General features: G+C 65.7%; 1 protein-coding gene across 12 annotated transcripts; it reads left to right on the top strand.

The window, feature by feature from the left end:
• Positions 1-3,953: 3,953 nt before the first annotated feature.
• FBRSL1 (fibrosin like 1) lies at positions 3,954-57,806 on the top strand. Of its 12 annotated transcripts, none has more exons than XM_070065717.1 (20): positions 3,964-4,583; positions 15,631-15,831; positions 28,575-28,679; positions 29,830-29,907; positions 39,822-39,851; positions 48,864-48,909; positions 49,282-49,585; positions 49,688-49,899; positions 50,042-50,110; positions 50,281-50,492; positions 51,115-51,165; positions 51,306-51,401; positions 51,960-52,028; positions 52,104-52,133; positions 52,276-52,347; positions 52,953-53,082; positions 55,647-55,721; positions 55,885-55,968; positions 56,068-56,257; positions 56,532-57,806. In XM_070065717.1, the coding sequence occupies exons 1-20, from the start codon at positions 4,302-4,304 to the stop codon at positions 57,340-57,342; spliced, it is 3,147 nt and encodes a 1,048-aa protein (XP_069921818.1). In that variant the 5' UTR covers positions 3,964-4,301; the 3' UTR covers positions 57,343-57,806. The 12 variants fall into 12 exon arrangements, 11 of the variants coding, with proteins under 11 accessions (XP_051692811.1, XP_069921818.1, XP_069921819.1 ...); XM_070065718.1 differs by having other exon boundaries at positions 49,685-49,899; positions 52,279-52,347; XM_070065720.1 differs by having other exon boundaries at positions 3,965-4,583; positions 29,830-29,865; positions 49,294-49,585.
• Positions 57,807-58,166: the final 360 nt, after the last annotated feature.

Below are 58,166 nucleotides of genomic sequence, written 5' to 3'. Positions count from 1 at the left end.
GGGATTAAGTGGGAGGGAGTGGTATGCGTGGGCACTGCCGAGTCAGTTCTAATTGGAGGGGGCTGGAAGCCCTTTCCCTAGAAGGTGGTGGCCCTGCGGCCAGCAAGCCGGGGCTCTCACTGCCCTGGGGGTGGAGGGCTTGGCTCTGCACCTGACAGAGACCCCAGGAGCGAGAAACCAATGCTGGGTGTCACAGCTGAGATTCCGGGACTGTGTGTCATCTCTCAGTTGGCTGTGCCATGGACGGCAGCTGGGGACGCAGGTTCAACCTCCAAGAGGCACCAAGGCAACCTCTGGGAGGAAGGCTGGAGGTGAGGCTGGCACCCCCAGCGTCTGCGCCACGGCAGGCACCCAGTGAGCTGGCAGCGGCCTGGGGCGGATCTGTGGGAACAGGCTGAATTTCGAGTAGAGTCTGCACAGGCCGTCAAGAGGCACGAGGCTGCCAGCAAAGCCTGGGAGAAACCAACCATTTGCAGGGGCTGTGGGTGGTGGCCGGGGAGGGCCTGGATTCGGGTGACTGGGATGAGCCCTCCCTTCCAAGGCTGGCGGGTGGGGGAGCATGGGTGCTCAGGTCCTCTGGGTTGTGTGGTGGGGGAAGGAGCATTGGCGGGGGAAGTGGGCGGCAGAGCACTCACCCTTAAAGGACCACGGGGGAGTGGGCGGGCAGCATCGAGCCACGCTGCGTGTGCTGTCCTCCTCAGCCTCACCAAGCCGCTGGCTCCCGAGAGCTGCTGGACACACAGGTTCTCACGGCCCAGCTCAGGAACCCGACAGCTGCTGGAGCCCCTCACCACGGTGGTCCTGCCTGGTCCTGCCGCACCTGGAGCCCCCCACCACGGTGGTCCTGCTGCACCTGGAGCCCCCGACCACGGTGGTCCTGCCTGGACCTGCCGCACCTGGAGCCCCCCACCACGGTGGTCCTGCCGCACCTACACCTGGAGCCCCCCACGCACCTGCACCTGGAGTCCCCCACCACGGTGGTCCTGCCGCACCTACACCTGGAGCCCCCCACGCACCTGCACCTGGAGCCCCTCACCACGGTGGTCCTGCCGCACCTGGAGCCCCCGACCACGGTGGTCCTGCCTGGTCCTGCCGCACCTGGAGCCCCCCACCACGGTGGACCTGCCGCACCTACACCTGGAGCCCCCCACGCACCTGCACCTGGAGTCCCCCACCACGGTGGTCCTGATGCACCTGGAGCCCCCCACCATGGTGGTCCTGCCACACCTGGAGCCCCCCACCACGGTGGTCCTGCCGCACCTGGAGCCCCCCACCACGGTGGTCCTGCCGCACCTGGAGCCCCCCACCACGGTGGTCCTGCCGCACCTGGAGCCCCCCACCACGGTGGTCCTGATGGGAGCGGGAGCATCAGCAGCACCTCCACCTCCAGACCTCTGTGCGGCACAGAGGGATGGCGTGTGCCTCGGGCACTGCAAGGAGGTGGCAACCTGGCTCCAGAAATGCCTGGTCCAACAAGGCAGCCACTAGACACACGGGCTCATTACATTTTAGGTTAAAATTAATTAAGGGAAGGTACTTCCACATTTCAGTCTGGAGAGCCACCTGTGGTGGGCGGTGGCTCCAGACATGGTAGTTACAAGGTGTCCGGCGCGTAACAAATCTTCCCAGGCAGACGAATCAATTAATTCACAGGCTTTCATTAGGATTCTGCTCCCGGGCGAGGTTCCCTGGTCCCAACAGAGGGGGCCTGGGAAGTCGCGCATCAGAGGTTGGGAGAGCTCCTTTTATAGATTCAGGGCGTGGGGGTTAAAGGTTGAGGCGGGTCTGATCCTCACTGGTTGACCTTTAGGCACCTGCAGGGACCTTGACAAGGACTTTTCTTCCCAGGAAGTACAGGTAGGAACTCACCATTCCCGGAAGTATAGGCCTTCCCTCCTTGCGGATCCCAGAGCTACCAGTAGTGTCTCCACCAGGCCCCACGGGCTGAGCTGTCCCCTCTTAAACACTGGCCGAGTGCAGAATCTCAGGAGATACCGTGGAGTTGCCGCACAAGCTCTGGCAGGGCCCTCGGGTCCCAGGAAGTTGAGAGTCCTGGTTGGAGAACGGAGCTGTGCCACAGTCGGGACAAAATGGGCACAGCTGTGGACAAGCACACACGCTCTCTCCGGGGAGTTTCCCGGAAGTTCTCTCCCAGAGTGGGGGAAGATCTCCCAAAGCAAGTCCTCCCAAGGAGCCGCTGAGCCAGGACCCCGGACATGGAGGCTACTTCCCACGCTGGCCACCCCGAGGCGGATCACGGGAGACCCTGGAAAGCAGAAGTGTATTAGGGTCCCGCGGACCTCGCCTTCACTGGGGCCCACACTGAGCACCTTCAGAGACCAGACAAGGAGACAGCTCTTTACCAGAACCCCAACTTCCAAGCAACTGTCGTGGGGGTGAAGGGGGCATAGGAAGTGTCCTGTGGTCTGACCCACCATGGGACCCAGCTCGGGGAGGGGCGGCCCTGGAGCAGACCCCACGGTGGCCCTGGGAGGGGGCCGTGTCAGGTGACAGCTGCAGTACTGTCCCTGTGACCAGTGCCCGGGTTCTGGAAGTGGTGTTGGGGGGGAAGCCCCAAAGGCAGGATGCTGAGGGGTGATGGTGGCAGTATTTTCATAACAAAACCAGGAATGAGGAGGGGGAAGGAGGCCCTGCCCCGACCTGGGGAGGCTGGGGGAGGGGGAGACAGGGTAAAGACTGGAGAGGCCTGGGTGGGCAGGGTTACCCTTCCCCCACCCTACTCCCAGGAGCTCCTCAGGGACAGCCCGGCCCATCAAGGGCGCCACCGGCCTCACCCGCCCTGCTCGGCACCCGTCGGGGCCCTGCAGGGACTGGGGAATGGAGACAGGCCCAGCCCCTACCCGAGGGGCGGGCAGCGAGGCAGCCCCTTGCTAAGCACCACTCGGAGCAGTGCGCCCTCACCACGTCTAGAGGACCTGGCACAGCCGTCTGCGACACTCCCCCACCTGCTCTGCCCCGAGCCCTGAGCTCTGCGCCGCCGCTCCTCCCGGCCTCAAGGCGTCAGCTCCAGCGTCACCCCGAGGTCACCCCCAGCACCACCAAACGCCACGCCTGCCCTTTTCACTTGATGCAGAAATGCTCTTCTGGCTGCCTCCCTGCACAACTGCACTGCACACGGCCTGGACCGGGAAGCCCTTGATGCCCGCCGGAGGATGTGCTGGCTGGGGGCACCCACCCACTCCCCCCTCCAGCCACCTCAGAAACCGCTGGGCTGCCTTCCTCCCCGGAGGGCCCGTGTCACCTGGGCTGCCCCTTCACCCTTGGGAGGGCGCTTCTCAGCTGGCTTTCTCCCCCTGGTGCGAGGAAGTCTGCCTCAGGTCACGCATCAGCTCTCAGACTGCCCAGTACTGCAGCCCGCCCCTCTGGCTCCATGCAAACCGGGGGTCGCACGGGGGCGTTCTTAGGTCCCAGGGCTCGAGTCCCGGAAAAGCTGCAGCATCTAGGAAACCTGATTCGGGTGAAGGGAGCGGCCAGGCCCCTGACCGCGGCCGCGTGAGGAGCAGGGTGGAGGCGGCCTGCGGGGCGAGCTGGGCAGAGGGGCTGCCCAAGGGCCTCCGCTCCTGCACACTCTCACGTGGGCCGGAGCAGGAGCCACCCAGGACGCCCAGATGTCCTCCGGCCCTGCGCGCTCGTGTCCGGCTCTGCTGGACAGGTCCCATTTAAAGATCCTTCCGAACGGGCGCAGAGACCCTGGGGCGAAGTGGTCTTCGCCACCGCGCAGGTGGCGGAGGGGGAGGGGCCTCCACGATGGGCGTGGCTAGAGGGGCGGAGCTCGCGGGGCAGGGCGGGGCGTGTCGCGAGTGGGCGGGGCCGAGGCAGGGTGGGCCCGGGTGAGCGGGCGGGGGCGGGGCCCTCGGGGGCGTGGTCGGGGCGGGGCGCGGGGCCGCGCGGCCGCGCCCACTTCCTCCAGAGCGCGAGCCGGGCGGAAGTGCGTCAGTTGTTATCTGCTCCGGGCGCCGCTGCTGCCTCCGTCTCAGCCTCGGCCGCACGAGCCCAGTGCCGCCGCACGAGCCCGGCGCCCGGAGCCCGCCTGCCGTCGGCCCGATCGCCGCGCCGTGCGCATGGGGCGCGCCCCTGGCGGGGCGGCCGAGGGCCGCTGAGCGCAGGACCGCCCCGCCGATGCGCCCGGCCCGGGGCGGGGATCCCCGGCCGCGCGGGGCCCGCGGCTGAGCCCGCGCCCGGCATGTCCGGCCCGGCCCGCCGCCCGGCGCCCCGGGCCCGCGGCGACGCGTAGCGGAGCGGGAGCAGCGCGGCGGGTCAAGGTCACTGCCCGGCGCGCCATGGAGGCTGCGAGCCGGCCGGGCCGGCGCTCGCGCGCGCAGCGAGACCGCGGCCGGCGCCGGGAGAGCGCCCGCGCGCACAGCCCGTCGTCGGGCGACGAGCCGGAGCCGGGCCGTGGCAAGGAGAACGCGGGCCTGCGCGGCGCGCCCGCCCGCGCCGCCGCCCCCGCGCCCCGCGCCGCGCGTCCTCCGCGCCGCCGCCGCCGCGAGTCGAGCTCGCAGGAGGAGGAGGTCATCGACGGCTTCGCCATCGCCAGCTTCAGCACCCTGGAGGCCCTGGAGGTGGGTGCGGAGGCGGCGGCGCGGCCCCCAGTGCGGCTCGCGGCCAGGTGCGGTCTGTCGAGCCCGGGGGAGAGAGCAGGACGGGAAGCGCCGTCGGAGCTGCCGGGGGGCACAGCCCGGCCCCGGAGTCCGGGGGGCCTGCGTCTGCTGGGCGCTCGGTTTCCGGCCCTGCTTCCCTGGGGCGCCCCAGTGGCTCGGGATCCCCGGCTCCAAGGTCACGTCCCAACGCGGGGTCTGCCGAGGGCCCCAAGGTTCTCGCTTTCTGTCTGGATCTATGGGGGCACGGGTGAGCCCAGGACGTGTGTCGTGTCTTGTGCCGCCTGCTCAGCCCCTCACCTGGCGAACCCGAGGTGGCTCCTGGAACCCAGGGGGCTCTGGCTGAGTGGGGGGAGCCCATCCCTGGCCCTGGCACACTCGCGGCTCTGTCCTGGGAAGAGATGGTCTCAGGGCAGTTTTCCGCCCTCTTGGTGATGATGACCACGGAGACCAGAGCTTCCTGCCTACCCCACCGGTGTCCCCCGCCGGGAAGGGACGAAATTAGACCTCTGGGGCCTGCGTCTCTGCAGCGCATGTATCACAGCCGGTGCCGAGGGGCGACCCTCTCCTTCCTGTCGTCTTTGCCCTGTCTTTGCTGCTTCTGTGCCGGTCCCCCAGAGCTTGGAGGCTGTCACCTGTGGCTCCCCGTGCCCAGAGCCGTGTGCAGGAGATGCCTCGTGCCTGCAAGTTTGTAGTGAATAGAGAGGTGAAGGACAGAGACCGCGGAAGTCTGCTCTCCGCCTGCAGACCTCCCTTTGGGGTCCCCATCTCTGCCGCCACAAGCTTGTGTGGGCTCAGTCCCAGCCTCTGCCACAGCCAGGGAACTCTGCCGGTGGCGTCCTGCGCCTTTCTCTGCCCCCTGCACCCGCCTTGGGAAGTTGAGGGCTTCTGGACAAGTCCTGGTCTCCTGGTCAGCCAGAAGTGCCTCTTGGCGGCCTCACTGCTTGCTAAAGTGTAGTGGTTTTTCCTGGAGCCTCGCTGATGGTCAGGAGTGGTCAGTGCATGCTCACCCTGCTTTTCATAGACGTCAGAACTCCTCAGATGGCCCCGGCGGGAACGCTGGATGAAGAGGCCCACTCTGCAGGCCTCGTCCCGTGTTCAGCAAGAGGCTGGCCTTGTGCCCAAGGTCTCCAGGACCCCAGCCCAGAGGCAGAGTCTTCCCCTACTCCGCCCACTTTAGCCTATGGTCTCTCCACCCCCAGGTCTTGGGGACTGTAACACCCAGGCCTGCGTCCTCGAAGGGTGGCAGTGGCTCCTTCCAGGCATGGCAGTGAGTGCAGACAGCCAGCCCCTGCCCTGTGTCCGCCCTGTGCGCAGCTCAGTCTGCTCTATGAGGGGTTCTCCCTGCCTCCCCAGAGTCGGCACTGGTGGTGTGGACGGAGGTGAGGCCAGGGTCTGGTCTGGCCAGGCGTCCGTGCTCTGAGATAGTCATCGCTGCTGACGTTACTGGAAGGAGTTTGCGCAGGGCTGGGGGTGTGCAGGGTCCAGGGCTGGGCAGGGCCTTAGCACCCAGAGCCAGGTCGCCTCTGACTTTGTCTCCATGTCTGGGTCTTGTGGTCTGGGGCACAGGGGATCTCAGAGCCACAGGTCTCCCTCTTGTTCTTACTCTGACTGTAGACACTTGGGTGACGGATAGGTGGCCCCCGCTGTCCCTCTTGTTTCTTGTGACAGTTGTCTCCTGGTTGGACTGAGTAGAGGAGACCGGAAGGCCTCCCCACCCCCCACCCCTCTGGGCAGTTGGCACCCAGCTTCCCTGTGTGTGGGTACGCACTGTCAGGCCCCAGCTGGTCTTGGGCAGCAGGACAGGTTGTGGGGGTCACTGTGACTCCCGGAGATGGGGAAGCCTCATTTCCAGCCCTGCACTGGCCCTGTGGGGCTCGGAGCTCAGCAAAGGTGCGGGGTCCATAGGCGTGCCCAGGACTCCTCCACCCTGGACTGTGGCCCAGAGGTCAGGAAGGTGGTCACTGGGAGCCATGGTGGGCCAGGGGGGAGTGACACAGTGTGGGTGAGGGTCCCTAGGGCCACAGGCTGGCTCATCACTGCTCAGGACTGTGCCCTACGTGGCACCACGTGGCTGGCCGTGTCGGTTATGCTGCGGAAGCCCATGCCCTCAGCCCTGCCTGCGGGGTCTGAGTTTGTGCTGGGAGCCAAATGCGTGTGCCCAGCCACCCCCAGCCAGGCATGGGCCTGCGGCCACACGGAGGGTGGCGCTCAGTGCAGAGGATGGTCCTGGAGTGCAGCTTTCAACTCTGCCCCTGAGCTCCTGCCCAGAGCCCCCTCCAGGCTGTTCCTGGTCGGCAGATGGGAAGCCGAGGCCAGGTGGCAGCAGGGGACGCTTCACTCGCAGGCACAGGACGGGGCTGCGGGGCTGAACCTAGGGTGGATGGGCTGCTTGGAGGTTGAGTTGACCCAGTTCCTCCCAGAGGACCCCACAGCTGAGTGGGTGGGGTGCCCCCTCTGCCCAGCATGGCTGGAGTGAGGTCTGCACCTGGCTCCCTTGGGCTCCAGAGGGGCCTTGCTTCCTTCCTCTGCCCTGTGTGCTGGGACAGTGGACAGCCACAGCCCCTCCCCTCTTCCTGGCTGTCCCTCCGGGCCCTGCTGTGGCTCACTGAGGAGTCCTGAGGCAGGGAGCCCCTCTCCCTCCAGGCACTGTTCTCGACGACTCTGTCCCTTCCAGGAGATGTGGGAGGTGACAATTCTGCTCACAGTCCTCCCTCTCAGTGCTGCAGAAAATGCACACCCGAACCTCCAGGTGTGGAGTCACCAAGTCTGCCTGTGCATTAGGGCTTTGGATAGGAGTGAAGCCGTCTCCCCTGGGGTGAGGGTGGGGCTGCAAGGACCTGTTCTGCTGAGGCTCAGTGTGCGGGTTCATGTTTTATTGCTCTAAGCAAACACCTGTTTCACTCTCTTTTTTTCTTTTTCTTTATTATTATTTATTTGAGAGGCAGAGTAACAGATAGGGGGAGAGAAAGAGAGAGAGAGGTCTTCTATCTGCTGGTTCACTCTCCAAGTGGCCACAATGTCTGGAGCTGAGACAATCCAAGGCTAGGAGCTTCTTCCAGGTCTCCCTGTGGGTGCAGGGGCGCAAGCACTTGGGCCATCTTCCACAGTTTTCCCAGGCCCATTAGCAGGGAGCTGGATCGGAAGTGGAGCAGCTAGGACACTAACTGACGCCTATATGGGATTCCGGTGTCGCAGGCAGTGGCTTTACATGCTGCGCCACAGCGTCAGTCCTAGGGCCTGTTATGCTGGAGCCAGGTACTGGGACCCAGCTCCCCTGGCCATGTGGGTGCAGACTCATTGAGGGTTGCTAGTGGTCAGGGTTTCGGTCCCTGTGTTCCTAGCAAGGTCCGTGGCTTGCATTCTGGTTCTGTTGCGCTTGGGTTGGGAACTCCGCCGCCTTTCTCCAATGCTGGAGCAGTCACGATGGCACAGGACTCTTCCATTTCTTCAACACTTAGAACCCTTGAGTCCTCAGGGGAGCGTGGATTACAGTGGGGACAAGGCTTGGAGCTAGCGAGTGGCTACTCCACGAATCAGGGTGAATGACTGGTACGGGGAGCCCTGGCCGGGCCATCAGGTCAGGATGCCCCAGGAGGGAGCTTTGAGCCAAGGCCATGACTGAGAGGTCTGGTTAGGACCTTCCAAGTGAGAACAGTGAGTGCCAAGGCCCCGAGGCAGGTGCAGCCTGGAAGCGCTGAGAGTCAAGGAGGTTCAGGAGGAGCCCAGCCCACCCAGGTCCCCAGAGAGCCACCCTCTGTGCCTTCCATCCAGGCCCCTCCCCTGACTGACCCTGGTCTCGGCACCCTCGTGTTTTAAGAGCCTGCCAGCCTGTCTCCAGTTTCCCCAGGGTACCCTCCTACCTGCTGGCCTGGGGATCTGACCCCTTCTCTGACCTGGTGTCGGGCTGCGAGTCCCTGCGTGGTCCATGACATCAGTTGCTGCTGAACAAGGAACAGCATCCAGGCAGCCTCCAGGACGGGCTGGGGTTTGTCTCCTTGTGTGTGTCCCTCCCCAGGTGCCTCGACGGCCTGGCATCTGCCCTCTGCCCCCAGCTCCCTAGCAGCACACCGTGTTACAGAGTGCTTGGCACCAAGTGGAAAGACTCGTGGCTGGCCTTGGCTGCGAAGGCCGCTGGACAGGACACAGGAGGTTCTCTGTGGAAGCCGCTTTGCATCTGAACCTGGGGGAGAGGTGGCTTCGGGCCAGCACATGTGGGTGTGGCTTCCTCCTCTCCCTGAGCACGAGTCACGCCAGCCTGGGCCCGTGAGGGCTGTGACGGAATGGAGGCCGTGCTGGTCAGAATGCTCCAGTGAGTCTCAGCCCTCCGGCCGCCCACTGGGGGCTCTGCTCCTGAGCCTCCCCTGGCTGCCCTCCACCGTCCACCTGCTGAGCTGTTGACTTCCAGATCGAGAAGTTGCCCTGGCCCCTCAGGAAGGAGCTGACCCTTTTTTAAAAAAAAAAATATTTTATTTTTATTTATTTGAAAGGCAGAGTTACAGAGAGAGAGGTAGAGACAGAGAGGTCTCCCATCTGATGGTTCACTCCCCAAATGGCAGCAATGGCCGGAGCTCAGCTGATCTGAAGCGGGAGCTTCTTCCAGGTCCCCCACTTGGTTGCAGGGTCCCAAGAACCTGGGCCATCCTCTGCTGCTTTCCCAGGCGCATTAGCAGGGAGCTGGATCGGAAGTGGAGCAACTGGGACTTGAACCAGTGCCCATATGGGATGCTGGCGCTGCAGGCTGGGGCTTTAACCAGTTGTGCCACAGCACCGGCCCCAGGGAGCTGACCCTTGACCCTGGAAGCTGAGCCACATGGCCCAGCCAATGAAGCATGGTGGCTGCAGGCACAAGGCAGGCCTTGCTGGTCCCTAATCTTCTTGGGGTCCCCTGGTTCTGTGGATCTGCAAAACTCTCCAGAGAGGAGGGGCGGGGGACCACCACCCTGCCACACCCATGCCCCTCTCTGCTCACAGCGTCTTCCTCGCCTCCCTCACCTGGCAGGGCACAACAGGCCCTTTCTACTGTCCTTGTGTGGCTGGGCTACCTGCCTGCCCTCGTCCCTTGTGTCTCCTGAGGTCACACCCACAGGGCTGCCCTCTGTGAGGACTCTAGGGGTCCAGGCAGCCAGACCTGCCTCCTTGGGCCACTGCTCCAGGGGAACAGGGTGCCTCATTCAGCCCTTGGCAGCTCCGTTTTTGTTCCAGACCTCTGGCTGCCTAGGGCGATCTCACTGGGGCGTGGACAGACCGTTCCTGTGGGGAGGGGCTCTGACCTGTGCTTTATTCTCTGACTCAGCAAGCACTGACTGAGCACCAACTGTGTACCAGGCCCTGTGCCAGGCCTGGGGGCTACGTCTCTAGTCACCAGGAAGAGGCAGTACAGGGGCAGTCCCTGGAGTCTGCAGGACATAGAGGAGGGTGCAGGCCAGGCTGGACTCTAGCTAGGGCACAGGCCGCCATGAGAGCGCTGGGCGGGTGAGGAGGGCTGTGGCAGAGGGCTTTCCAGGGCGGTGGTCTCTGAGCCCGTCAGGGAACATATGTGCAACCACTGGCAACTTGGCAGGCGCAGCTCTCCAGTAGGCAGGCAGTGGGCGTCTGGAGAGGGCTGGGGCACTTCAGGGACTCGCGGTCCCATGGAGGAGGGTCTGGTGCCCTTGCTGTGCCCGTGTAGTTAGGACAGAAACTCGCTGGCCCAGGCCCCAGGCGCTCTGTGTTTGTCTGGCGCTGTAGACAGCTCCGTGTGGGGGTCTGGACTCCCCAGTGGTGTGCTTCATGGTCACGGGAGGCCAGGCGGGCGCCGGGGACCGTCCGGCCAGGTGTTGACAGCCCACACTGTCCTCTTAGTCACAGCGTGCTTGTGTGCATCCAGGGGCCTGGCAGGGCCCGGCTGGTCTGGACTCGGAGCAGATGACCAGGGCACAGGGCCACATAAGCTGCTGGGTCCCTTGTGGGCTGGGGGCGGGGCCTGCCCTGTCTGTACCAGCCAGATTCTCTCTCCTGAAGGTTGGTGTTGGCCAGGCAGCTGGGGGTGGGAGGGAGCGGGCAGACAGCCATGTGTGCCAAGGCCCCTGTCATCCCCTCCAGCCTTTTTGCTTAATGCAGCGGTGATGCGGAGTGATGGAACTGGGAGTGGTGAGGGGCAGGTGAGGCTCTGGGCTGTGCCTTGCACTAAGTCTTCTCTTTCTCCCAGCAGCCTCTGCAGCAGGTGCTGTGCTGTCTTCAGCCCACAGACAAGGAAACAGAGGCATAGCCGGGTGCAGTGACAGGATTAGAACTTGGGCTTGCACTCCCAGGAGCTGGGTGCAGAGCATCTGCAGGGTGTGTGCAAAGGCCCTGAGGCCAGAAGGTCCCTGGGCCTCTCAGGGAAGGCCAGAGTCCCCCCCGGACCCTCAGGCACAGGTGCTGTTCCTTACGTCTCAGCGGGCCCTTGGCTGTCCTGAGCCACGTGCATGTCCTGTGCTATACGTGGATATGTGTCCATCTCCAGGGACCACGTGGTAGAAAGCTGGGCAGAGAGCAGTGATCTCTGGCAGATGCAGAGTGACCTGGACCTTTGGAGCTGTCCTCTGGGGCCCTGAGGCAAGAGGTGGACTGGTCATCTTGGCCGTGGGCTCTGGCCCGCCACCGGTCCCGGTGCTCTCCTGGGTCACACTGGCGGTGAACGTGGCTCAGACCTCAGTAACTGCCTGGCCCAGGCCCCCAGGCGTTTCCTGCTGTCCTGGAATAAATCCCACCTCTCTCCAAAGCCAGAGTGAGAGACCCCCTCGGGCAGATGGGGCTCCCTGGTCCAGGGGAAGTTGGGGCCCCCGGGTGGACTGGCTGGCCTGCACAGGAGGGAGCTGAGGCGCCTGGCATGGCACTGGCTCCACCATCGAGGACTTGAAGGGCCTGGGGCGGAAGTCAGCCATGTACAAAGGGCTTGTCCTGGCCCTGTGGCCCGTGACCTCTCCTCTTCTGGCCACTGCCATCTTCGTGGCATGGTCTGGTCTGGACTGGAGTATCCATACCCTCCGGGACAGCCTTGCCTGCCAGTGTCCCTGGCACTTGCCTCCCTGCCACTCTTCATCCGACACGGACACCGGCTTCTGATGTTTTGCCCATGTGTGCTGAGAATCCACTGAAGCTGCGGCCTTTGTAAAGAGCTGGCCACAGACTAGCCCTTGTGCTGCCTGCTGGCTCAGGCCAGGGAGCCCTGCGTCCTTCCCTGTGCGGTGCCCACCATCCTGTCCAGGCCTCTTGCGCCCCAGCTGACAGCCTTAGTGCCAGCTGCCCCCCAGGAGCCCGTTTGGCTGTCCTCAGTGGACCCCGTGAGGGGCAGGTCCTAGCTCCAGCCCTGTTGAGGTCTGAAGAGCCGGGCTGTGTCGTGCTGTGCTGGGCGTGAGCAGTTGGAGCTGGAGGGAGGGACTTGTCGGCCAGGAATGTGAACACGAAACCTTGGTAGGACTTGGTTGGGGTGGCCTCTGCAGGCAGCGAGGGGTTGCAGTGGGTGACGTTGCTGCAGCTCATCCCTGCACCCTCTGGCCTGCCCCTTGTTCCAGCCCCCGCTGTCCTCCTCTGCCCATGGACCCGGCTCCTCCCTGGTCCGCCCTGCCCACCCATGCCTGCTACTGTCTGCCCTGTATCCAACTCCTGATGGCCACAGAGTGCATCTGCTCTGTCTCTGCCCAGCACACAGCAAGGGTCCTCAAGGCCTTCTCACGGAACCCCCGTGGGCAGCTTGCATCGGGTGCTCAGAGCTTTGCCCGGGTGAAGCAGGAATGGTTAGGCCAGGTGGGGTGGCACCTGCTCCCTACAGGGCAGCCCCATCACACGCACAGCTGCGTGCTGATGATGCCAGGAGGTGAAGGCCCCAGAGGGTCACGCGTGGGTCAGTGAGTGCCGCCGGACTCCATGTGGAGAGAACCCAGGAGGCCAAGTGGATGTTGGGTGCAGTGGGCAGCAGTCTGCTCCCACTTTATTCAATGGAGGACGAGCGAAAGTCCCCAAGCCTGTCTTGGGGAGGTCTCCCTGGGGCAAGAGCCTGCTGCAGGAGTCTGAGGTGAGAGGAATCCTGGGAACGTGGCACCAGTGGGCGTGGCTGGGTGGGCACTCCGGTAAGCACACAGGGGGAACACAGCCAGAACAGGCAGGTTTACAGGAGGAGAATGGGTGGGTGGGGCTGCAGTTCTGAAAGTGCTCAAGGTAGGGAAGTGAGTGGCAGAGGACGTGCCAGAGAGCCCTGCAGCTGGGTGGCGGCACAAGGGCCTGGCCCGGCGGGGAGCAGCTTCCCGTGCCTGTTCCTGGGGATGTGGTCACACGGGCTGCAGGTAAAGGTGGGGGGTTCGAGGAAGGAGACCCCGTGTGGTTGCAGGAGCGAGGGCTCCCTGCCCGGCTGGAGAGGGGAGCACTGGGTCTGTGTCTGTGAGCTGTGACTCTGCCCAGTGGGCTTGTTGCGTTGTGCTGAGCTCCGTGGGGGACAAGGCAGAAGGGTCGCAGGCAGCCGCATCGCCTGTACCGCTTCCCTGAGCTCCAGCCCGGCTGAGGCTGTGCTGAGCGTGAGCTGCAGGGCTGTCCTGGTGCCCTACGTAAGCTGGGTGGCTTCCCTGAGCTCCAGCCCGGATGAGGCTGAGCTGAGCGTGAGCTGCAGGGCCCGTCCTGGTGGCCCCACATAAACTCGGTGCAGTGCAGGGGTTGGTGCAGTGGGCAGACGAAGACCAGGTGTAGGTTCTTTTGAGCGTCAGACGCAGCGCACATAATAACAACAGCAAAGGTTTGCAGGAGAAGAGAAAGTGCACTTTTTGGGTTAGGCCACGGTTTGCAGCGCTGGCATCCCGTATGAGCGCCAGTTTGAGTCCCAGCTGCTCCACTTGCAGTCCAGCTCCCTGCTAATGCTTGGGTCCCTGCCATCCGCATGAGAGACCTGGCTCCTGACTGGCCTGGCTCAGCCCCGGCCATTGTGACCATCTGGGGAATGAACCAGTGGATGGAAGATCTCCCCCTGTCTCTTCCTCTCACCCTGTAACTCTTTGAAATAAATAAATACATCTTAAATGAAAAAAAAAAAAAAGAAGAAAGAAAGTACACTTCTTAGGAGAGTAGACGCCAGGCATCAGCTGAGATGGAAGCCGAACCCTGAGGGCCCCGAGCGCGGCTGTGGAGACCCTGCCCGGGTGACCCTGGCCCCGTGCTGTGTGGCCTCGCCGCAGGAAGCCCTGGCTGCAGCTTTCGTCCAGAGGCAGACCCTCAGCCCTGTCCTGTGACTTCCGCAGATGCCCTGACCAGTCCTCAGTGGACGAGCAGGCACTTGCGCCTTACTGCTCTTAGGGCCACGCTGGTGGCTGGCCACAGGGTGCTGACAGTTGTGTCAGGTTGGATGGGGGCAGGGCCCGTGGAAGGCTAGGACCCCCGAGGTCAGGAGCTGCGAGGTTGGGTAGGGGCTGAAGCAGCAGAGTGACTGACAGGCTCTGCCCTGAGGCAGGACGACCAGGTGGCCCCGCGGCACCGCACTCCTGCCTCGGCTAGGCTGTGGGGAGCCTGCAGGGCTGCATCGTGGGAACAGCACAGCTGGAGCTCGCGGGTGCTGGGGAGTGTGCTGTGGCATTGCCACAACCTTCACCCCTGTCACCCTCCGGGGAGACACCTGTGGCCACACACAGCGGCCAGTCCTCCCGCCTGGCCTGACCACCCTGCTTCTGCTGGTCACCATAGACGCCCCTGCAGGTGTTCTCGTCACAGCGGCCCCTCCTGAGAGGACCCTTTGTGGTTCCCTGTCCACTGACCGGCCACCTGACGCGCACTGTCTGACTCCCTCCTGTGACGGCCCTGGTACCTGCAGCCAAGCTGGCACACAGGAGGCTCTGTGTCACCCACTGAATGCAGAAGTGAGGGCCCTGGGCTGAGACAGGCTGTGCGTGAAGGACTGGGAGTGGAGCCAGGGGCTGACCGGGGCCCAGGAGAGGCCAGCGGGAGTGCAGGTGCCTGTGGGGTGTCCCTGGGTCTGACTGCCTGAAAGGTTGGCCAGGGCAGGGGTCTCTGTCCTGCCCCTTGTCCTGTCCTGGCCCTGGGAGCATTGGCCAGATCCTCTCAGTCTCCAGGAGGCAGTGAGGCTATGCCTGGGGGGTACTTGCCGTGAGTGTGGGCTGCCGCTTAGGGGCATGTCCTCAGGGTGCAGGGTGTCACATGGGGGATACTCACTGCAGGTGGGAGTATCGTGTGGGGCACTTCCTGTGGGTATGGGATATCATGGGGCACTCCCTGTGGGTATAGGTGTCACATGGGGGACACTCCCTGTGGGTATAGGGTGTCACATGGGGACACTCCCTGTGGGTATAGATGTCACATGGGGGATGCTCCCTGTGGGTATAGGGTATCACGTGGGGAGTACTTCCTGTGGGTATAGGGTGTCACGTGGGGGCACTCTTTGTGGGTATAGGGTGTTGCATGGGGGATGCTCCCTGTGGGTGGGGGATGTCACGTGGGGCACTCCCTGTGGGTATAGGGTGTTGCATGGAGGGCACTTCCTGTGGGTGGGGGATGTCACGTGGGGGCACTCCCTGTGGGTATAGGGTGTTGCATGGAGGGCACTTCCTGTGGGTATAGGTGTCACATGGAGGGCACTCCCTGTGGGTATAGGTGTCACATGGGGACACTCCCTGTGGGTATAGGTGTCACATGGGGGATGCTCTCTGTGGGTATAGGGTGTCATGTGGGGAGCACTTCCTGTGGGTATAGGGTATCACGTGGGGAGCACTCCCTGTGGGTGGGGGTGCCACCTGGGGCAGGTGGCTCGGAGCACTGGTGTGAGAGTGAGCCTTGTCGCACAGCAGGCCCCAAGCGCAGCCCTCCAGTAAACTTGCTCACCCCTGCGCCTCAGCTCCGATGGACCCTCTCACTGGTCCCAGGTGGGAGGCCCCTCGCCCACTCAGGTGGGCTCCACCTCCAGGTAGGCGCTGTCCTGAGCCAGGTGCCCATCGGCGTGGCCTGGCCCCCTGGGCGTCCCCACCACTTGACCAGCTCTCCCTCCTCCCTGCAGAAGGACATGGCCCTGAAACCTGAGGAGCGGAAGGAGAAGTGGGAACGGCGCCGCATCAAGAAGCCGCGGGAGCAGGAGCGCTGCCCGGCTGCGGAGCCACGCGAGAGCCAGCAGCCCCCCCAGCCGGGCAGCCCGGGGCAGGACGTGGAGCCTGCCTGCGAGGCGGGCGCCAGGAAGGCCCCGCTGCAGCCGTCCAAGCAGGTGAGCACTGCCCGCCCTCCCTCTTGGGCGCTCTGAGCAGCCGGGACAACTCCCTCACCAGTGTCTGGGCTTCCTCGGTGTCCGGCTTAGGGCATGGGCACACCTGGGCGGGGCTTGGGGCAGGACAGGCAGGGGCCAGGGTGGTTTGCCGGGTGCAGGGACTTGCCCAGGCCACAGCTCCGGAGGCCTCCCTGGGGCAGGAGGGGAGGGGCCGGCGCCGCACTGATAGGCTGGCCCCGCTTCCCCGCTGCGTCGGTCAGGTTCCGCCGACTACAAGGTCCACGGTGTCCAGCGTGTCTGACGAGCGCAGGGCCAGGCTGGAGCTGAACGCACTCCTGCTGTGCCCACAGCCAGACCGCACGTGGGCCGGGGAGTGCTCAGCCACGTGACGTGTGGGTGGTCCAGGTGCCAAGCAGAGCCCAGAACAGGGCTGCCTGCCTGGATGGGGGCAAAGCTGTGGCCTGGAAAGGCTGTGAGAACAGGTGAAAGTGGGCGGGACATCTCTGGCATGGAGTCTGCCCGGGTCGCAGCTCCTCATGCAGCTGCATCCCCAGGAGCCGCCGGTCTGCACCTGCTCCCTGTTCAAGCGCCACGCCCAGCTCCCTCGGGAGGGGCCGCTGGAGCGGGGGCAGCATGTGTCGGGCCCGGGCTGGATGGGGGGTCCACAGGCACCCCTGCCCAGGTGGACACGTGCTCTTTCTTCCATGCAGGTGTGCTCCCCAGAAGGGGGGCCGCTCCCAGCCAACCCCTGGGACCAGAACCGCCCGGCCCAGCGGCAGCAGCAGCTCCAGCCCAGCCAAGCCAGCCAGCCCCAGGGGTCCCTCCCAGCCCCCTGTCAGCGCTGCCAGCCCCGTCGGGCTCTCCCGGACCCCAGGCAGCCCTGCCAGTCCCAGCGGTCACTCCCGGGTCAGCGCAGCTGGCCCCAGCCATCATTTCCGGGCCCAAGACAGCCCTGCCAACCCCGGCGGTCACTTCTGGGCCCTGGGCAGCACCGCTGGCCCCAGCGGCTGCTTCATGCCCCAGATCAGCTCTGCAGGCCCCAGCGGTCACGCCCAGTTCAGCCATGCAGGACACATTGGGCATTCCCAGGCCCCAGGCAGCGCTGCCGGCCCCTGCGGTCCCTGCTGACTCCCTGTCACCGCTGCCGGCCGCTGAGGTCCCTGCTGACCCCCTGTCACCGCTGCCGGCCGCTGCGGTCCCTGCTGACCCCGTGTCACCGCTGCCGGTCCCTGCGGTCCTTCCTGACCCCGTATCTCCATGGCCAGCCCTGTAGGGCTTCCTCTGGACAGTGTTGCCCGCCCCGTCGGTCCCTGCTAGCCCAATGCCAATGGTGCCAGCCCCCGCGGTCACTCCTCACCTTGCGCCCACGCCGCCGGCCACCTGGCTCCCTCTCAGGCCAGTGTTGCTGCCCTTGGCGGGCATTCATAGCCCCCCGTCCACATGGCCATCCCCGCAGGGCTCTCCTGGGACATCCCAGCCGCCCCCGGAGGTCATTGCTAGGCCTCAGTCAGCCATTGGTTGAAGCCCCAGAGCAGCCCAGTCCACCCAAACCTTCATTGCTGGGCCCAGGACAGTCGGGCCAACAGACGCGGCCACTCATGGGCCCGGAGCAACCCCACCCCCCCAAGCGGCCACTCATGGGCCCGGAGCAGCCCTGCCAGCCCCTCCGGTCGCTCATGGGCCCCTGTCAGTCCTGCAAACCCCAGCCGCTGCTTCCCATCCCTGAGCGCCCTTCACTCCTGGGGCAGCCAGGCCCACCCCGCCGACCTCTCCTGAGGCCCCTGTGCCAGCCGCGGAGGTCCCTCTTGGATCTGGTGCCGGCCCGGCAGCCCCAGCCCTCACTCCTGGGCCATCCCTGCCAGCCCCTCAGGGCACGGTGGCCACGGTCCTGTGCCCCAGGGGCGGCCCGGCAGGCCCCGTCTGTGAGCCCTGGAGCCTGAGTCCCTGCAGGCACCACCCCAGCTCTGCGTCCGAGGGCCTGAGATACTTGGCTGCGCTGGCCCGAGGCCTTCTCCAGACAGGCCCCAGCTGCTTGCTGTTGGACACTGAGCTTGGCCAGAGGCAGGAGGGCTGTGATCAGGCCGAGGCCAAGCCAAGAGAGGAGATGACTCCATGCTTCCTGCCACGTGCCATGCCCTCCCCTGCGGTGTCACAGTGCCCCGTGGGTGTCACTTCGTGACAGACGTGCCCCAGGAGGGGCTCAGAGCTTGCAGGGGCCCCTCAGCGTCCTTCTGTGCCTCTGAATTGCCAACACAGGCTGCATCTGTCTCCGTGCACGCGTGCAGGTGTGTGTGCATGTGTGCCTGGGCACATGGGCCTGTGTGGTCTTTGAGGGAGGGGTGCCAGCCACGGCCTTGCCACACCCCGCCTGACCCATGTGCATTCCCTGCCCCCAGGCAGAATAGCCTCGTGAATCCAGCAAGATGGGATTCTGCCACCAGGCTTCCTGTTGCAGCCCTGCCCACTCAGGCCATGGGATGATGCTGGTGTCCCCTTGAGGGTCTGCGGGCTCAGGAGGGACACAGTCAGGCCATCTGGTGTGGCCTGGATGTTGCCACCCACTTCTCAGGATTTGCTGTCTCCACTCAGGGGCTCCCTTTGAAAGGCAGCTGTTCGCGTCTCCACGCGGGAGAGCCTCAGGGTGCAGGGGTCCAGGGCCATGCTGGGAAAGCCCTGTCCCACACCCTCGCGGCTCCTGTCCCGCAGGGCTGTCTCCGAGTCCCCCTCCACCGCCGCTCCGTCTCCAGACCTCCGAGAGTCGGGGGCTGTTGGTAGCCTTCAGCCCTGCAAAGGCCTCCATGTCCGGAGAGCGGCGTTGGTCGCCTGGGGTCCCTGGCCGGGCACGGCTCGCTGCTGCGTGTGCATGGACTGCAGGGCACACGGCCACCCCGTGTTCCAGGCCAGCTGCCGCCCCCAGACCCCTACTCAAGAGGCCCCTCCCTGGGTCCTGCAGAGGCTCTGGGGTGAGGGCCCTCGACCCCTGCAGCTTGATGTCCCCTTGCCCAGCCAGGGCAGCCCTGAGCCCCCACCCCCCCCCCAGGCAAGCCCCGTTCTGGTGCTTCCCTAAGGCCTCTATCTTGGAAATGTGGGGCATATTTTTCTGATTAAAGGAAATAAAAAGGGCCACACTATTATTTTTATAACAGTGTTGGCATTTATAATTTAAACAGACAGGCGTGTCTTATGTGATTTATTCCGACAGATGGTTTTTTGCATTGGACTTGATTCTTGGCATTCACTGAATTCTAGCCACACAGTGGAGACGCCACCCCCGCCCACCTGCCCCTGCCTGCCTGAGGCCTGGCTGTGCCTGTCCCCTGGGTGAGCAGTGTGGAGCGTGTGCTTGGCACCTGCGCCCCAGACCCCTCTGCAGCTGCTCCTCAGAGTGCTGCCGCCCGAGCAGGGAGAGTCGAGGTCTTCAGCAGCCCGGAGAGAAGCTGGGGGTCGGTGAGGCTGGCGGGGTTCTGTGCCCGCCCCCAGGGGTGCATGCCGTGCTGCCCAGGGTGCCTAGGGGCCGATCCTGGCCCCGTGGCCCTGAACAAGCGCCCGAGCCAGGCTCTCCCCTCAGGAAGTTCCCGCCTCACCGTGAGCACCTGCACAGTCTGGCAGCTCCCACCCCTCGGACGCCCACACCGCCCTGCGCTTGCTTTAGGATGTCTGCTGTGGCCACGCTCTAGGTCAGTCCTGGTTTAAGCCGCCCTCCCCCACGTGTTTCCTGCCTGTCCTTCCAGTTCCTGTTTGTGCTGCGCCTTCTCACGGAGGCTGGGCTGACCCGAGGAGCCAGGTGGGCTGCGGGCATAGCTGAGGCCTGCGCCTCTCTCTGGAAGTGTCAGCAGTGGCTCTCGGCCGCCCCTCCGCGGGGGAGAGTGGCTGGGGAGGACGGTGGGGACAGGGAGGGAGGCTGCTGCCCTGGCCTAGCTCACCTGGGTGCCCAGAGCTAGGGACACGTGGCACACTTGAAGCCAGAAGGGCTTGTGCAGCCTGGTTTCAGGCCCCAGCGTGCGGCCTGGACCCAATGTCCACAGCTGGCAGGTTGCAAGGGGCCAGACCAGGTGGGCCGTGACCTGGAGACCTGTGTCCACGGGGCCTCTGCTGCTGGGGCTTTATGGCCGTGAACAGCTGCAGCCCCAGGCTCTGCACTCGGCACTTCTGCCTCCCACGGCCGCCCCGCTGCGGAAGAGGCAGCCTGCAGTGGCCACTCACATAGCTGCTGGGAGGGGGGCCTGCAGCCTGACCGGGACGGTCCTCTGGAGACAGCCTGGGCAGAGCCTTCTGGTTACCTCTAGGGGAACTCCAGTGCCCAGCAGGTGTGGGGGGACCAGAGCTTGGCCGTTGCGGGTGGGCCTTGCCGTGGAGCACAGGGAGTGCACATTTTGAGACAATGCTTTGGGTCCCGTGGTGGGCGGAGCAGGCTGGGCTGTGGGGCTGCAGGTGGAGCAGCCTGGGAGAGAGCATGGGAGCCGGGGTTCCCAAGGGTGTCTGGGCAGCACACGTGTGCCAGGCCTGCACAAGCCTCTCCAGGCACTAGGTCTCAGACCAGCCCTGACAGATCTCACTCTGGGCTCGCAACACGTGAGCCCTGCAGCCCAGTACCGGTGCAGGCACAGCAGCTGGAGCCTGTCCCAGGGACTCCCTTGGGCCTGAGGGGATGGCACTCATGACGGGCAGCTCAGGCTGTCTGCTTACTCATTAGGGGACCATCGTGAGAAGGGCCTGGAAGGCGGCAAAGGTGGGGGCACCCCACCGGGGGATAGCCGGTGCAGAGGCCCTGGCAGGACTAAGCCCGCGGTGACCAAGGAGGGAAGAGAGCCAGTCCAGAAACTGGGAGAGCGAGGGCTCATCAGGAGGGCGGCGAGGGCCTTGGGCAGGGACTGTGGCCTGCTGGGCAGGGCTGTCTGGCCTTCCCCCCAGGCAGGAGGCTGCAGCAGTAGGCAGGACATTGCTAGCAGCTGGGCCTGCCCCAGCTTCTCCTGTGCCAGGATCGGACGGTGCCTGGGAAGGGAGGCTGGGGCGTACAGGCTGTGACCTGCAGGTGTGCGTGAGTCCTGGGCCCCTTACTCAGCTGTTTGATGGGGATCTCATGAGCCACAGACAGAATTTTTTTGTTTATTTTCATTTTACTTGAAAGCTGGAGACCTTCCGTCTGCTGGGTCACTCTCCAGATATTTACAATGCCACGGCTGGGCCGAGTCTCCCGCGTGGGTGTCAGGGGCCGCATTCTTGAGCCATCACTTGCTGCCTCCCAGGTGCACACTAGAGGAAGTTGGATTCAGGAGTGGAGCTGGGAGTTGAACCCGGGCACTGCGATATGGGAAGCTGACATGGTGTCTTAACCCTCCGTGCCATAATGCTGGTCCCGTCAATCTGTATTTCACATTCTTTGCAAGTCTGTGTTTACAGCACCTCTCGGTTCAACACGCCTTGGTCACGGGCTCAGCACAGGCAGCGGTCAGGGCAGTGCTGAGGGCCTGGGACAAGGAACTGCTGTGAGCGCCTTCTCCACCTGCAGCTCCCGTGCTCCATGAGGGAGCACCCTGTTGGCCCGGTCCCTCCTGGGCACCCTCATGTGGCACAAGCAAGCAGAACACGCCAGCTTCTAGACTTCCTTCCCCACTTTGGTGGGTGGCTCGTGCCTCCCCAGATGTCTTCATTCCTTGCCTCCAGCACACCCAGGCCCCTCTGAGCTGGCTGTTTGAAGATGACACTATCAGAAGCTGCAGGTGCAGCCAAAGCAGCACTTAGAGGGAAACTTGCAGCTCCAGCTGTAGCGATTAGGAAAGGTGTGCAGTCTCCAGTGCCCTCCTGGTCAGGCCACCTGCACCTCTGCCTCCTCACGCCAGCACACCCCTCTGTGTGGTCCCAGGGCCGCGTCCCGAGACTTGCATGGGGCAGCCCGTTCAGCCCAGCCACAGCCTGCGGGGCAGCCTGCTCCTGTCACTCCCACTTTTCAGGTCAGGAAACCAATGGGAAGATAGCAGTAGCTCAGTGACGCCTGGGCCGGCGTGTGAGAGCGGCCGGGCCTCTTCTGGCCCACCCCCCTGCTAATGCCCCTGGGAGGCAGGTGATGGCTCAAGAACACAGTTCCTGTCACCCACATGGGAGACTCGGACGGAGTTCCTGGCTGCTGTGAGCATCTGGGAGTGAACTCGGGATAGGAGGTCTCTGTCCTCCCTCCGCCCCATCTCTCTGTCATTCTGTCTTTCAAATAAATAAATAAACCTTAAAAAAAAAAAAAAAAAAGTAGCAACTTGCCCAAGGTCAGCACAGCGAGTGGCTGAGCTGGTTTGGAGCCCGGCAGCCAGCGTGACCACGGCCCCGGCAATGGCTGGCCTGCTGTCCCCTGGGTTGCCCTCCAAGAACCCCATTTGAGCAGCTCTCTGGGAGGCTCAGGATTGCAAACTCCTGGCGGGCTCCACAGGCCCTCAGTGCCCTCTGCCGACTCACCTGGCTCAGCCCCGGCACCGTCCTGCGTCCGGGGAGCTGCCTCTGCTGCAGCCGCCTCTTCTCATCTGCACGGCTCTGGTGATGACCCCGTGCTGTCATCAGCTCTCACCACGTCCGCCGCATCGTGGTTTGCTTGTTTCAGAGTTTCTGTTCACTTAATGGGCAGTTGTTAGACTGGGCCAGGTGGAACCTGGCAGATGAGCATGGCAGCGAGCTGGCTCTGCCACTTAGGAGCTGTGTGGCCTTGGGGCAGTACGGTCCCTCCCTTGGGTTGTCAGGAAGATTGGAACTCGGAACTCACTGGCCCTTAGCTGGCCCCTGGTAGCGTCTGGCTGTCCCCCATGCTGCTCTGCAGTCCTCCCAGGGCCAAGGCTGCACTCGGCTGCACGGGGCCTCAAGGTTTGGCAAGGTGGGTGCAAGGGAGGGGTCGGATCCCGTGGTCTCGTCCTGTAGCCCCTGCTCTGCACTCTGTACCCATGGCCTGCAGCTCCCAGCTCCAAGCCAGCGCCAGCCTGTGTGCAGCAATACCCTGCAGCTGGCTCGTCCCCGTGCTAGCGCTGCCTCTTCCGCCCAGTGGCCGTGGGCAAGTGGCTCCTGCTCCCCGGGCGTCAGCTTCTCAGCTGTGAGGGGGAGATGCTGATGGCAGCACATCTGCACCAGGGCCGTCCTACGGGAGAACGAGACAGGGAGCCGGCGCTGTCCACACCGCTGCCTCATGATGGGGATTGCTGCCTTTTGTACACAAACGTTGGTTTGTTCATCTGGAAGGCAGTGACGGGGCGGGGGGGGGAGAGAGAGAGAGAGCGAGCTTCCATCTGCTGGTTCACTCCCCAGATGGCCGTAGCAGCCAGGGCTGGGGCAGGGGCCCACGGACTTGAGCCACACTGCTGCCTCCCAGGACGCATTAGCAGGGAGCTGCATCAGAAGTGGGAAAGCCAAGGCTACACGCTAGCCCTGCGAGCATCCGTTAGCCCACTGCACCGCAGCACCTGCCCCATGGCTGCCCTTACTATTCTCTCCAAGCAATTACACCTGCCTCCTGGGCACAGCCTGGCTGGTTTGAGGCCCAGACCCTCGAGGCTTGTCTTGGTTCTCCGTGTCAGACCCCTAACACAGCGTCACCTGGCTGGGCCGTGGGCGGAGCACTTGGGACTGGGCTGTCCGTCTACAGGGAGCGGTTGGCCAGGTCACTGGTGTTGGAGGCCTCCTGCCAGGTGTGGACTGGATGGAGGAGCGAGAAGGGGCACCAGGAACCTGACGAACAGGTGGCCCACCTGCTCCCTGCACCTGTGGGTGCCCCGTGCCATGGGGTGCATGCAGTAACTTCTGATTCCACACTTCTTGGAGCGCTGGTCCTTGCTCGAAGCTCTGGGGGCAGCAGTGAGCCAGGCAGGTGCTGTCCTTTGTGAAATAGAGCTGTAGCTGGGGAGGTGCACAGCAGGGCACGCAGCAAAGGCAGGGCACAGCCTTTGAGACCAAGAGGGCGTGGTCCCCACGGTGCGTCTAACTCTGGTGCAGAAAGCCTGGGGCCTTGAGCAGGGGAGTGGTATGGTGCTGGAGAGTCCAGGCCAGCATGGAGGGGGACACCAGGGGGGCTACACAGCAGTTAGGAGGAAGTGGAGGAGGGGTTGGCTTAGGTCATCAGTCCATTGGCTGAATGGAGACACCAGCTGAGACGGAGTGACTTAGGCGCCTGGCCAGGGTGGTGGGCCCCAGATGGAGCCAGGAGTCCCAGCTCCAGGTCTGATGGCATCCGTGCTTTACAGCTTCCACCTCTCCCCCAGGAAGTGGGAACCCACCTGATAGGGAGCTGCAGATCCATCCGGCCATCCACGCATCCTCCTGTCCACCCACCCATCCACCTCTCCATTTATCCATCCACCAATCCTATCCATACACCCACCCATCCACCTGTCCATCTATCCATCCACCAGTCCTATCCATACATTCACCTGTCCATCCATCCACCAGTCCTATCCATACATCCACCTGTCCATCTATCCATCCACCTGTCCATCTATCCATCCACCAGTCCTATCCATCCATCCACCAGTCCTATCCACCCATCCTCCTGCCCACCATTCTTTCTGTCCATCGTCCTATCCGTCCCCTCCATCTGTACATGCACACATCTGTCCACCTACCTGTGTGTTCACCCATCAAGTCCTGAAGGAATGTAGAACAGTTGTAAGAGGCTTGCCACCGACACTGCTGAGTCTGGGGACACTCGGCCTGGATCCCCAGCACACAGCCTCCCAAGCTGAGTAGGCAGGGCGAGGCTGCCCGTGCCTCCTGGGCACCAGTCTGACGGGGGACCAGCACACAGGCAGTCACACTGCTTCCAGAGGGACTGTGGAAAGAACCCATGGGAACCTGCCTTGTCCTGGCTCACAGGGGTGGGTGGAGCACCAGGAAGGCTTCGGGAGGGAGCAAGGCTCCAGCCCGAGCAGAGTCAGCCCGGAGGACGCCGTCAAGTTGCCCATTTCTGGAGCCATGAGGGCGTTGTCCTCCCTGCAGGGCGTGTAGTGTCCAGTGCTCCCAGAAGGCGCTGCCCCGGTGCAGAGCCAGCCCCAGCCTGGGTGCCCGGCTGCGGCCTCCCTGCTTGTGTGAGGGTGGCTGGTGGACTGTATGTGAAGCCGGCAGCTTTGCTGGGCTGGATGCTGTCAGGGACGCGGCCTTCCTTGCGCCCAGGCCTGCTTGCAGCAGACCCTGCCCTTGGAGTGCTAGTGGGAGGGCGCCTAGTACAGAGCCTGACGTGCACCTGGTGCCACCTGCAGCGGGAGAAAGGGGCAGGGTGAGCATGCAGCAGTCCTGGGTGGCCAGACTCAGCCTCCCCAGGTGTGAGAGCCCATGGGGGTCAGGCGGGCCTGGGCACACTCGAGGGCTTTGTGGGCAGAGCGCTGGGACCCTGCCCCTGGGGGGTTCCAGAGCACAGGAGCAGCCTGTTTGTGGGGGCGGGGCAGGATGAGGACAGCGTCACCGGCACCTGCTGCAGGAACTCCCAGAACACGCCTGGGACGCGCGTCCCTTGAGTGAGCCCAGCCCAGCCCCCTCAGCCTCTTTACCCCCAGCCCCAGACAATGCAGCCCAGCGCAGGCCTCTGCTCAGCTCATGGCCAAGAAGCCACCGTCATGGCAGGCCGCTTGGCAGGGCTTGTGGCCCTGGAGAGCCAGGAGTTTCTGAAGTCCCCAGGGAACCAGCATGCACCAGGGCTGAGAGCCAGTGCCCCGGGAGGGGGTGTATGTCCTAAGAGGAAGTGGGTGGAGACTGGGGGGACCAGATGGCCACTCGTGTGAGCAGACTCTGTGTCCATGTGGACACGGAGAGACAGCTGGAGTGGATCCTGGGGCGCTGGTTCCTGTCTTCTGCCAGGACAGTAGCCCAGCCCAACGCAGGGTTCCAGGGTCCCCCCTCCCATAGACCTGCCTGAGGCCTGGCCAGTCTGAGGGAGCCGCCACCAAGTGGGCTCGCCCCTGCCCCTCATTGCTGGGAGCAGGTGCCCCCTCCTCCCCCCAGGCCCACAGCGCAGAGGGCAGCCAGGCAGGACGCAGGCTGAGCTGGTGGCCTCATCCGGGCGTGAGTGCCCCCCGGGTGTTAGCCCACGTGGGAGACGCCGGGGCTGCCGCCTCTGCAGCTCTGCCTGTGGAGCGTGCTTGCCAGGGCGGCACCCTCCGCTCAGCCTGCACACGGGCTCGGAGGGGGCCTTGTGTGTCCTGCACCTCTGTGCGCTGTGGGCAGGAGAGCGTGCACCCAGGGCAGGAGCGCAGCATCTGGGAGTGAGCCTGTGGCATTCGTGGGGCCCTTGTGTCTGGGTGCACCTGGGGCCAGCAGGTCACCAGGCAGGTTGGGGTCCATGTGTGGCCCCACGTGTGCCCTGATTCCATAGGGGCGCATGCACGCGTGTGGACCCGTGTGCCTGACTGTGTCCTGCAGGCTTGCTTCTGGGGGCTGAGGGTTGCCTTCCCCCTTCGAGCAGGGATGCCTCAGGAAATCCCCACACGGCCCGCGAGGGCCTCTGCCTGGCTCGCCCTCGGGTCCTGTCTGTAGCCAGTGTGTTCGGCCACCAGCCCGAGAGGCAGCTGCTTCCCCTAGGTGAGGCTGGGGCCTGTGAGAGGACTCTGGGACTCCCCAGCCTGCAGGCAAATGCTGCCCACTGGTCTTGGGCATCGCCTAGCCTATTAGACCGATGGCCAGTTTGGTGGGTGCCAGTTGCTAAGGGCTTGGGAGGTTGGCAAGTCAGCCTTTGTGTGAGCTCTTAGGCCATGGACACGGGTGGCATCCCCACTGGGCTCCCCTCCCTGACACGGGACTTGTCCCCTCCGCACCCCAGGCCGTGTCCCGTACCTCACCGGGCTGTGGGCCAGGCCTCCCTCGCTCAGCAGCAGGTCTGGTGCCAGGGGCCTGACCTGCCCCACCCCCACCCCGTCACCCGTGGGGCACAAGCACTGCCTGTGCTGTGGCGGGCGCCTGTCTGGGTCACGCTGCCGCCGTGTCCCATGTCCTTTCCCACCCCTCACAGTGTCCTGTCTGGACTCGCTCCGCCCAGAAAGGACAGGGAGGGCCCCTGTGACTTGGAGGGTCGCAGGCTGCAGCTCCCACCCCATCCTGGATGCCCACAGCCGGGGACAGACCTGTGCCGCCTGGCAGGACGAAGCCGGGTCCTGCTGAGCTTGATCTGCTGTGGGCCAGGGACCTGACGGGAGGGGCCGTAGGTCAGCTTGGTGAGGCTCGCGAGCACTGCTGGCCTCTCTCTTGAGGACCCCACACCTTCCAGTGTGGGATCCCCGAGGCTCTGCTCCCCTCTCCCCTTGGCCTGGGGCCTGTGCCCCAAACTCCCACCTGTCACTTCCCACCCCTGCCTGCGGCAAGAGCAAGACCACAGCTGTGCCTTAGCGGGGAGACACTAGGGGGGCCCAGGCCTGAGAGAGTGGGCTGATGTGGAGCTGCTGCTTCCTCCGCCCCCACCCCCGGGGGCCAGCGCACCACAGGGGAGGACCCCAGAGGTGAAGAGAAATGTCCCAGGACCACAGCAAACTTTGAGCCATGGCGGCCTCCTCCTCCACCCTCACACCCAAGTCAGATGTGCACGTGGTGCCTTTCGTCCTGGGACGTGTGGGGTCCCCCTCGGCCCCAGGGTGGAGGGGGAAGGGCCCGAGGCACAGGCTGTGGTGCCAACGCTGGAGGGGAGGCTCTTAGGGCCACTGACCACGTGACCCGCTGTCAGCCTTGCCCCCTGCTGTGCTGAGTGAGCAGCCCGGCAGGCGGGAGGTCTGCCCTGGCCAGGGCCACAGGGCTGGGCAGGGAGCTGTGGCCTTGGAGGCAACCTCAGAGCAGGGGAGGGAGGCCCAGACTACACACAGCCACACCCACTCGGCTCCCCGGTTTAGAGGGGAGGGCCGGGCACCCGTGCTGAGGAGAGGGCCTCCAGGTGCTCCCGTGGGTGGCAGGGGCCCAGGGAGGTGGGACTCTGGAGCCTGCCAGACTGCACCCTGGAGTCAGAGCAAGCTGTCCCCGTGCCAGGTGTGTGAAGCAGCGAGCCGCCCGCCTCCGCCCTGGGCAGCAGGCATGTGTGTTCCAAGCCTCGCTTCCACCTTCCCCTGCTGGTCCTTGTGCAGAGAGCACAGGCACCCCGCGTCCCAGCCCTCCCTGCTGCCACTGACAGGTGCCCTGACCAGCTCCCAGGTGCTGCTGACCTGCTGGTCCAGGGACCCCGCTTAGAGAAGTGCCAGGTTAGGGTTCAGGTCCTGCTTCCCTGCACAGACTCACGGACCCTGAGTCCACTGACGTCCAGCAGGGCCAGCAGCTGTCACTCAACAGGAGTTTTCTGCCTGTGCAGAGACTGTGCCGGGCCCAGAGGATGGTGACACCTGGTGGCTTTTAGGGGCTGGGCTGGGTTCAGCAGCAGGGACCCTGGCCCCATCTTCCCCACCCAGTCCACCTCCACCGGGGACCTTTGCCTCACTGGACCCTGTGGGTTCACCGTGGACGTCGGAGGACAGAGCTGATAAGTGTTCCGATGTCACTTGTCACTTGGTGCCATTTCCTCTTCTGGGTCTGTCCCACCTCAGGGATGAGAGGGCTGGGGACGGCGGGAGTGGCTTGCTCCCCTGGCGAGCTCTGCCCGTCCTGCTGCCCCTCCCCCCAGGCCGCAGGCCCTCAGGGACCCTGCCCACAGCAGTGCACCACATCCTCAGGGCTGGGGTCAGCGGCGAGGAGAGTGCACACAACCCCGGCCGGCGGCTCGGCGCCGGCAGGGTCAGGTGTGTGTTTGCCTGAGCCGGTGTCTCTCCCTGCCCCAGGTGAAGGTGGCCATGTCCAGAGGGGGCGACCGGAACAGTGACGAGGACAGCATCCTAGAAGCCACCAGCTCCCAGCGCAGCAGCTCCCGGGACCAGCTCAGTGACGTGAGTAGCCCCCAGCACCCTGGGGAGGTCACGTCACGCGGAGGCGTGGTGCTGGCGGTGAGCTCGCTGCCCTCGCCACAGCCGGCTCCTCACGGACAGCAGTCGCCTGCACGGGAGCCCGTGTGAAAGGGTAACCTGGCCCTGGCCATGGCCCGTGGCTGGCGGCCGTGGTGGGAGCAGGAGAGCAGGCAGGACAGACACGCCAGCCTCGGGTGGCCTGGGCGAGAGACGCGTTATCACGTCATTACAAGTGCTTTCGCTACCTTGAGCTGGCCTGGAGCTGTTAGGTGGGCGGCTGTTCTCGTGCGCCTGCACCGATTCTGTGTAGGGGCTGACACTGCCGGGCGGAGGGGCATGGAGCGCTGAGGAAACAGACCCCCGGGTCCCCAGGGGACAGCCAGCAGTCACAGTGAGGGGCCCGGAGCTGGGAAGGCCAGGCAGGAGCTGTCAGTGACCAGGACCCACACCCAGGGCTCAGGCTCAGAGCTTACCTCGCGGGGTGTGGGGGGCTCACTGCAGGGGTGTGATGGGGACCAGGGGCTGGGGGGGCAGAGGGGTCAGACCCAGCTCCTGCAGGGGAGGAGGGCAGTACTCGTGTTCTGCAGGACTGGGCTGAGTGAGCAGCCTCATCCTCACGTCAGCCATGCCTGCGCTGCTCCCGGCCCCATTGCCACAGATGGGAGAGCAGGCTGGGGGAGGCCCTGCGGCTGGAGGGCCCAACAGTCATCCGGACAGGCCTCAGGCCCACTTGAACCAGAGGGAGCTCCCCGGCTTCCCAGCACAGGGAGGAAGTGGGGGAGGTGTGGGGCTTGGACCCGGGGCTGAGATTCTGGGCCCCACAGTCTCCCTGCCTCCCTGGAGGGGCGTGCCCAGCAGGGCCTTGCCCCTAGGAGGGCCGTGGACCCACCGAGGGTGCTGGTGTGGGGGCCTCTCCCAGGCCACCAGCCCCTACTGGGCCAGAGACAGGCTCACGGGCCAGGCCCCAGGCGGCGTCCCAGCAGGCGGTGGGTCCCACTGGCGCAGCTCTTGTCTTCCTCCCCGTGGCTGCAGCCCTCACGGAGGGGAGGGTGTGACTGGCTGGTTGGGTCCCTGCTGCAGCAGCGGGAGCTGTCGGGGACAGGGCTCTGACCGCTTCTTCCTCCCTCCACAGAGCTCGGCACAGGCGGTCTCCGGGAGAGGCTACTCCGTAAGTCTCCCGGCTCACGTACCCAGTGGCTCCCTGACCTGGGTGCGCAGCCCCTGCACCCTGCCCCTCCGGAGCCCCAGCTTGTTCTGGTCCCTGCAACAGTGGGGTGGGCACAGGGTGGACGAGGCTGCCGGGGGGCGGGCTGGGCAAGGGCTCTGGGGAGCAGGGAGGTCAGGATGCAGTTCCGGGGTCCTCTGGGAACCTGGGAGCTGTGGGCAGCTGTCCTCCCCACCCGACCCCTCCCTCCTTGGACCAGCCTGAGAGACCTGGGCTCCACGTGTCTCTGCCAGTGCCTGTCCCACGTCCCTGGGCAGAGCCCGGCCCCTGCACCCTCCTCCCACCTTCCTTTCTTTCTCCCTCGAGTAGCAGACGTTGGTGACGTCACAGGACCCAGCGCCAGAAGCCCCTTCTGCAGCTCTCAGCCCCTTTGGCTGTTGGAGGGTGGGGCTTGGACTCTGCCCATTATCCCAGCAGCCTGCGCTCCTCTAAAGCACAGCTGCCTTTATGGGGCATGTAATTAACCCGTTAATTGCCTGGGAGGGCTGCCCCAGTTGGCATGTGCTGGCGGCACAGCCCCCCACAGCCCCTGCCACTGTGAGGAGCAGGAGTGAGCGGCCGTGTGTGACCATGGCCTAGCCCGCCCCCACGCCGGCCCCTTTCCCGAGGAGCCCTGGGCCCACCTTCAGCCTTTCACCTCCTCCCGGAGCAGCCAGGCTCGCCTCCTTCGGGGACAGTGGCCCCTCGTCAGGACTTGAGACAGGGCGCCTTGTCCTTGGTGTCCCCATGGGTGGTGCGGTCAGCCATGTCATCACGCACTTGGCTCCTGGGAGCTGCCAGTGGGGCTGTGCCTGCACCGTGCTGTGTGGTGGTGGTGGTGGTGGGGGGTCTGTGGGGGGAGGCCGGGGCAGAGGCAGTGCGAGCGAGGGTGGGGTGGGAGCACTCTGGGAGGCTGGTGAGAGCTGAGCCGGGTCTCCACACCCGATTCCCATGGCCAGGAAGAATGTGGGGTCCCCCATGCCAGGACTGAGCATGCCTAGGGTGAGGCGTGGGTCTTGAGCTCCGGCTGCCAGGGAGGCATACACGTGTCCTGGAGAGGCCAGAGTGGCTGGACACTGGGACGCTCCCGTGAGGCAGCCCAGCTGCGGTCCTCAGGTGGCTGGGGCCTTGACCACTGGGTGACCCCTCTGTCTGCAGGTTTCCTCCCCCAACATGGCTTTGAGTGTTCCCTGGAGAAACCGGTGATGAGCCTGCCAGCTGCTCGACAGATGGTGGCGGGGAGGGGCCGTGCTGCAGCGCAGGCCGGGGACGCCCGTCAGAGCAGGGGACCCTGGGAGGACCCCTGCGATCTACAGGTGGTCCTGGGTGCGCACCGGCACTCTGCTGTGTTCAGAAGGATCCTGGTGCACGCAGACGGGCCCCGTGCCATGAGCCAGTACAGATGGTCAACTCTGGCCCTGGTGGCCTCGTCCCCACAGACTGTCACCAGCTCATGGGTGCTCTCCAGCTGCTGCGGGTGGGAGTCCAGGCCCCAGGTGGACAGCTGGGAGCAGGGCCCTGCCTTTTCAGGAGTGGTCTCCCTGCCCCCAGCAGGTGGAGGCCCAGCCTTCCTGGGGCCGGCTCAGGTGACCTGTGCCCAGAGGAAGTGGGCAGCAGGGTCCCAGACAGGTGGGGCCCAAAGTAGGCAGAGGGCTAGAAGGTCCAGGCTTAGGGAGGCCACGGCCCCGTTTCCTGGTCAGGACTCTCGTAGGACCCTCAGACACCTGAGTGCACACTCGGGGTGGGGCTGACATTGTGTGTGCACCTGCGTGTGTACATGTGTGTGTTTGGCTCTGTCTGTGCATGCCTGTGTGTTGACATGTGTGTGTGCGGTGCAGCCTGTGTGGAGCTGTGCACGCCTTGAGCAGAGGTGACCTGTGATTCTCTCTAGACCTGCGTGTCTCTCTGTGTCTGTGTCTGTGTCCCTGCACACCTGTGTGTCTATCCCGCATGGACCTGCGTTTCTGCGTCTGTGGCTGTGTGTGCTGCTTGGAGCGTCCCGGGTGCTCAGGCACATGTGTGTGTCTGTGGCCACATGCCATCACATGTCTGGGGGGTGTGCTGTGTGCACCCCTTGCCACCTGTGTGTGTCTGTGACTGGCACCTCAGGCCCCCTGGGGACCCTCAGCCTGGCTCCCCTCCCACAGTCCCTGCACTGGGTGGGGAGGCCCAGCCTGGCAAGATCGACCCCTGCGGACCTCTGGTTTGTGCTTGTCCCCAGAGCTCGGTGTGGCCTCGCCAGCTGCCGTCAGAGATGGTTGGCACCGTGAGGTGAATGAGGGTCATTTGCTGATTTGGAAGCTTGTGACTGAAAGCACAGGGGTCTGTGGTCCCCATGGTGGGAGCTGGGGCCCGCGTTACTTCCGAGATGAGCCTGCCCCTCTGCCGGGCAGTCTCTGTACCTGCCCCTGCCCGCTGGGGGCCGCCCTGCTTGGACCCTGGGCCCTGCAGCAGTTGTCATGGCTGGGGGCACTCACCAGCCCTCTGAGGGGATGTTCAAGGCCTGGTGTTGCCGGGCTCTGCACAAGGACGCGGAGGCCCAGCCAGGCTCAAAGGCCTGGGCCTGAGAACCAAAGCCCTGGCCGTGGCCCGGCACACATGCTCTGGCCGCCCTGAAGCCCCAGGCCCGGCTCGTATCAGGACTTAGCTGCTGCCTGGGGGCCCCGGCACCTTCAAGGGCCTTTGCCAGTCCCTCCAGTCTGTGCAGGCTTGGTGCTCTCGGCTGGGCTGTAGATGGGCTCATTCCCTCCTCCGCCCACCTCCCGCAGGCACTGTGGTTCAGGCATGCACGCTGGATGGTCCAGGACAGTGCAGGGCTGGGCAGGGCTCACAGGCCACGCTTACGAGGGGCAGTGCTGTCCTCGCGGTTGAGCTGCCCGTTAGGACGCCTGCGTCCCCAGGGCCGGCTTGTCTCCCCTGCTGCCCCTCACCCCAGCACTGGTGGCGCAGAGGGTGGGGTGAGGGCCGTCAGTCTGTGCACGCAGCACAGGGGCGCCCGGGTGGGGCTCGGGTTGTGCCCGCAGGGGCCTCTGGGGGCTGCTGTGCCCACGTGCCACGTGACGGCCATGGGACTGGGGCCCACAGGCAAGGGCCAGGAGGTAGCAGTGTCACAGCCTTGACGTCCCCACCGTATTTTATTTTTAATTGTATTTTTATTTATTTATTTGAAAGAGAGTTACAGAGAGAGAGCGCGCGTGCGCTACCATCCACTGGTTCGCTCCCGGATGGCTGCAATGGCCAGGGCTGTATCTGCTGCTGCGTTCCCAGGTGCATTAGCAGGGAGCTGGAAAGGAAATGGAGCAGCCGGGGCTGGAACCAGCGCCCGTGTGGGATGGCGGCATCACGGGTGCTGGCTTAGTCTGCTGCACCCAGCACCACACCCCCACTCCTTATCTTATTTATTTGAAAGGCAGAGTTACAGAGAGAGGTAGAACCAGGAGAGAGAGAGGTCTTCCATCCACTGGTTCATTCCCCCAAATGACCGCAATGGCCAGGGCTGAGCTGATCCGAAGCCAGGAGCCGGGAGCTTCTTCCAGGTCTCCCACGTGGGTGCAGGGGCCCAAGGACTTGGGCCATCTTCTACTGCTTTCCCAGGCCACAGCAGAGAGCTGGACCAGAAGAGGAGCAGCTGGGACACGAACCGACCCTCATATGGGATGTTGGTGCTGCAGGCCTGGGCCACAGTGCTGGCCCCCACACCTTATCTTACAGAACAAGTCAGGCTGAGGGAGAGGCAGAGGGGGGACTTGAGGCCAGGAGCCCTTAGGCGTGGGGGCTGTGGTTTGCGGCAGAGGCGGGAGGCCTCCCCAGCTCCGAGCAGGCCCTGCCCAGCCCCTGCACCCGCCATGTGCAGGAGGGTCTCCCTCTGCAGCATGCAGGGGAGTGGAAGAGCAGCCGGGTGCAGACTGCCTGGTGACGAGCTTGAGGCTGCACTCAGGGGCCCCCAGGCCTGTCCCCTGCTGAGGACAGGCACCTCCCCCAACTCCAGCTGGTGGGAGAGTCCCTGCTGCTGGCCCTTGCTGTTGGTGCTCCTGCTCCCAGGCCCCGCCTCCCCTCTGGCCTGGCACCTCAACTCCGCCTCCGCCATGGGCTTGTTGTGCTCTGGGTGGGGGAGGGTACCTTGCAGACCACAGCGGGCCAGCCCTCAGCACCCCACAGTGCAGTCCCACGGAGGCGGCTCCTGGTCTCAGGATGGCTGCTTTGCTCCTGAGTCCCCGAGGGGCCACTGAGGACAAATCCTCCGTGGAAGAGCCCAGCCCCTCCCTGGCCAGCCGTGCAGGAAGGTAGACGGTGCAGGTGTCTGTGAGCAGCCAGGCGCCCATCCTGCAGGAACCTGGGTTCACCATGCCGCCCCCGAGTCTCAGTTTCCTGTGTGTGACGTGGGCCTGGGGAGCCCCCCGCCCCATCCCCCAGGGGCGTCATGAGCAGGTGTGGCTGGGGCTGTCCCTTCTACTGCAGCAGTGGGCCGGGCCCCTCCCCCACTGCCCCTGCCCCTGAAGCATCAGACAGGGCAGTGCAGTGAGGGCCAGGGCTCCCTCACCCCTTCCTGAGTCCTGGGGGTGCCCACGCGTGGCGCCTCCGTGGCACTGTCTTCCTGAGGAAGGCTTGTGGCATTCACTATACTTCCTGCCGTGGGCCTCTTCAGAGTGGCTGTCGTGTGTACAAAAGCAATAAAACCAGCCAGCTTCTTGCTGAAGGCAGGAGCCACATTGTCTTAGTGACGGCTGAGCGAGCACGAGAGGGAGGGACAGAGATGGCGAGATCCCCTCTGTGGGTTCACTCCCCAAATGCCTGCAACCCTAGGGCCCGGCCGGGCGCCAGCGCAGAGGGCCAGGAACCCAATTTCCTGAGCCATTCCTGCTGCCTCAACTTGGACCCCACCCCCAGCCCAGAGTATTTTGTTTCAGAAGGATAACGGCCCACAAGTGAGACACAGCCAGAACCCGCCCGCCGTGCCACCACTGGGGACCGCAGCTGACCAGAACCTCCGCTGGGCCCCCTCGGGGTGGTCAGCCAGGCCTCCCAGGTGGTGGTTGCCGGGCTCCAGGCTCTCTGCTGCCACTTCCTGCTGGGCAAAGCTGTCCCAGAGCAGCCCAGGCTCTGGGGGCGCCTGCATGTCCATCGCTCTCCCCCACCCTCCGCCTCTCCTTCAGAACCATCACCCCAGGCCGCCGCCTCGCTGCGGTGAGGGTGTCGGTGTCCTGCTTCCGGCCCGTCCAGCTGTCTGTGCAGCTCAGGAATCGGGAAGTCCCTCATGGTGGCTGAGGCACCACTTCCCCGCCAGGCCCAGGCAGGCTGCCCAGTTCCTCCCCATGGGCCTTCGAGATGGTGGAGCCAAGCCACTGCCCTGGGCAGCACTGGATGTTGGCCATGGACACCAGGAGGGGCCGTGCCAGGTGCCTCCCCAGCCCTGGGAGCCTCTTGCCCCTCCAGCTGCAGGACAGAGGGCGCCTTGGCCAAGGCTCCGCCCACTGGGCCTGCCCCTGTCCCAGGAACTGCCCCCCACCCCGGGCTGCTGTGCCCTCTGACCCCTGCAGACTGGTCAGTGGGTTACGGGGGAGGTGGGGCATCGCCTGCGGAGCTGCAGCCCTGTGGGAGTCCTTCAGCCTGGCCCACGTGACTGCTGTCGTTGCCAGGCGGCCAGTCCCCCGGCCCATGAGCAGCCCAGAGCAGCTGGGGGCCAAGAGACCTCCACCCACGCCCTCCCACCTGTGCACTTGGGGGCTCAGGACCTCATGCACCCGGGTGAGCCACCTGGCCCCGCGCCCCAGGGCCCTGGTGGGGAAGACCCCAGGGTGTCTGCATGAGCTGCACGAGGGGCCACCCAGGCCGGTCCTGGGGCAAGGCATTAGCCCCGCCCCTGGTGAAGCCCCTGGTCATAAATGATGTGCAGGCCTCCGCCAGCACAGCTGTGGTGGGCGAGCCTCCCCTCTGACACAGGCCCTAGTCATTCTGTGCCAGCCGGCTGCGTGCTCAAGGAGGCTAGGAGAAAAGGAGCGTGGGCGGGCTGCCCGGGTGCAGGGACCCAGGTTTTCAGAGGGTTGGAGAAAGCTCACAGAGCCCAGGCCTTGCACAGTGTCCAAGAGAGGGAGCTCGGGCCAGCGGGCACCCACCTCGCTGTGCCCATGTGACCTGTGCACACTTCACCACGGTCACCTGGCGAGGCAGGCACGGCTGGGACTCATCGGGGTGCAGGACAGCCTGGGGAACAGGGGTCCCCCCACCTCACCAGTCACAGTGAGCGTAGGGGACAAAACCCACCCTGTAGCTGGAGACACGGAACTAAAAGCAAGCATCTGCGCCGTCGGTGACGTGCCTCTGAGACGGGGCGCACCGCCCCGGGCAGGCAGAGGAGTCGGCATCCGAGCAAGTGCAAAGTAGCCTCGCAGTTTTCAGAGCAGGGTTAGGTCAGAGTGTGTGTGGAACAGGTCTGCTCCGACCCCAGAGCTTCCCAGAATGTGAGGCACCGGGCCACACGCCCTTGCAGGACAGCCCCCGCGCTGAGTGCCCCAGTCCTGGTGACCACAGGGACAGCGTGAAGACAGTATCTGGCTTGGGCCCTGCACGTGCCTTGAGGAGACCAGCCTGGCACAAGCACTATCGGGCAGGGCAGGGCTCTCGCGTGTGGCGTGGTGTGAGGGCCCCATGCTGACAGCCAAGGACGGGACAGGAGCCACCCCGGCCACCTTTGGGGGCCCCTCAGATGAGCTTGTGTGTGGCTGGAAGGAGCCCCAAACCGTTTTCCTGTTGATGAGTTGAGAGTTGAGGCAAGTGGGGAGGGGCGGCTGTTCTCCGGGCTGGTTTCCCTGTCGTCCCAGGCCCCACGGCACACAGGTCCCCTCAGATACCGCCCCCAAGGCCAGTCCAGGGGTGCTCCAGGAGGCCTAGGGCCAGCAGGGAGAAACGCCAGCACCACGTCCCCATGGACTCACTGCCCACCGTGCCTCGGGCAGGAAGGGCCGATGTAGGTGGGAGGCCCCGGAGGGCAGGGCCAGGCCACTGGGGAAGCACAGGGCGCCCACGGCCAGGCCTGCCCAGGAGGCCGAGTAACCTCAGTGCTTGCTGAATGGGCACTTAGTCCCTCACTGTGCTTCCTTTCTTTGTTAAGACTTCTTTCTTTTGAAAGTCAGAGTTGGGGAGACAGAGAAAGGGCTGCTGGTTCTCTCCACAATGGCCTCAACGGCCAGGGCTGGGCCATGCCAAAGCCAGGAGCAAAGAGCTTCATCTGGGTCTCCCACAGGGGTCGCCGAGGCCCAAGCGCTCGGGTCATCTTCCCCAACTTCTCCCAGGCCATTAAGTAGGGAGCTGGGCCAGAAGCAAGGCAGCCTAAATGGGAACCGGCACCCATAGGGGACAAGCGGCTTTACCCACTGCGCCACACACGGGCCCGGTGCTTTAAAGTGTTCGGGACCCTCCGTTGTCTGCAAATCTCATCAGGTGTGGATTTGATTTCACTCCTGGGGCCGCAGAGCCTGTATTCAAGGCTCAGGCCCCACCCCCTCCAGCTGTGCCCTGGGTGGGCTGCCACACACTGTAGGGTGGGGCCCCTATGCCAGGCCAGGCAGACGAGTCCTCCAGGCCATCGGGCGTCAAGGCTAGACAGGAGGAAGGTGAGAGGTCGGCCGACGCTCCCAGCATACCAGCTCCTGCCAGCGGCCCTCGTGGCTGCCCGCAGCTCCTACCATGTCTGGCCCTGCCTGGCCACCTGCACCCTCGGTCCCAGTCCTGCCACTGCAGCCCTGCTGTAGGTCCACTCTGCTTCCTCCCCTGCCCCTCTCCGGCCTCCTGTGTCCCCTGGAGCCAGAGTCTCTGTCCACTGCGTGGAGGCAGGAGGCAGCTGTGGTCTCCCCGACCCCTTGCCCTGGGATCCCGAGAAGCCACGTGGTATGGGCGGGGGGCATCTGTTTAGCCCTAGGAGCCACCTTCCTCCAGTTCCCGGGAAACCACACTGCCCGGGCCTCGGTGCTGGTCCCTGTCGGTCATCTTTGCTTCAGGACTGCTTCTGGCATTTGTAGAGCTGTCCCTGGGCTCACAGTGGCAGCACCAGAACCAGGCTCAGGCCTCCCCAGGGACGCCACCACAACACAGGCCACCTGGGTGGGGTCCCTCACAGTGGGTAGGAGGGCTCCCCTCCTTGCCCCACCCTCACCAGTTCTGCAGGCCCAGAGTGCTGCCTGCACTGGGTAGAGCTCAGGCCCCCAGTTCCAAGGCCTGGACTCATCTCTGAGCCCCATCGGGCCAGCCATGTGGCCATGGTCAATCCTTTTACCCTCAGAGCCTCTATTTTCTCTTCTGTGAAATGGGCCAGTGCCACTTCCTAGCCTTGGCCTGCTCCTCACCTGTCACGGTCAGAGCCAGGACTCACACAGGCCCTGGCACTCCCATGCTCCTCAGGTCCCCCTCCCTTGGCATCCCAGGGTAAGGGGAGGCTGGGGAGGAAGGTCCAGGGCCTCGTGGTGTGGAGTGAACGTCCGTGGGCACTGATCCCCTGCCTCACTGTACCCATTCTGCCCCGGGGCAGGGGGACACAGCCTGGCTGAGCCGCGTGGCAGGGTGCACACCGGCTGGCACGTGCCCCGCACCGCCCTGTGTCCGGCCTGCACAGCAACCCTGGAGACGGCTGCTGTCCTGTCTCACAGAGGCGTGAACGCGTGGAGACGCTGCGGGACTCACCCAGGGTGGCCCAGCCGAGGTGGCCCCCAGGCCGCTGCCCAGTCCCATCCCCATCCCCACGGAGACCCCTCAGGCAGCTCCTTCCCCGCTGCTGTGAAGGTGGCCTTGTCCAGCCTTGGTCCAGCAGACGCCAGCCATGCCCGGGCCTGGCTCATGTTCCTGCTGTGTGCTTGGTTCTGAGATCTGCGCTCACCTTGGGTGCAGTAAACCCAACGCCGCGGGGACTCTGGACAACGTTCTAGATCTTCGTGAGCTGCCATCTTCCCCCACGGTGGGCGCTGGCAGAGCTCAGAGGCCAGGCAGGAACCTGACAGCCCTGCAGGCCTCTCCCAAGGCAGCCCGGTCAACTCCCCCGCCCTAGGCTGCAACCCCTGCTCTCAGCCCAGCCAGGCGAGCTCAGTGTGTGGTCAGCCTCCTCCCCCACACCCACATGCTGTTCCTCAGAGCCTGGCAGTCCTGCCTGGATCTCCTCACCAGCCCCCGAGTCCAGTGTGCAGAGCAGGGACAGCGCCATGTGGACGGCACTTCTGGGCCAGGGTCCCTCCAGGGCAAGCCTGCGGTGCAGGTCACTCGTGCCTGAGCAGCAGAGGCGCTGTCCGGCTGCGGCAAGTGGCAGGTAGAGTGGGCAGTCGCAGCCGGTGTTCAGGGTCAGCCCCTGTGCGTCCTGCAGGGCTGTGCCCTTGGCCATGGCTCAATGGACGTGAGCACGACGTACCCACAGCTGCTTCTTTCCCTCAGCTCTTCCAGAGAGCTGCTGCGGTTCCCAGGCCGTGACGCAAACTCCTCCCTCGCGGCTGTGCCACCTGACCGCAGCCACAGGCTGGCCTGGGCCTGGCGTCCCCGGCTGCCCCTCGTACTTGCCTGAGGAGTGAGGGAGCTGGGGCCTCCTGGAGGAGGGAGGAGCCGCTGTGTTCCGGGGTCCCGTGACCTCTGTCCAGAGAGCTCACCACATAGGTGGGCCCCAAGGGAGTCCAGGCTGGCTTGGGGTTGGGGCTTCTTGTGTTGGAGGTGGGGCTGACTGGTGAAGCCGCCTGGGTTCGGGTCCTGGCGCTGGGGGGCCTCTTTGCCCACTCAGGGCCTGGTTTGAGGTCTGGCCAGCATAGCCCTGTCCTGGGCCCCTTCCTTCTTCCACTGCCACCCCTCCTGTGGCTCGCCTTTCCCATAATCATGTGTCCTGTGCCCGGGCAGGTGGCGCTGGAGGTATGAAGGCCCCACTCACCTCTCTCTCTCTCTCTTTCTGCCTGCAGTGTGACAGCGAGAGTGGTGTGGACGACAAGGTAAGGCCCAACCCTCCCCTCCTGCGTTTTTTTTTTTTTTTAAGATTTATTTATTAGAAAGGCAGAGAGAGAGAGAAAGGTCTTCCATTTGCTAGTTCACTCCCCAAATGGCCACAACAGCTGGAGCTGTGCCAATCAGGAGCCAGGATCTTCCTCTAGGTCTCCCACGTGGGTGCAGGGGCCCAAGGACCTGGGCCATCTTCTACTGCTTTCCCAGGCCATAGCAGAGAGCTGGACCAGAAGAGGAGCAGCCGGGACTCGAACTGGCGACCATATGGGATGCCGGCACTGCAGGCGGCGGCTTTACCCACTCGCCAGAGTGCTGGCCCCTACTCCTGCCTTTTGATCGAGGCAGGCTGGTGGGTGCTGGTGGGGGTTCTCCCAGCTGGGGGTGTCACCTTGGAGGATGACAGCTTTGCTCTGTGGGCCACCCAGGCTCTCTGACTGCAGGGTGAACACTCAACACGGGGTGCCTTGTGCCAGGGCCACTGTGCCTTCTGGCCGCACCCAGCCTCGCTCCTGGCCAGCCAACTGCTGGGGGCCGTTAGCCCTGAGCGCTGCCCCAGCAAAGCTGCCGTTGGGAGCCCCTGGGGACTGTGGCCCCTGAGCTGCGTGGCCTCCCTCACCTTTAAGGCACGGCTGAGTCCCCCGGCCCCCAGACTCGCTCAGTTCAGGCACTGGGCACAGGAGCAGGTTCCTCCTGGAGCCACCACAGCGGCCACCTCTGGGGCTGCAGTCCTGCAGCAGCGGCAAGGCCAGGGCCACCGCTGGGCCTGGGGCTCAGGGGCCTTTGTCGCTAGCCGACTGCTGACCCTCTGTGAGTGGAGCCGGGGTCGGCAGTGTCTTTCAAGTGCCGGCTGTGTGCCAAGCAGGGTGTGGCCATCAGCCCAGCACCATCCAGGCAGTCTGCCTTGTCCCCAGCCCTGAGGGGAGGAACCGTCACCACCTGATACTGTGGCCCACACTTTGCTGCCTCTGGGTGAGCAAACAGGCGGGGACGGGCTGGGCTGGCTGTGGCCACACGTGGCCCCCGCTCTGGGGCATGGCAGCAGCTGCGATGAGGCGGCAGAGGCAGCCCTGCCCTGTGTGCCTGGCTGCGCGGCGAGCGAGTGCAGCGGCAGAGTGGACAGGATCTGTCCACCGCTGCGGGCTCTTGTCCGGGGGACACGGGCACTGGGGTGGGAGTGGAGCTGGGGCTCGGGGGGCCTGGGAGCTCAGCCTTTCCTCGTACCTGGGCGGGCTGCTCAGCAGTCCCTGCACGGCCACCTGCGCTCCGGGTGGGTCACGGGGAGGCTGGCAGGGTTGGCGACCGGGGCTTGGGCACCAGGAAGGCTAGGGGCCTCGCCCACCCTCAGGGACCACTGTGAGTTCTGCCAGACATCAGGACACACTGTGGGCATCTGTCCTCACACGGTGGACGGGGCCTCCTCTCCCCACGGAGCCTCCTGCACCCCCCTCTCCCTGCCACGGAGCCTCCTGCATCCCCCACTCCCCACCATGGAGCCTCCTGCACCCCTTCCCCTCCCCCTCACAAAGACTCTTGTATGCCCCCTCCCTCACACGGAGCCTCCTGCATCCCCCTCCCCCTCATGAAGACTTGTATGCCCCCTCCCTCATACAGGGCCTTCTGCACCCCCCTCTCCCCCCCACGGGGCCTCCTGCACCCAACTCTCCCCACAGAGCCTTCTGCACCCCTTTCCCTCCCCCTCATGAAGACTCTTGTATGCCCCCTCCCTCACATGGAGCCTCCTGCACCCCCACTCCCCCCCACGGAGCCTCCTGTACCCCCACTCCCCCCCAGAGCCTCCTGCACCCCCACTCCCCCCAGAGCCTCCTGCACCCTCACTCCCCCCCAGAGCCTCCTGCATCCCCCACTCCCCCCACGGAGCCTCCTGCACCCCCACTCCCCCCAGAGCCTCCTGCATCCCCCACTCCCCCCACGGAGCCTCCTGCACCCCCACTCCCCCCCACGGAGCCTCCTGCACCCCCACTCCCCCCAGAGCCTCCTGCACCCTCACTCCCCCCCAGAGCCTCCTGCATCCCCCACTCCCCCCACAGAGCCTCCTGCATCCCCCACTCCCCCCACGGAGCCTCCTGCACCCCCACTCCCCCCACGGAGCCTCCTGCACCCCCACTCCCCCCCACGGAGCCTCCTGCACCCCCACTCCCCCCACGGAGCCTCCTGCACCCCCACTCCCCCCCACGGAGCCTCCTGCACCCCCACTCCCCCCACGGAGCCTCCTGCACCCCCATTCCCCCCACGGAGCCTCCTGTACCCAACTCTCCCCACAGAGCCTTCTGCACTCCTTCCCCTCCCCCTCATGAGGACTCTTGTATGCTCCCTCCCTCACATGGAGCCTCCTGCACCCCCACTCCCCCCCATGGAGCCTCCTGCATCCCCCTCTTCCCCCCACGGAGCCTCCTGCGCCCTCCCCCCATGGAGCCTCCTGCACCCCCCACGGCACCTCCTGCACCCCCTTCTCATGGTGCCTGCTAAGTACCCCTGGCACAGCCCTGGTGGGGACACGGTGAGTGCCAGTGGCCATGTGGCTCCCTGGGCAGTCTGGGACTGGTGTCTTCACCACTTTCTTACTGAAAAAATAGGGTGTGAAAACGTGCCAGCTGCCCGTCCCACCTCCCAGGTCGCGGCCAAGGCCAAGCCCCACGGCCTCCAGGGACGCCCACCAGGAAGGGAACACCCCCAGCACTGGGTGGGATCCTTCAGTGGGGAGGGGACGGCTTTTCTGCCAGGGGTCTTTGGATGTCTGTGCCATCATCAGAGGCTGCGCAGAACTAGCAACTCAAAACTTAGCCTGCGCTGGGTATACTGAGTTTGGAGTCCTGCTCATGGTTGCCTTGGTTTTGAGAGCCTGACAGGATGGGCCCCATCCCACCCAGACCCTGCAGCAAGCCCCCTCTCTGCCTGTTTCTTGTTGGAGGGGGCAGGTGAGGGCGAGGGCAGAGCAGGTGTCTGACGTGGGGCTCACAGGCCACCTCGGGGTGCTGGCTGGTGCCCTGCACACGTCAGAAGCACCAGTGCAGACAGACACAGGCAGACGGGTGGACTCTGCTCAGCAAGGGGCCGAGCGCAGGCAGGCCCGGGAGGGGGCTGCTCAGATGCTCCCCCAGGGACAGCAAGGCCCCACGGCCGGGCAGATGCGCGTCAGGTGCAGTCAGGACCTGGCTGAGGCAGGGAGGCAGATCATGGTGGGGTCCGTGTCGCACAGCCGCCACAACAAGCCACTGCTCACAGAGGCCGGGCAGCCACTGGCCACGGGACTCCCTGGCTGGAACCAAGGTGCCCAGGGCGGGGCCCATCTCCTGCCCTTCCCAGCTGAGTGGCTGCCATGCGTCTTGGCTAATGCCACCTCCATGATGATTACTCTGTGAGGAGTCACTGCCCTAAGGTGACCCAGGGTCACCCTTGTCTCCGGCTCCCTAACCAATCCCACCTGCAGGCCCTTCTGCGCCCACGGAGCGTGTCCATGGCTCCCAGGATGGGCATTGTCGTCTTCCAGTCACAGGTGGGGCTGATGCCAGGGTGGACAGTGCTTTCTGAGATGAGGCCTAGGGCAAGTGGTGAGGAGGCCAGGGGCTTTAGGTTGCAAGCGGCCAAGATCTAGCCCGGAGCAGCCTCTGCAGGGAGGGGGTGGGCTCAGGTGCCCTCAGGGCCCCACCTCGGTCTCCCCGGGACAGCTCCTGCACGACACCTGCTCCAGCCAGCCTCCTTCCTGCACTGATCTAGGCCTAGGTCCGTGTGGCCAGGCAACAAGCCCCCGGCCCCACTGAGGGCGACTCTGACGGCCAGGGCTCCTGCGGTCTGAACATGTGACGTGGGGACGGGCTCCCCACCCTGAACTCACGTTCTCCCGTCGGCATGGAGGCTGTCACGCCACGTGTACGTGTGTAGGAGGTCCTGGCATGTGCCTCTGCTCCAGGACAGGCCCACAGAGTCCTGTCCACACAGCCTGTGCCCGCGCAGGCCCTCACTCTTCTCTAGGCCCACGGGCGTCCCTGTCACGTGGCCACACCTCCAGTCCAGCCCCTGTGCCTGCTTGCTGACAGCTTGTTCGCAGGTGGCAGCCCTGAGCTAGTGGCCTTTGCCTCTTCCACTGTGAGAGCCCGGCACCCGGCACTGCACTGGGCAGCGTGTGCTCCCAGCACACCTGTCCCACGGAGCAGTGACGTCCTGGGACCGTGCGTGTTCTCGCTATCGGCGCCCTGCCAGCTGCTTCCCCTTCCAAACTAAAGCAAGAGCAGGCCCGACCCAGGCTCCCAAGGCCTCGTTTTACTACCAGACCAGGTGTGGGCAGGTGGGGCTCAGGGCTGTGTCCTGGCCGCCGCATGTCACCAAGGACAGCCTCTTCCAGGACGAGCTGCCTGAGGTGGCCTCGGGGTTGACATTGAAAATGGAAGTTCCATCTGTCGGAGGATGGTCAGTCGCTGCTCCAGGGCAGGTGCTGGAGGCCCTGAGTCAGGTTTCCCTGCTCCCCCCTGCTGAGCCCTGAGGCCAGCCCACAGCACCCACTTGATGCCTGCACCCCCAGCTGTCTTTCTCCCCTCCCCCATCTGTCCCCGGGGCTGCACCATGAGGACCCCAAGAGAAACAGAAGTGCCTGCAGCACAGGGCCCCCAGCCAGCTGACCCGGCCGGGCCAGACAGCCCCTGGGCACCAGCCTTGGAGGTCCAGCTGTTGCAGCCAGGGCACCTCCTGGAGGAGGCCCCTCGGCTGGCCTCGAATTCCAGCTCTGAGTCCGTGGCTGTGCCACAAGACGGGCCCAGGGCCGGGGCACCTGCTCACCAGGCAGAGGCAGCAGGACTTGGGGAGGCGCGGGTTTTCTGGCAAGGGGGATGCCTGTCGGATGAGTTGGAAATAATTCAAGCAGCAGGGAAAGGCTTCACACCCCACGTGGTGCGCAATGAATTCTACTGCATTGGAGGCCCAGCCCACGTGGCTGCCATCTGCACACCACGGGCCCGTGCACATGAACCGGGCGCTCTCTGGGGACCTGGGCCAGGTCTTCCAAGCCCGGAAATGGTCACCTGGTCCCACTTGCTGAGCTCGGGCAGCACAGCTGCCTCCCTGGCTGGGCCCGTGCGCCCTCCCACCCCTCGCCACCGGCCGCGGCAGCAACCTCGTTTCGCGGATTCCGTTCCCCTCTGTGACGGGGCAGCCGTCGTTCCTCACTTGTTGCTCGGAGGCCCGGAGGGAGGAGCCGGGGCTCCGGTGCCCGGGGCGCACGGAGATGGCGCGGACACTGGCCCCGTGCGCACCATCCGCGCCTCGGGGCTGGATTAGTCGGGCCTGCCCGCGCCCCGCCCCCGCGCGCCGCCCTCCGTGCGCCCGCCTGGCCCCGCACCGCGCCGACGGCGCCCGGCCCCGCGCGCCCAGAGCCGCCCGCGCGCGCCCCGGCCTGGCCTCGGGCTGAGCGGGGCGCGCCGGGGAGAGCTTGCCTTCACCGGCCCGGTCCGCTGCCCGCGTCCACGCCGCGCGGCCCGGGTTGGGGCCAGAACACGGGGCCATCGTCTGCGGGGCGCGCCGAACCCGAGAGCCTGCCAGGTCGGTGCGCGCTGGGGGCTCGGGAGACGGAACGGGACTTTGCGGGGCAGAGCGGGACGCGGCCGCCCGGTGGCGCGCTGACGGAGAAGGTGTGCCGCCCGGGAGGGTCCCGGGTGCTGGGGGCCGGGCATCTGAGGGGCGCGTCGCGTGCCTTTGTCTGCGCCCCGGCGCGGACCGCCCCGGGCTCCCGGTGCCGCGCTCACCTGCCTGGAGCTGAGTCCTTTGTCTGGGGCGCCGCGCGTCTGCGCCGAGCTGCCCTGTGGGTCCGGTCCTCGCAGACAAAGCGCTCCTGACCTGCGCCCGAGGCCGGGGTCAGCGCTCCCCGCCGGGCAGGCCCCTCCACCGAGCCCCAGAGCCCCGTGGGGATCTCCCAGCCGTGCGTGGCCTGGAGCGACCTCCACACCAGCTCAGCCGAGACTGCAGGCACTGTGCAAGGAAAGTTGGCGCAGGTTTAGTGGCTGCTCGGGCCAGCCGGCCAGTCCCGACAGCACCAGTGGAGAACGGAACCAGCCTAGGGGCGCGACATCGCCTGTGCCTCCTCCAGAAAGGAGCTGGAACTTGGGCCACCGCCGAGAGGTCTGGGGACCTGGAGTCTGATGGCCCCCATGGGTAGTAGGGCAGCTCCTGGCCAGGTGTTTAGGCCCGCAGATGCAGAGCCCGGGACACTGCCCCAGGTCAGCCTCCCTGGCCAGACTTCCTGCAACACCAACCTGGGGCTGTGTGCATGGCTGCTGGGAGCCAGCTCTGATGACCCCGCCTTCTGGGCTCTGCTGGCCTCTGTGCCCCTGGAAAGGGTGGGCTTCAACACCGCAGCAGGGACCAGGGGGCCCTGGCCAGGATGGGGGCTGGGCTCTTCCAGGCTCTTGCGCAGTTAGGGCTGTGCCCACCCAGAGGGGCGGTGATGGGAGGCACTGTGCGGTCACTGTTGCTGTGAGGGGAATGCACTCATGGGCTTTCCTCTTCACCAGGGATTGGCAGCTGGCGCCATGAAGCCTGGGGGTCTGCAGGCAGCCCTAGCTGATGAGGAGGGGGTAGGGTCACTCCTGGCGAGGGCACCCGCTCGATGGCCTCATCTCTGCTGTCCACACAGGCAAGCCTGGCCACAGCACAGGTGCAAGATGGCCTGAGGGACACCCAGGGAGCCCCCACCCCCACCCCTGTGCCCTGGCTGCACCTGCTGCTCCTCACACACCCCGGCATGACCCGTCTGCTCACTGACATGGGGCTCTTGGTCAGTTCCAAGCCTCACTTGTAGCAGACCTGGGGATGGTCACTTATGTGGGGGCTCCAGCAGGGGCAGGAGGGGGTGGGGGCTAGGGTGTCCACAGAAGGCCACGCCCCCACACTCAGGACCCTCTTAGGACCACCCAGGCAGGGAGGGAGTTGCAGTGAGGGGGGAGGGTTCTCCTGGGAAAGGAGTCTGCTGAGCTGGGGGGTAGGGGTCTGCTGGCACCTGAGTGACTCAGGGGGACCCCAGGCCTCGCCAGCCCTATCTGTGGGGACTCCTGTCAGGGTGAGAGCGTGCAGGCGGCTGGAGTCCTGGGGCCGGAGTCCTGTCTGTCGTCCCCACCCCTGCTGCCCCTCAGCCAGCCACCCCTCACCCCACAGGGAGCTCCATGGGGCCAGCACCAGGACTCCACTTCCCTAAACCCACATAGCCTGTGGCATGAGGAGAAGCCGGGCTGCTGGGACCCTGGAGGGGGGCGGGTGTGGGCGAGTGTGAGGTCGTCCCCGCCCGGCTGGCAGGGTCTGTGTGCTGGGGGCCCTCACTTTGAGAGTGCCCGCGGCCGTCCGGGGCAGGACACAGAGCTGTCCCTGCGCGCCCTCGGCACCCCTGTGGCCAGCTCCAGGCAGGGCTGGGCGGGTCTCCCTGCTGCCCTAGCCACCTCCTCACTCCCACGGGGTGCGTGGCGGGTTGCAGTCAGATCCGGGGGCTTTGCCCTCCCAGCCTCACTTGCCCGAGGAGCTTTGAGACTGGGAAGGAAGTGGGGATCCCACCACCCCTTCCCCCAGCTGCGACACCCCAGCCTGCTCAGGGTCCACATTCCTGTCCCCATCGACTGGTTTCCCGTGTGATAACGTGCACCTGCCGCTAGACACAGAGGACTTGTGCCCCCTGCTTTGCTCACGGTGCCCGTGGGGCTGTGGAGCTGCCCCTTTGTGCTGGCTTCTCGTGCTCGGGGCCGGCTCTCCTGCGTTGTCCGTAGCTCGTCTTGTCCACTGCAGAGGCGCCTGCTTTATGGCTGTGCACTCCTTGCTGATCTGTGGCGCTGCTGGTGGACACTGGGGAGTCTTCGCCCAGCTTTGCCCCAGCAACAAAGCAGAGGGAATCCAGCGTCGCCCACGCGTCAGAGCAGTAGCGGCAGTGAGGGCAACAGAACTCAGACGCTGCCAGCAGAGGGGCAGCCAGGCCCCGCCCCCAGCCGCGGCGCCACAGTGAGGGCCTGGGGGCCGATGCAGCTCAGAAGAGGGGCCTGGGAAACTGGGCTCCCTGACCCGACCCCATCCTGTGCGTGTGACCCAGCAGAGTGCTGGGGAGAGCGCTCCATCTAGTGGCTCAGATGCCGGCCTCCCTGGCTCTGCTTCTGACCCGGCTTCCTGCCAGTGTGCACCGTGGGCGGCAGCAGGTGCTTGGGTCCCTGCCACCCATGTGGGAGACCTGGATGGAGTCCCAGGTCCGGCCCAGCCCTGGCTGTTGTGAGCATTTAGGCCAAAGCAGTAGATGGCAGTTATTTTGAAAAATTCAGGAAGTCAGCTGGACAGAATAGACACGGACAGCCATCTGTTTTCCTCACTGCTGAGGGTCCTCGGGGGGCTCGCAGGCGTCAGCTGTCCCCCGCCACACACACGCTGCCAGCACGAGCGGGCCGGGGCCTCACCATGTGACCAGCTCCCACAGGCCCCCACAGCCCGTGAGGGAGCCGCCCATCAGCAGCCAGAAAACGCGACTTCGTGGGTCCTTACCAAGTCCTCCCACACACGGGACCACCAGTGGACACACAGGGATGGCGCCGGTCAGCAGCCCTGTGGCCGAGGTCCCCCATGCGGGGGACGGTGCCAGCGGCTGTGGGGAGCAGAGCACCCGGCTCCTTGTGGTTCTGCCGCCCTTGGGCGTGGGACACGTCCAGGGCCTCCATCCTCCCCTCCAGCTGAACCGGCAGGTCCTGGGGGGATTTGCAGGTTCCTGACCCCCCCCAGCCCCCACATGCCCTGCTGGGGGCGTGGCACCCTCCATCCCCTGCCCACTGGCCTGAACACCTGTGCTCATCTGCCGGGCACCCAGCACTGACAGTGTCTACCCTAGGTGTGGGCGGCGTGTTCTGCCAGACCTGGCAGGGTCCCCACCATGCATGAAGCTGCCCGCAGCCCACGCCTAGGGGCTGGGTGGGGGTTGGGGGTGGAAGGCTGAGGCTGCCCCAGACCCGGCCCCTGAGCCTCTTCTCCCTCCTCAGGCCTCCGTGGGCTCTGAGAAGCTCTTCGCCCCAGCAACCAAGAGAGGTGAGCACGGCCCCAGGGCAGACCCCGTGGAGGGGGCGCAGCGCACCTGCGCAGGCTCCCAGGGAGCCATCCCTTTGCCCCCACGGGTTCCAGAAGGAGAAGCGGGCCCTGTGCAGGAGCCACAGCTGGGGCGGAGGTGGAGATGGGCAGGTGTCGGGCGGGGGGAGGAGGGGCAGGGCCTCACTCGAGGGCTCAGTGACCTCTCTGTGCCTGGTCCCCCAGGGGAGGGTGCTGGGCTGGCCCTGGAGGTTCTTGGTCCTTGGGTGCTTTTGAGCCCACCCTGGGTGGCAGGAGGGGCTGGGTGGGCAGGGCTGGGCGCAGGTCACGATGCAGAGTGGGGGTGGGCCAACAGGAAGACGCCTGGCCACACAGCCTGCTCCACAGGTCCCGGGCGTGGCGAGAAGTTGGAGGCCGAGGCCCCCACGGTGTCAGGCCTTGAGCGCAGCCGTGAGCTCCGTACCGAGTCCTTCCCGCCGGCACCCAGCCCCGTGCCCACCTCTGCACCGCTGGGCCCCCCCCTGGTGAAGAAGGAAGCCCCCACCGCACCCCTCCACACCCCGCAGCCGCCAGCCGCGCCCCCTCAGCCCCACAGCCTGCTCCCAGCACACGTGCCTCCGTCCCTGGGCGCCTTTGCGGGCCCTGGCCAGGCTGCTCCCAGCAGCCTGCACAGCCTCAGGTGTGGGGGCCGCGGGGCCCGGGGGCCCGGCCTTGGCAGGGGGCTGGGCCATGGCGGGGCGCGGGGCCCCGGGCAGCCCTGAGCCCCGTGTCCCTGCAGCAGGAGCAGCAGTGCGGGCGGTGCCCCCCTGGGCCTGGCAAAGCACGCGTCGCTGTCGCCCCTCGGGCCGGGCCCCCACCTCTCTACCTCACACCTGGCGCTCCGGCCCCAGGCACAGCACCAGCACCACGCGGCCATGTTCGCCGCACCCCCGACGCTGCCCCCGCCCCCGGCACTGCCCGCCAGCAGCCTGGTCATCCCAGGACACCCTGCCGGTAGGTGTGGGGCTGGGATGGGTCCCCTGGGGAGGGGCACGGCAGGCCCAAGCCCCCCGCCTGCCCAGCCTGTCCTCTCTGGCTCGCGCTTGGCCAGTCATCAAGACTGTCCTCTCTCTCCCTCCCTCTCTCTCTTCCCCAGACGCCAGCCTGGTGGTCTCGCTCCGCCCGCCAGCCGTGTACTGCCAGCCGCACGCGGGGATTCTGATTGGTACTTGGTCGCAGGCTCCTCTCTTCCCCCCACCCTGGGGCCCGCGCCTAGTGAGCAGCCACCACGGCCTGGCCTGCCGAGCCCGGGAGTGCCAGGTGACTATCCGCCTCAGCCCGCCGGGAGCCCGCGGCCGACGCGCCTCTCTGTCTCTCTCTCTTTTTCTCTCGTAGATCACGAGCTGCTCAGGCAAGAGCTGAACACGCGGTTTCTGGTGCAGAGCGCCGAGCGGCCTGGCCTCTCCCTGGGTCCGGGAGCTCTGCTGCGGGCGGAGTTCCACCAGCACACGCACCAGCACACGCACACGCACCAGCACACGCACCAACACACATTCGCCCCCTTCCCCGCAGGGCTGCCCCCGACGCCACCTGCCGCACCCCCGCCGGTGCGTAGGCCCTGGTGCTGGCGGGGCGGGGCGGGCGGGCACACGCAGACACACACACACACACACATGCAGGCCCGCTCCCGCCCCGGAGGAGGAAGTGGGGCCGGCGGCCTCTGCCTCTGTGTGGTCTGAGTCCCGCCAGGAGGCCGCTGGCCTGGCCTGGCCATGTGCCCAGTGTCCATGGCCTGGCAGAGTGCCCTCCCCGCTGAGCCCTGAACACCGAACCCTGCAGCAGAACTGGAGGTCTGGAGGCCCAGGCTGGGCTGAGGGGCTGCGGGGACGGGGCCTGCACCTGCCTCGGGCCCGAGGCCCCCAGGCCTTGTGTCACAGCCGGCTGCTCCCCACAGCATTGCTAGGACACACCCCAGATCCACCCTGTCCCCCAGCCTCGCACCTAGACCTGCCAGTGGCCGAGTCCCCACTTCCACAGGGGGACTCCGAATGGGCAGGTGTTGCCCTGGCCTGTGAGCCTGCGTTCCATGGGCTGTCCAAGGCCAGGGTTCTGCTGGCTGCAGGCTGCCTGCCTGGTCACTGCCAGGGCTGGCCGGAGTGGCTGGGCACTGGGGCCTGTGAGGGCAGCCGGCAGTGGGAGGAGGCCTCACCCCCCACTCTTTCCTTCCAGTTTGACAAGTACGTGTCCAAGCTGGACAGCTCCTACTTCCAACATTCCAGTGTGAGTGTGAGCCCCGGGCACCACCACACCCAGCCAGAGGCCCTGTCTGTGTGGCTCTGGTGCCGAGGGAGGGGCGGGCGGGGCGCGCAGGCCTGGGGGGGGGGGCTGGGGCCACCACCATGAGCCCCTTTCCCTTGCAGCTCCTCCCGCCCTTCTCACCCGCTGTCCCAGGGCTGCCTGCCCTGCTCCCACAGTCCGGCCCCTTTGGGTCTCTGCAGGGAGCTTTTCAACCCAAGGTACCAGCTGCTGGGATGGGCACAGCAGGTGGGGGCATGGCGTGGTGGCGTTGGTGATGGGGAGGGTCCAAGGTACCTGGGGGCTCTGGGCGGGAAGCGTCCACACAGGAGGGAGCTTGCATTGACTTCAGGACACAAGCGCCTGGCCCCTGGCAGGAAGCAGCCCCCAACCCAGGGGCATCTGCACTGCAGGGGCCCAGGCAGCCAGGGGAGGGACGCCTGCAGCCCTTGCCCCCTCTCCTGCCTCCTGCCCCGTGGGAGGGGCACATGTCCTCCCTGTCCTGGGCTGTCCCCGGCTCCCACAGCCCCGATCTCATACCCAGGCCCCCGGGCTGTCCAGGGTGGGCGGGCAGGCTCCCCAGCCTCAATGCTCCCAGAGATGGGGTGAGTGTGGCTCATTGTGGGTACAGAGCGTCCCCAAACCTGGACACTGAGGCCTGGCTTAGGGGCGGGCCACAGCCCACAGGGACAGGGCCACCCCCAGCCTCTGCTGCCGGGGCGCCTGTTCCCACAGCACACACACTGCTCCTCTCCTGGCCCATGCGCTCTCTCCCACAGACTTCAGACCCGACAGAGGTAACAGGCCGGACCAGTGCTGTCCACGCCCTCCTGCAGAAAGCCCCCGGGGTAGGTGTCCACCCTGCCCCACCCAGCCCCCGTGGGCCAGTGGGCGGGGACTCACTGCCTCTCCTGTGACCACAGGTGTCGGACCCGTACCGGACGGCCGTCAGGGTGAGCACCTGTGCGTGTCCGCAGAGGCGCCTGTGGCATCTCTGGAGGGGCCTGGGGCGGGGGGCCCTGGGGCTGCCCTGAGACAACAGGAATCTAGGAAGGGGGTGCTGGGCCCCCACTGAGCACATCCGACCTGTCGCAGAAGCCAGGAAAGTGGTGTGCGGTCCACGTGCAGATGGCCTGGCAGATCTACCACCACCAGCAGAAGACGAAGGTGAGGCCTGGCCCAGGGCCTGTTCCCTGGTGCGCCCCTGGGGAGTGACCGTCCAGTGCGGGTCTCCTGAGAGCTGGCTCTGCCTCGGCTGAGGTCAGACCCCGTGGCCAGGGCCCCCCAGCATGACTGACTGCCCAAGGCTCCCTGCAGCCAGGACCCACTGCAGGGGGTGAGCGCCGCCAGGCCACACGGCCTTGAGGCAGGTGCAGCCAGGAGGGGGCGCCTGGTCCCAGCCCCGCAACCCTCAGCTCCGGACCCGCGGTGCCGGCAGCCTTGGCGCCCGCTGAGTGGCGAGCCCTGCACGTACACAATCGGTAACTTTGGTTTTGAAATTGGTCCTGGGCCTGGGAGACTCAGCAGGACAGGGATCTGCGTTTCCAGCTGAACTCCACGGAACCCGAGCAGGAAATCTTTCCAGTGAGAATGGCACGCAACTTGAGGTGTGCTCAAGGTGTCCGAGCTCTGACATGAGAAGTAAAATTCCCTAAGGCTCGTGACCGGCTGTTAGGACACCTGGGCGTGCCGGATCAGATAGCAATCAGATTCTCCCACGCAAGGCGCAGAGAGGCCCCGCCCGCCCTGGCCACACCCTGTCCTCTCTGCAGGTGCAGCTGGACCCGCACAAGCTGGAGGTGGGCTCCAAGCTGGACCTGCTCAGCAGGGCCCCCACCACGGGTGGGTGCCCCGGACTCCACTACGCGCAGGGCCTGGCCCGGCCCCTGTTCTCCAGCACGGGTGAGGCCTGGGGCAGGGTGGACAGGGCCCTCGTAGCTGCCACCCCCACTCCCTGCAGCCCTCGTCTGCTGGCCATTCTCTCCCAGGGGAGCTCCCGCCCTGGAAGCAAGTGTGGCTTTTCCCTGGGGGGCAGGAGAGTGCTCCTGAGACACCCCCTCCCCAGCAGCCTCAGCCCTCACCCTGGTCCAGGACAGCCTGTGTGACCCTGGCCTTGCCCAGCAGTGCTGTGAGGCCCACAGCGAGCCAGGGGCTGCTCAGGGCCACCTGCGCCCCAGGCCACGGGGGACGAAGGTGCTGACCCGAGCCAGGCGCAGGCTCAGAGCCTCCTTGTCCCTACCCCCCTGAGGGGTGAGCAGCCGGGGCCAGCCTCGCTCACACGCAGGCCCGCCCTGGGGTCCCTGTGTGTGTGGGCTCTGGCTGCCTCCCGCCCAGCTCTCCAGTGTGCTGGCCACCTCCTGACACCTCGCTGTGCACAGACGAGCGTAGTCCCTGAGGACAGGCCTGTCTGTCCACCTCTGGCCCTCACTGGGGTGGCAGGAGGGGCCGCTGCCTCCCAGGGTCGACTTCCCAAAGGTGGGGGCTCCTGTAGCCCTACCCACAGTGCTCCTGTGGGCTCCAGGCTGCGCAGTCTCCCCATGGCCTGGGCCTCCTGAGGCAGGACTCCTCTGTCCAGGGTGCAGCCCCGCCGTGCGGCCAGACGCCACCCCTCGGTCCACGGCCTCCCCCGGGGTGCTCACTCCCAGGTCAGCCAGTGCCCGTTTCTCTTTGGTCCTCGGAATATACATCTGCCTGTTAGCTCCCGTGGTAACCGCGGATCTCCCCGGACTTGGGGGGGAGGTGTGCATCGACTTGGGCGGAGCGCGCCCGTCTCCTGTCCTCGTCTGTCCTGAGCCAGGGTTAGCTCCTGTTTCTTGAGGAGCCAGCGGTTCCACCTGGCTTCTTCACTCTGTGCTGATGTCCTGATTGGCGTTTCAAGTCACATTTCCTGGGCAGCAGGTGCCCAGGTCCCGTGTCGGAGCCCGGGCTCCAGTGTAGCCCCGTGTCTGCTCCTGACCCGGCTTCTCCCAGCACCTGGCAGGGCAGCAAATGACAGTTCAGGTACTGGGGCCCCTGCCACTCCCATGGGAGGCCCAGATGGCGCTCCTGGCTCCTGGCTATGGCCTGGTCCACCCTTGGCTGGTGAGGGCATTTGGGGAATAAACCAGAGGATGGAAGATCTCCCTCTCTTTCAGATAAATAAATGAGTCACATGTGGTGGGTAGCTGGTTGGGCAGACGCACAGGCGGATTCCGGGGGCTTCTGTTTCGCACACGGGGTTTGCGCCCAGCAGTCTGGCTCAGTTCTTGTGAGCGAGCAGCAGCCGAGTGGGTTCTCTGCCACACGGGGCCAAGATCCCAATGCGCAGGTGGCGAACGAGCCAAGTGGCGGTGGCAGCCGTTTTCTCTGGGTTTGCACCTGAATCCAGGCAAGGGCTTCCCGGCACCCTCGGGGGTGCCGTGGAGAAGGCTGGCAGGACTCAGCCCCGCTTCTCGGCGGGGGTGTGTGTGTGGCCTTTGCAGGTTGGTTTGGTTTTTTTGCTTTGATCTCCCACTCATTGATCCAGTCCTCAAACGTCCAGCCCAGGCAGAGCTGGCCAGGCTGGAGCCAGGGGCCAGGCGCCTCGCGGGGTTCCCCATGCAGGAGGCAGGGACCCAAGCCCTGGGCGTCTTGGCTGCTTCCCAGGGTGCACATTAGTGGGGCAGCTGGAGCCAGGACGAGCCCGGGCCCCACGTCCTCGCCACAGCAGCCGGCGGCCGCCCGTGTCTCATACCACCTGGCCCGGGGTCTGGGTCTCCTCTGTGGTCCCACGTTAGTGACTTGGCCCTTCTGTCCTGAGTGAGTGGTTCGCGGGGGTCTGGGCCTTGTCTCTAACATCCTGCCCCCTCCCTCCTGGGTCCCCTTGGAGTCCTCATTGCTGCCGGGTCATATGCCGTGGTCTCTGCTCTCTCTGGCTCTGTTGGCAGGGGCATTGCTGACCAGAGGTTCAGAGTGTGCCCCGCCCACCACTGGGGGGGCCTGTAGGGGAGGGGTCCCGAGAGTGACAGGCACCCTCTAGAGTGAGGGCCACACGCCCCCAGTGCCAGCCTGGGTCCTCCCTCAGTGACCCTTCCACTGTTCTCCACATCCAGCCCTGGGGGTCTTGGGTTGGGGAATGGGGCAGACGATGCCTGAGGGCGTCCAGGGAGGGGCCTCCCCATGCGCTCCCTTTCTGTCCGGAGGAGGGCCCAGCCCCTGAGCGCAGCAGCCTGCATCGTTGGCACTCCCTGTGTTGGAAACCCGAGTGATGCAGCTCCAGGAATAGCTGGGTCAAGGCTGCCTCCCAGGGCCCCTCCTCCCCTCAGCACCCAGAACTGGGGGAGGAGACTGTCCTGCCACTTGTTCTGGCTGGACACACCTCTGCAGTGGGCGAAGGTGGGAGTGTGGGGGGTAGAGGGAGTTGGGGCACCCCCACCCCATGAGTAACACTGCAGCAGAGACCCCAAGGGCACTCTGGGCCTCTGTCAGCCTGGCTACCCCCCACCCAGGTGTCACCCACCCTGCCACCACCCCGTTCGGAGCCCATCACGGCAGCTTCCTGCCCCCTGCTCACCTGACAACAGGTGGGTGTCCTCAAGGCAGACCTCAGAGCTGGGGTGCGGGGGAGGGGCGGGAGGTGGGCAGAGTGTACCTGCCAGGCTCCGGGGGCAGCGGCCACCCCCACTGGCCTGGTGGAGCCTGCTGGGAGCTACACTCCCACCACACCTGACACTGCTTGTCCCACAGACCCCTTCAGCAGATCCAGCGCCTTCGGGGGCCTGGGTGGCTTGGGCAGCCACGCCTTCGGGGGCCTGGGCGGCCACACACTGAGTGAGTGAGCCGGGGCTTCGGGCTTGCCTCCGTGGGAGTGCGGGACTGCGTGGCGGGGGGTCAGCCTGGCTCCCTGGATTCTGCCCCCCCCCCCCCCAGCTCCAGGCAGCAGCGTCTTTGCTTCCAAGGACGGCTCCTCGCTGCACAGCCTTCCCAGCGCCCACGAGGCGTGGAACCGGCTGCAGCGGGCGCCGGCCTCCTTCCCCACACCACCCCCCTGGCCCAAGCCCGTGGAGGCCGAGCGCGTCCCAGCCCTGACCAAGCAGCTGGACAAGGGCCAGGAGGAGCGGTGAGTTGGAAAGCGGGGGTCAGGCCCGAGCTCTGCCTTCCAGTGGGTCCTGCGAGGAAGCGCAGGCCCCCGGGGGGAGGGGCTCCCCAGCCAGGGGCGCGCCCGGAAAACTGCCCGGTGCCTGGACGGCCCAGGTCCAGACCTCGACCCAGAGTGGCACCGCCCCCTGCCGCGCCCGGGGCGGGAAGCAACTGCAGGGCGGGTGACCCCGAGGGGCTTCCGGTGGTCGCCCTGGAAGGGAACCTCAGGGGACTGTGATGTCTTCTCGCCCCAGGGACCTCCTGGAGAAGCCGCGCCTGCTCAGCGGAGCCTCTCCTGCGGCCCCCAGCGGCCTCCCCATGGCCAGCCTCCTGCTCCGCCCCGGGATCCCCGGGGAGCGCGAAGCGGAGCCCCGGGTCAAGGAGAGCCGCTCCCCGGCCAGGGAGGACTGTGCCAAGGCGGCGCGCGCGCCCGCGCCCTTGGTGTGCGGCAGGGGCGCGTCCCAGGGCGACGTGAAGGTCAAAGAGGAGCACGGGCAGGACGAGGCGGTCCCCGAGCCCGTGGGGAACGGCCTGCACCCCGCGCCTGGCGCCGCCGAGCGCCCGCGCGCACTGCCCGCGCCCCTGCAGCTGGGCCTGAGCCGCGAGCGCCTGAGCGCGCCGGGCTTCGCGTGGGAGCCGCTGCGCACCGCCTACCGCGGCCTGGAGCTGCCGCGGGCGCCCGGCCCCGCCGCGCTCCCGGAGCCCTCAGAGCGCCCCTACCGCGACCGCGAGCCCCACGACTACAGCCCCGAGCGCCTGCGGGACGCGCGCCGCGAGGAGCCGGAGCGCGCGCGGGCCCCGCACCTGCCGCCCGCGGTTCCCGCCCTGGACGGCGCCGCACCGGGCGCCCTGCACTACCCGCGCCTCGGGCCCGCGGCCGCCGCGCTGCACAGCGGGCTTCTAGCGCGGACGCCGCCGGCCGCGGCCGCGCTGGGCGCGCCGCCCCCGCTGGTGGCCGCGCCCACGCCCCCCGCGCGGAGCCGGACTGCGCCCCTCGGCTTGGGGCCCGGCGAGGCGCGCGACTACTCCCCGGCCCGCAGCGCGCAGGAGGTGGAGGCGCGGTAGTGCGGGCCCCCGGCCCGGAGGCGGTGCGGGCCCTTCGGGTGCCTGCCGCAGACTGGGGCGCCGCTGTGAGATCGGAAGCTCCCGCCGGCCCGCGCGGCCTGCGGAGTCGGGGGTTCGACACAGCGTTTCTGGGGCGGGGGTCGTTCTCAGAGCTTGAGATGAGGCTATCGGGAAAAAACAGAAAACAGTTTGTACCTTTTTCCCCACAGGTGAAAAGCATTTTTAATGGATTTGTATTTTTCTTAATTTTGTGCTCTTTAAGTATTTAAAAGAACCAAAAAAAGAAACTTTTGCTTCTTAATTTTTAGTTGGGATTTGCAGTTTCCCGGGTTTCTTTGTCTTATTTATGGAGGAAAAAAACGGTCATTTTGTCCAATGCACTGTGAGGCCTGCTCAGGCCCGCCCCCACCCTTGGAGCCCGTACAGATCTCTATTAAAATGGTAATTAATAAGAATGGACACAACTTTGTTCTTTGCCTGATTTTGTTACGCAGAACTGGAAAAGGAGTTCTTTTGGGGATTTGTCTTCTTTTATTTTTATTTATTTTATTATTATTTTTTTTTTGACAGTGGACAGTGAGAGAGAGAGAGACAGAGAGAAAGGTCTTCCTTTTGCCGTTGGTTCCCCCTCCAATGGCCGCCGGCGCGCTGTGGCCGGCGCACCACGCTGATCCAATGGCAGGAGCCAGGTGCTTCTCCTGGTCTCCCATGGGGTGCAGGGCCCAAGCACCTGGGCCATCCTCCACTGCACTCCCTGGCCACAGCAGAGAGCTGGCCTGGAAGAGGGGCAACCGGGACAGAATCCGGCGCCCCAACCGGGACTA

This window comes from Oryctolagus cuniculus, chromosome 21, assembly GCF_964237555.1.
Source record: "Oryctolagus cuniculus chromosome 21, mOryCun1.1, whole genome shotgun sequence".
Taxonomy (NCBI): domain Eukaryota; kingdom Metazoa; phylum Chordata; class Mammalia; order Lagomorpha; family Leporidae; genus Oryctolagus; species Oryctolagus cuniculus.
This window is presented reverse-complemented; position numbering and strand designations above follow the sequence as displayed.

What these genes read in the sequence shown, in the direction of transcription:
- FBRSL1 (XM_070065716.1), top strand. Translation starts at nt 4,302, where the DNA reads ATGGAGGCTGCGAGCCGGCCGGGCCGGCGCTCGCGCGCGCAGCGAGAC. An exon ending in GCACCCTGGAGGCCCTGGAG is followed by an intron (nt 4,584 to 15,630) that starts GTGGGTGCGGAG and finishes TCCTCCCTGCAG; the next exon opens with AAGGACATGGCCCTGAAACC. An exon ending in AGCAGCCTGCACAGCCTCAG is followed by an intron (nt 49,586 to 49,684) that starts GTGTGGGGGCCG and finishes GTGTCCCTGCAG; the next exon opens with CAGGAGCAGCAGTGCGGGCG.